Here is a 61,604-nt window from a genome sequence, read left to right as displayed (position 1 = left end):
GTTATTACGCTAACATTAAATTAAGAAGGAAAAGATTTAAAATTTAGTTAGCAGCATTTCGACACAGGGTTTCGCAGGTATGCCATGAAGAATCTACACCCGGGGGGCTACTTTAGGAATTTCTGGGTGGGGATGTGCCGCTGGGACCCTGGAACCCTTACCAGAGCTCGTTCAGCTGAATTTTGCCACCCTATACTAGGGTAAACTCCCCAAATCCCCCTATCCTAGAGTAGCTGTTTACCTAGTCTAGATAAAATCTTCAACCAATTGACCAGTTTCCTGAAAAATGATACCCTATTCTAGACCCAAACGCTCTGATTTATACACCCTATCCTAGAGTAAACTGCTTGAAAACCATACCCTTCACAGCGGCACATACCTATATAGCCCATATATGGCAGTACCCCCCCCCCCCCCCCCCGGGAATCTACGGTATATGCAGATGGGGGAGGATGATAACACTCTCAGAGCGAAACAAAACAGTACTGAGTACATGATTCAGGTCTCCGGGATTTGACAAAAATACAGTGCGGGACTCGGGAAATCTTATCGGGATACGGGCTATGGGATTCGACTGATACCCGAGAACAGGGATTCGCTAAGTTTGGTAAACCGGAATCATCAATTTGTTAATGTTTATCTTTACCTTAAAATCCACCATGAATAGTAGCACTGTTCCGCCACACTTTACTGTCACTGTTACACTGTGTCACTGTTCCACCACACTTTACTATCACTGTTACAATGTGCCACCACACTTTACTGTCACTGTAACACTGTTCTACCACACATTACTGTCACTGTTACACTGTGTCACTGTTCCACCACACTTAGCTGTCATCGTTACTCTGTTTTGTTCTACAACACTTTACTATCACTGTTACACTGTGCCACCACACTTTACTGTCACTGTTACTCTGTGTCACTGTTCCACCACACTTTACTGTCACTGTTACACTGTTTCACTGTTCCACCACACTTTACTAACACTGTTACACTGTTCCACCACACTTTGCTGTCACTGTTCCACTGTTCTACCACGCATTACTGTCACTGTTACACTGTGTCACTGTTCCACCACACTAAGCTGTCATTGTTACACTGTTTTGTTCTACCACACTTTACTATCACTGTTACACTGTGCCACCACACTTTACTGTCACTGTTACACTGTGCCACTGTTCCACTACACTTTACTGCCACCGTTACACTGTTCTACCACACTTTACTATCACTGTTACAGTGTGCCACCACATTTTACTGTCACTGTTACACTGTGCCACGTACTGTTCCACTACACTTTACTGTCACCGTTACACTGTTTCACTGTTCTACCACACGTCAGACTATCAGCTACACTGTGCCACTGTTCCACCACATTTACTATCACTGTGACAGCCCATTTCCAGACTCTAATGAATGATCCAACAGTCCTTTGCCTTGAAAACAGTTATAACAGGGGTTTTTAGACTGCTACGCTACTTCTTTTAGTGCGGTCACGCAACTCTCCTCCTCTGAATTTCGAGGTTTGCAGTCTTGCACTTTCGATTCGAAAAATAACTTACAAAGTTAATCTACAAACATTACAATTAAAAGGATACCCGCAGGTTTCATCCAACATGCAAAAAGCAGTCTTCGTCAGGTGTAGTTTGATCACGAATGTTTTTACGTCCAACTTTTAATTTAAAGGAAAACAAATTTCTGCCTGACGGGACATAAGCAAATACACCAAGGAACTTAATTAGTTTAGATGTAATAAGGGAAAACTCAGTGACAAGCTTGATTGACACTTCCGTACAAGTTGTAATTTTTTATTAACCCTGGGAGGTACTCCCTTAAATTTACAATGAGGTTGAACCGCTGAGTCTAGGCAAAGAGAAGTCTGCGACTCTGTTCCTGACGATGCCAACAGCTTGCTTGCTAAGAGCCTGCGGAAGGAGCTTTCCATTTGGGGCATATCGTAACGAGTCACGCGTGACCGCCACGCAACGGAAACGTGCGAGAGAGAGGGAGGGAAAATGAAAGACCGCTCCAAGCTCGCGCGTTCCTTCAGGGCTCGCTTCCCTAAACAGCCTGCTCGTAACATATTGCAGCTTTCACAAGGATAGCGCATTTAACCAAGTACAAAGCGCTTCAATTGTGATGCAGTGTTAAAGCAATGTACAAAGCGGATTTTTCCCCCTCTTTAGGAACAAAACATGATTATGAGGTCCAGTTCAAGAATCAGAGGGAAATGTAAACCCTAATGAAAGGCAAAGGCTCGTATATAGGACTATGGGACTTACCCCGATTTCCTATGAAAAGCACACAATGAACACTTTCATGCTTTCTTGCTTGTTTTATTTTTTTCCCCGGTTAATGAACCTGGGAAAATCTATCGTTAATAATAGAGAATAAAAATGGGCTGGGGATTTTTTTGGAAAGTAAACAATATTGTACAGGAAACAAAAAATCAAGGGAGACTGTCTTAGCAAATTTCTCAACCTTGGCGAAATATACCAATAGAAATGAAAGAGATGATAAATGCAAATGAGCTGTGATTAAATAAAGAACAATGACCATTGATAAACAGACACCACTACTTGAAAAACACTTCGCTTATCATCATCAAGCTGACAAAATGGGTACAGTAAAACTTGGGAGATATCAACCTTTCCTGAAAATACCGCAGTACTCTTTATATTTGCAACCACCACTTTAAACTTGTGTATCCTTGTGACAAAAGTAAAAAAGTCCACAAAAAATAACTTTCTTTTGTAAAGTCTAAACAATCAAATAGTACTATTAGCAAATTTCTGCCAAAAGGTTTCATTTGTACGGTATTCAAGGTCAGGATTTTGCTGTCAGATGTAAGAGCGAGAGTGACAAGTAATAGGCGTGGGAGTGAAAAGATGGAGGATATTACATGACCGCGCAGAGATACGAAATTTCTCTTCGAGTGTAAATATTTCACGAGTAAGCGCTGGGAAAGGCGCGAGTTATTATGTAGCCATAGCAACAGTGATCATTTCACATGTGAAAATAACATGATATTTTCAAGTGTGAAGATAACTGGTTTTTGCACGAAAGCTCACCTGGTATTTCATTGGTGTTTATATAATAAATGACGGTATCTTTGGGAAAGGCATCATGACAATAAAGAAAACAATCACCAAGACTTCACTGTCTCCATGTTAACTCTTGAAGTCCCAAGAGTGACCAAAGTAAGTTTTCTCCCAACAGTGTCAATGCATAATCAAAAGAAAACGCTGTGAGAATTAATGAAATGATCACCTGATGGGCAGAACTTTGATCTCTTAACCAATTCTTTATGGAAATGTATGGAGATCAGGCTGAAGAATTTGTATTTGGATATTGACGATTTAAGTGTTAAAACAATCTTATCCTATAGACACTGATATACATGGCAGCCAATCAGGGGAGTTTGATGGTTAATATCACAGCGTTCAGTACAAATCATTTTCTGTTTTACCTTCTTTTTTTTTTTCAGAATGGCCTTCCAAGATTAGAGATTTATAGACAAAGAAAATTACCCGTTACTTGAAAAAAACGTATCCTGTACTGCTTACTTTTAAAACCCACAACTCTATTAACTTACTGAACTCCATCCCTGACTAAACATAATAATCATTTCACCGCAGTGGACAAATAAGACAAACGTTAGACGAAAAATACTAACTTATGACACACCCTTCTTTGTGTGCGATTATTCATTGACCCTTGTTCATTATTTTTATTTGTCCTGGTCTTTTCCTCAGCTAACACAGAGGTACAGTACAAGCAACTGTTGAACGATTCATGGAAAAATTGTCTTTCTCAAAATCCATGTAATTTTTTCCTGGTTCTTTGAATATATATGCAGCATCAAGTCCTTCTAAACACAGCATGCTTTGCAGCTTGCAACTTGTTACCCAAGAGATGGGAATTCTTCATTATTTAAGGCAAAATTATCCCCACTTTTGTCGCTGTCTGCACGACCACCAAATCCACCGCGACCTCTTCCACGGCCACCTCGGCCTCCTCTGTCACCCCTACCGCCACGACCACCACGACCACCCCTTCGTGTATCAGTTGAGCCCCTGAACTCCATTCGGATGTCAACAATTTGTTTTACACGGCCAGATGTCTTGATTTTTTCCTCGATGACCTTAAAGGAGCAAAATGTAAATCAGGTTCAGGGCTGTGCTATAAGACAAATTCAAGGGTTGCAGCCTCCAACAGAGCACAGGGTCGCCCTGCCCTCTGAACCTGTGAAATCCAGGGTGCCCAGGCATAAGATTTGTACAAAAAACGTCAGCTTTCCCAGTCACCCAGGGGTCTTTATTCTTTTAAGCAAGTGCGGATTCCACCCTTTTCACTACACACAAAATTTTGTTTATTTTGCAGAAAATCTGTCAACGGGAAGCCATCTCTTGTGCAAATAAAACGACTTCTTTCACCTACCAAAATTTTCTCATCTGTCACCAAACTTCAAAGATGCTGTTGAGAAAATTTCGAGGTCTACAATTTTTTGTCATTCAAAATATACGAAAAGATTTTCAGTGTCTCAGATGCAAAGACAGCTGCAAAGACAAAAAATTGGTCATAACAAAATTAAGTTTCCAATTTTTCGCACCAAACTCTATTTTTTTGTCATAGTGTGAACAGGGCCTAATTCAAACTCAACACTACTTGTTACTCACTCTTCTAGAGGCAAACTGTTCCTCGTCTTCTTCATCTCTCTTGAAGACTTTTGTGTCTTTCCACATGCCTTTCTTTTCCCCTTCACCAGCTTTGCGTGTCTCAAAAGTGCTTTTAGCTCGCTCATTTTCTTGGAGCTTTTTCCACTCATCCAGAGTCATTTCTTTGGGTTGTTCATCCTCTTTAACTTCTTCATTCTCTTTATCTTCACCATGGGACCTGAAACAATTCAAATCAAAGAACGAATGATTACATGAAGCTGGTACGACCTTAGCTCCGGATAACCTTGATCCATAGAAATGCAAGTTTACACGAAACCAGTCTGAGCCACTTAGGAGCTCTCAAGAGCTCATTTGAAATTACAGTCAACTCTGTCTTTTAGGGTCACCTTTGGGACTGACACTAAGTATCCACCTAAGAGTAGCCTCCCACGCAGATGTTTTCAGGGGAGCTCCTATTTCGTCCTTCCCCACAAACGCCTGCTCAACCGAGAACAAACTACCTTTCCTATTGTTTTATTTGCGTGGTAAGTGACCAATCAACAGTTTTGAAATAAAGTGCTGACAGGCTAAACACAACTCATAAACTCGTGGTTATGTAAATTCGTGACCCTAGAGTTACCATTTTCTTCCTTTTCTTTCTTTGCGAAAGTTATTCAGTGCACGGAGAATTCTAAAATCTGACTAAATCTTACTTTTTGCCTTTTTGGGGAGGTACCAAATATGAGCTCCCCTAAAATGCCTATGTGAGAGGCTAATCTAAGAGTGATTTGTGTCTTATAGAGAGTCAAACAAAGGATGTAAAGAAAGACAGGCATCAACTTTAGGTGTCTGCTCTACCAAGGTGTCTGTATTATAGACAAGCGTCCATTAAGAGAGAATCAACTGTATTTGTGCTTTCCAGATTGAATTGATATTTTAAAGAAGCAAGAGTTTCAGGTGCATAACCCTTCTTCTGTGTACAGAAAACTGTTACACCATGCACTTGTCATCAGACGTTAAATTGAAGCACAAGAACAAAGCATGGAGAAATTTCAGACCAGTCTCTAGTAAACAAAACCAAGCACTTAAGAGCTGTGAGGGTATCCAGGCCAAAGTACATCAGTCTTATTTGAATCAACATTATCAGCAGCACTAAAACTTACTCATCTTGAGATTCCTTGACAGCATCAGGATCAGGAGATGCTTCAGCCCAGTCAGCCACCTCCGGCTGCTGAAAAACCTCTGCCTCTTCACTGAAATCACAAAACAACAAACCATTTACTGGATGGCATTGGGAATAGGAGATCATCTGGGAATCCAAATTACTATGAACAAGCTTTAATTTGAACTGAAGACTGATGATTAGGTGTTAACCAACAATCATAGGGGGTCTTGGTACTTATACTTCCAAGACAATTTATTTTCTGTGGATTAATTTGATTCACGTGATAATACAGAGTATTATAAAACAAAATGCTCTCCATTATCAAAGAATCGTACATGTTGTTAACATCACCCTTAAAAACTTCTACATGTCAGGACAATTTTGTTGCACAGCTCTCATCCAATCCGAAACGAACAATGTTAGTAATAACTGTATTATTAAGTAACGGTCCAGATAAGAAGGAAAGCAACAACGGCTTTGAATATTTTGAGTGCAAAAAGGTGCTAACTTTACTATTGTCTGCCTTATACTTCTGACTGGCTTAAACAGCAAAAGTTAAGAAAACTTCACAAAACAGTATACAGCTATTTTGAGAAAGGTTGTCGGATGAACTGCATGCGACAACCCCAAAAGGTATTGAGGGTGGTTTTGAGTTGAAAGAATGGCACGCGAGGCCATGGACATACGTCTGTGCGTGCTTAAGGAAAGCAACAAAAATAGGTTCGACAGCTACAATGTCAGGAACAGTGTATTGCACATATCCCATATTACCTTTCCGGACTGTCGCGTGCACAATTTTCCGACAACCTTTCTCGAAATAGCTGTATATATAAATTGATCCTTTTTCAACCAACTTCCATATAACAAAATCTTGTCTCAGTCTGAATAACACAGAAATCCTATGTCGGGAACATGTAAAATATTATCGTAAACTTTCTTGGCTTGCAAATCCTACAATTGGTCAAAATTTTTGAACACACAAAAAAACACCGTTTCAAAATGGGGTCTTATACATTTTATTGCATAAATGGCCTTTCTTTAAGTTTATGCATTCTCTGTGTGAAAATGAAAACATTCCTATATGTGGGGAAAGCACATTGACACGTAACAAAAGAAAATGCTTTCCACTTCACCCAGATCATTACTTAATGAAAGATATAAAAGAAGACTATAAAAGTAGACTATAACTTACCCCTCTGTAGGATTACCCCAGTTGTACTGGCCACCTCCTTCACGCTTATCTTGGGCCTTCACAGAACTGTCAGAAAACATGGGAAAATATGAAGTTGATTACTTGAAACATAAGAGGATGTAACTCAGTAGAAGATATCATAGATGTGGCTACAAAAAATACATAGCTTTGGCTTGCACCTTAAGCCTAACAAACTAAAAGGCTTCACCACCAACTAAAGTAGGCAACTAGTAAGACAACCACACCAACAAACATCAAAGGGATTAATTTTCCATTGGATTGTAATTCAAAAATCTTCATATTTCAGTCTTAAATGAATGGGACATAAATGGCACATCCAGTTTTTATCAACTAAATAGGAAACATGGAAAATATTTTTGTAATTATGTATTTCAATTTAAGTACTATTTGGAGTGCAGTTTGTTAGCCATGAATTAGCATTCATCAAGAAGGAAGTTCTGAGGTTACAATTAACATGTATGTTACTATTATTAGCACAAGAGAAACAGAAACTTGGCACCATTTTTCACAGGCATCAGATGTCCTAGGAATAAAGATTTACCTGTAAGAAGGGTGATTCATTGCATAAAAATAAGTTTGCTTATTTTCTTTTACGTCCTAAAACATTTGGTTGAAAGTATTGGTTCCAACTAAATAATACACTATAGCTTATGGCAAACTGGTTGACAAAATTGATGAGTGGGAAACTGGCGGTTAAAAAAGCTCTTAATTTCCCAGTAGCAAAAGCTTACAATAAAAATTTTACATGCATTTAACAAAGATTTAAAGATGGCTGATTTACACTTCACAGAAAAACACAGCTTGCAGAAAAAATACACACACAATGCTCATGATTTAATTTCTAGGAATGACTTTATAGTTAAATAGGAGCTAAGTTAGAATGTTTGTCCAACCTTCTATCCCCACGACTTGAATTATTGTCCAGTCGGGGGTCCCTAGACCACAAGAAGAGGACATATTTCTTTTACAAAACAGGAATGTGTCAAATGGAGGAAAGGGATAGTTAAATAATGGCTTCAACCTTGACAGTTAAAATAACAAAAAAACGTAAAGAACTCTTCCAGTCTCTTGCATCAGTACATTGAAGAATATGTAAGTGGAAAGTTTAACCTTGCCAAGTTCAAGAGAGAAGTGCCAGAAAGGAGCAAAGATGTAGCTCTGCTAGAAAAAGTTGGGAGATTTTGCAGACGCATTTGTATGCTTGCTGGGGGACACAAAATTAAACCCCTGCCCCCTTTACCCTAACTATACAAAAGTCTCAGCAAACATTCCTCGACTTTGGCACCATGTCTCTGCCAGTTTTCGACACACTTCACTCTCACACTTGGCAATTCTTCTGACGGACTGCACTAGCCATATAAATGGGATTTTAGCTAGCTGGTTCATGTCAAAAGTTGAAAAAAAAAACAAAAAAAAAAAACAGAATGGTCTGTTGAAGGGGTGCAGCGGAGAAGTGACTCTTGATCTAATGTTTCACTTTTCCTTTGTTCACAAGAAACTTAGAAGAAGAATCAAGTTATTTACTAGAAGTTTATCATTCACCAGAGAAGTTTATATTCAAGATGGTGATCATGGAACACAAGGAGAACGACAGTAAAAATAAGAATACAGGAAATCCCACAGAGAATTTTTTCTACAGACTGCCAGTTCATATCCCTTCACCTTAAAATTTTACGTTATACAGGAAAATTGCACGTGTTTGGTTGAATGTTTGCTTTTTCTAAGGTGTCTTACGACTGAGTATATTCCGAAAGTGGTTGTAGCAGATCAGTGTAGTGTATTTTTTGGAGTGGGAAGAACAAGGCTATATTGCCATACAACTTTATCCTTTAATCCCTTTAATCAACATACTCAGTCACAGAGTGAATGTTATGCTTTGATTAAATGCATTTTAAACTTTACAGCATCCCTTGTAGGTAACGTCACCGTTAATAATAATGCACAAGCACGTTCAGAAATCCTCCACATTTGTACAGTCAATCTAGTGTTTGTTTCATCTGATTCTTTTTGGTTCTTTGCTGATTTCCCGGTGACTTACTTGCTGCTTTCCAGATTCTTGCACGCTAAAAGGATTTTTCAAAATCCTCATCTATTTTGAGTGTTGGTTTAGAACTGTTGTTTGATTGAGTTTGGAAAACTAACTCAGTCAAACTCTCATGTATATTTTTTGGCTCAATTGTGTTTGTTTACCTATAAAGTTTGATTACCGAACAATTCAAGTGGTTACACTGGATTCTTTGGAATCATGGTAAAAATTTAGTATAAAATACACCAACATTTGGCACATTTAGGCTTTTGGATTAGCATAACTTATGTTTTAAATTAATCAGAGCACAGTGATTCATAAACAGTCTCCACAAAACACTCAGCCCATTTACACTAAATCTGTTAAGAGCAAATGTCTGTAAAAATCGAGCAAAATCGAAATTTCGCGGCCACTGTCAAAAAATCATTTTCGCTCATATCTTGTCCATAGATAGGTATAAGTAAGAAATTAAACGTGGTGTAGTTTGTTTTTCAAAAGGCCGCTTGGATTTGGAGAAAATCGACAAAATCAATTTTCGTGGTCGGCGACTTGAAAACAACCAAAATTTGAGGCAAAATGAGGCGGTCTCAAAACTTCGCTCGCACGCAAAAAGGAAGAAAGCGTGGTAAAATATTCCCCGATAAATCAATTTATAAAGGATTTTAGCCCTAGTATGGCGGTTAATTCTTATCTTCACGATAATGTGGAAGGTAAACAATTTTATTTTAGTTTTGGTTCTTTTTCAACTCAACGAAGTTTAAATTTAGGCTTCAAGTCGCGATTTAATTTTTAGGCATGTGCTACACCTTGGTTTTTCCTGAAACTCAAGGCATAAGTCATTTAAACATTGTGCTAAAACATATGTAAGAATTGGCCTGGGTAATTAAATTTGTACTTCACACGAACCTTCCGAAGTTGAATAAATTTTGCTTGAAATATGAGACTTTTCAAGAACGTCGGTTGGTTGTTGCTCGACAAGCCACGATGGCTGGACTCTCCAAGAGAAACGTAACACACAATCGCACTTGTATTAAAGACATTAAATGTACTGAGACGATAATTTTTGTTACCTCACTGTGTTTTCCCGTTCTGGTTAACTGGCATTGCGCCTAGTCCCAAGCTAATCAACAGAAGATCCAAAACCTCGAGGAAACGTGGTGCGTGAAAATAACCTCAAACAGTACATTTCTTGGTATTGCTGGCCTTTCTTTTCCGCAGTCAAACTTTTACATCCATTGCCATTTAAAAATTCTAGGTCTCACAAAAACTGCGATTTTGATAGTGAAACTTTCGGGCTGCCGATACACCTTTGGTCATAAATGTCTGGTCAAAAGTGTTGCGTGACAGTATTCACAGGCTTTCCAATCTAACCATTTGAGCGATGCCTTTTTTTAATGTTCTTGCCGGAAGTAGCATATTATGCTACTAACAATCCAAATCTTTTTTTTTTTTTTAATTTTTTCCTAAGTTTTCTTAAAGTATGCTTCTATACAATACTCAATAAGTCCAAAAATTAAATATAGTTTTTCACGTCAACTTCCCCCCTCTTGCCTTGTATTTGCCTTTGATTGACTTCAGGCTTCAATCTCTAGCTATTACACCGCGTTATCAGGCGGCTGTCTTTTCTCTCGCCGATGTAAGTTCCATTGTTTTGGATAACAGTTTTCGTAAACATTCTGCAATTATCTTTCAGTATTTTTTCCTGATCTGAACATGGTTGTCCGATCGTCAAACTCTTGTTTCTGTTTATATACAGAGGAACCCCGCCTTTTGACCACCCCGTTTATACGACCACCTCTTGTCTCACCTCCCATAGTCCTTCGACCCAGACATGAAAATCTCCGAGTCATTTTATTATTTTGAAGACCTCTTCAATGCCACCACCTCGCTATTACGACCAGGATTTTATGGCCCAACGCTGGGGTTCCACTGTATATTTTAATTTCAGTTTTCCACTTTATAGAACAAAAAACAAAAAGATGTGCGTCAGCTGGACTATGGCGATTAATGTGAAGAACTAAAATTTAGGCCCCGCTTATATGAAAAAAATTTGTCTCGAGCAGAAGGGTCACCAGCTTACCCGAGCTTCCCTGGAAGAGGCAACTTTTCACGCATTTCTTTACAAAACATGGCGAACCGTTTAAATGACAAAAAGTTGGCTCGGCTGGAAGGCTGACCCACCTTGTCCAGTCACCCTTTTGCAATGGTAGGGTCAGCCTCCTAGCCAGGCCAACTTTTCTCCATATTAAGCACTTTACGCGCTTTTCGGAAAATCCACGTGCCCAGTGGAACGGTACATTCCAGTTGCACCGACCAAACAAAAGCCACCGCGAGTTTGGTTATAGTGCTTGTAAGCAGGATACAGATCAGTGGTCCTGGGCAAAATAATTTTGTCAAATGGAAGGAGACATTTCGGTCCGACCGTCTAGATCAAATCCGATCCGTATCGGTAAAGGGCTTGCATAGCCAAAGCGAGACAATTAGAGCATGCCCGAAGGCTGGTTGGGGTCAATGTCTTTTTTTTTTCTCTCGGCTGGGAGGGTGACTCTCCTACACGAGACAGGTTTTCTCCATATAAAGGGGATCAAAATTTTCGGATACGAAATTGTGATAGAGAAGGAATCAGAGAAAATTTCAAAATTCTCGAAAAAAATAATTTTGAAGCCCTTGTAATTTCGATCGAAAAGAATACTCAAGTTGCCCTTTGGATGACCGAACAATTTTTATAATTATATGGCGCCGCATGAAACTTAGTAATTTGGATAGCATGAAAGTGTTTTCAATACAGTTAGGAGGAAACTGACGTTGGGTGCCCCTGTCAACTATCGCCTATCGCTTCCACTACTTTCTTTAGCCACAAAGTTTTCTTTTCAGTTTTACTCTCGGTCATTTTGCCATGTTCTGAGTGTGCGCTTTAGTACCGGTCTTGAGACTGAAACTTGGTGGCTCGTCAGAAATCCATGATCAGAACTCTTGAAAAGAAAGTCTCCGACCATAACTTTCTCTCTGTCATCAGTGAGACGGATATTGAGGCTGCATCCGCTTCTGGGCCTGTTTCTCGAAAGTCCTGATAATTAACGGGCCCCTAAAGCTGTTCTTGATTACATGCAAGATAGAAATTTCAATAGTTTTGCATCTAACATGATAAAACTATCAGTTAATGATTTCGGGCCCGAAAAGTAATAGGGACTTTGGACAAACGGACCCCTGGGAAACAGTGCCTAAACAGTGTCCTTTTTAACGTGAATTTGAAGACGCCAGGGCAAAACCCATTGGTAAACACGTTTGATTCCAGCTTTCTAGCTTGCTGTATCTGCGGTATATCATCTTAGTGTCAGGTTTTAAAGCTTGTTTGAGTAGCCGAACATGCTGTAAGGAGGAAATTATCCGATATACTTTGAGGTATCCTTTGGTAAAGGAATCAGAGAGGAACAGGTCAGCTTTCTAGACCCCAGGTTTCCTTCATTGTATATATTCAATACTACAAACTGGAACTCACGCCTTAAGTCTTCACACTCAAGGAGAGGTTTGTAGTCTTGAAAATAGCGCTACATCATCTGCCACTCCAAAAGGCCGCCCTGCCTGGATAGCATTTCCCCAATTACTTTGCAATATTTCCTTAGTTGAGTGTGCTAATGCAAGTTTTTTAATGCTGGTTAGCCTGTGCAAGCATTTGAAAAGGGGGGAGACAGGGCTTAGAGCAAATTGCTTACCAAACATCCTTGAGTAAGAGTTACAGTGGGTTCTTCTAGCCCCTCAACGACCATTCCATGTGAGTCTTAAGAGGTAGTACCAAGAGAGAGTACCTAAGTAAGATTCAGAGCCACCCTTCCTCAAAATATACATATGAAATAGCATAATTTTTTCTTTATTATGATTCTTCACTCAAAACAAAAAAAGCTTCCGAGATCATTTATCGAGGTTTTCCAAAGTAAAACCTACTCAGTGTTCGTGTGTACTAGCAGGGCGTATGATTTTGATGTTTTCCAAATCCCTTAGTCAATTCTTTTATCACGCAGGTGTCCGATAAACTGACCACCACTTTACACTTTTAAATCAAGCACTGTTGACAGCCAGACTATGCAACCTTTCAGTTGTTGTATAATTGAACAAATAACTTTGGAAACATCAAAGAAATGTATAAACAATTTTGTTTTCTGCACATTCTTAAGTTCGAAAGATGGTGTTCGTTGTCACGCCACATCACTCCTTGTCTTCTCACACTTAGGCAATACTGTGACTCGCTATATGTAGTAACTGATTCTACTAAATGGTAAGAACATCTTTCAAATCGCCGAAAATGTCTTTAAAACATATTTTTCTCGTGATATATTTTGTTCAACCACCTTAAGAATTTAGATCATAACGCTCATTTAGTTTGAGTGACATTTTAATAACCCTGGCCCATCTCCAATGACCTTTCATTAGAGGTCAAATTACAAAATGCGTTAGCGCCAGCAGAATTTGGAGCTTGAGCGTAGAAAAATTAAAAGAAGTGCCCCGTACTATAAAGGTAAGTTAATTTCTTTTTCGTGTTAGCAAATTTATTATCGTACTACTATCGTACATCAGATTTCTTTTCAGGAAACACCAATGATCCGTTTCGGCAAGAGCGAGGCGTTGTTGAATTATGCGAATGTATCCTATTTCACTCAAAAAGTTGTTCAAGTTCAAAAGGTTCGTCTGAAGCGCTGATTAAATTACCCAACCCAGTTCTCACATATGTTTTAGCACAGTGTTTTAATAACTTATAGCTTGAGTTTCAGGAAAAACCAAGGTGTAGCACATGCCTAAAAATTAAATCGCGACTTGAAGCCTAAATTTAAACTTCGTTGAGTTGAAAAAGAACCAAAACTAAAATAAAATTGTTTACCTTCCACATTATCGTGAAGATAAGAATTAACCGCCATACTAGGGCTAAAATCCTTTATAAATTGATTTATCGGGGAATATTTCACCACGCTTTCTTCCTTTTTGCGTGCGAGCGAAGTTTTGAGACCGCCTCATTTTGCCTCAAATTTTGGTTGTTTTCAAGTCGCCGACCACGAAAATTGATTTTGTCGATTTTCTCCAAATCCAAGCGGCCTTTTGAAAAACAAACTACACCACGTTTAGTTACTTACTAATAAGTATGTATGAACAAGATATGAGCAAAATTTAATTTTTGACCGTGGCCGCCGGTTGTTCGATATTTACAGACATTCGCTCTTAATAACACTGTTAATTCGGGCAAGATGGCTTTAAATTCCAAGTAACACTCAACACCTTAGGTAACATGCTCATTCAAATTTTAAAATCTATCAACATTTTGTCAACACATAACCACAAATGCAGACATGTTAAAATGCAAACCATAAAAACAATGGCAAAATTAAATTTGACCAGTAAAACAGTTGCAGACTGCTTGTTTTATGTTCTCATGCACTGTTATGAACAAAAATATTGTTTACTACTGTCATTTGACAGTTAATAAAACCAAAGCTCAAATAGTTTCTCTCTCTAGCTGCTAATACTTCTGCATATCGCATCTTTGACTGCGCATCGGAAACATTCTCTATCCATAGTGATTTTACAGAATATTAAATAGGAAGAGTGTTAAATTCAGAAGTGACTTAAAAAGTGCATGTGAATAACCTGTGAGAAGGGTTTAACAAGAATACACATTAAAATTAGGACAGACAGGATACTGTCAGAGTAAATGGTGAAATAGGCACATTGAGCACTTACGATCGATCACTTCCACTTCTTCTTTCAAATTCTCGCTTCCTTCCACCACGGTCGCCAAATCCTCCTCCACCACCACCTCTCGGACCGCCAAATCCACCGCGTCCTCGTCCTCCGCCACCTCGCATTCCTCGACCACCTCTTCCCCTTTCAAATCCCCCTCTTTCCCTTTCAGCTCCTTCCTTGTCTGGGGAATCGGGGTCTCCCTGCGATCCCTCTCTCCTACGGAAACCACCTCCAAAACCACCGCCTCGCCTTTCTCTGGGCGCATTTTCACCACGATCTCGTCTTTCGCTGGGACCATTGGTCATACGAGTATTTTTCTCGTTTTCTCTCTTGACATCATTTTTTCCACGGCCACCTCGTCTGCTTTCGCTTCGTTCTGCAAGGTAACGATAGCTATTGAGCATTTATCGCTGTTTACTAGCGCGGAAAAGCCAGCTGAATGAGAGCAAACCGAATTAGCCTTAACTTATTTATAATGTACAAGATCCATCGCCACTCCACACAACCATAAACACGTGTTGCAACTGTTTATATGCACACGAAGACAGCGAAATATATTTCCTTTCGAGCTTCCATGTAAAGGTGTACTTGAAAACATCAACAAAAACTCCACCTGGGGTTTTAATTTACATTCACCTGGTCATAGTAAATTTCGCAATTTTAAAGCGAGTGTTGTGTGCAAACTGTTAGATATTTTCGTCGCTACAGGACATCAAAACTAACAGACAACTTAACGCACATAGAGTCCACGGGACAATAACATGACCTACAGAAGAAAGCATATCAAATCTTGGAAACTCGAAAAGATAAGAAAAGGGGGCAGAGAAGTCGAAAACACCCCAACGAAAACTTTCACATGTGGATGTGACAGGGAGATGGCGTCACAGTACAACTTGTACATTCGATGTTACGAGAACAAATAATTTTCGACAAACCTTCCCTCTTGGACTCCTCGTTGACAATGTCTGTCTTGTTTGTGGCGGACTTCGTATCTTTAGCGGGCTGCTTTACAGCCTTCTTATCCTGTTTCTTCGCCTTGTCTTTCTTCGCAGACTCCTCTTTCTTCTCCTGCTTTTGCAGGAATTCCTCTGGATCTTCTTCGTCCAAATTTAACGCACCAAAGCGATTATTCACTCCTATGCTATATTCCACGACGTCCATTTTGAATGGATGGAATGGAAAAAGCACAGATGATGGAAGATTGTGCTGCAAACTCTTCCCTGCCAGAAACTCAGCAGATTTCACTCCTCGAAGGTCAGGCTGCACGCGCGATGCATGCTTGGAGGGAACTTGGCGGGTGAAGCCCGCATTGCTTCTTGGGATGTTTCCATTTTGTTTTTTTAATTTTCGTTGGGTTTTGATTGGTTTGGTTTTTCCGGCTTCTACAAGAAGTGACAGCTGTCTTTTATAAGTCTCATCCTTTTATTTTCAAGCTACTTTCTTTTTTTTTTTTCAGTTCCTCCTTTATTTAAATTTACCGCATTGTCAAGATTCTACTAGTTTGTGCAATTACTTCTCTCCTGAATATTTGGTCTCCATTAGGACCCATTAAGGAGCTGCCCTTGGGTTTTTGATTATCACTCTAACCGTATATCTTTAATTTTCGCGATGGCAAATGGCCCAGTACAGTGAGAGGATGATACGGTGCGCTGACATTTGTAATGTAACCCCTTCCTCTATCTTTTAAGCCATGTAATTTTTTAGTTCATACCTAGACTACGGGCATACTATTGCATGCAAAGCTACTCCACGAGTAACCCATGCACGTGAGCCGCGATAAACGAGGGCGTAAGCCTGAGGTTTCGTCCTAATTCCTTATTTGGCTGGAAAAAGCGGACTACAAGCAGAAGAGTGAAGAAATTATTGAAGAAATGGAGACTGCTGCATGATCCCGACTTCAAGCAACTACTCGTAGACAGCATGAGGCTCTCATCTCGTCTCTCCTAACAAACAAATAAACTTTGGGAAGAAATAAAGCAGAAAAACACCATAAAATAGCCTTTCAGAGCTCCTAGATTATCCAAGTTTTCTGGTCAGAGCTTGCCCCAGGCCCCCTGAAAGGTTCACAGTAGTTCTGAGTTCGCACATTTATTACTTCTTAACAAGTAAATTGCAACAATGCCAATTTTTTTGCCATTTGACATCCTTTCAATTTCATTTGTTACTTTTTAAGAGTAAAAGAGGACGTTTTGGTTTTTCCTATCCATCGAAAGCGCAATAAAAACAACCAATGCAGGAACGTTGAATGAAATTCCTGAAATGACGTCATAAAGAGCCAGTCGTCGCGCGGGTGGTCAGCAGGGCTGTGCTTTTGAAATGCTGGGTGACCACTTGGCGACCTATGTTTTCTCTTGGATGACCTTGGTTTTTGCATTAAAGTAATACGCTAGGTACCCTGGATTTCAAAGGTTTAGAGTACTGGGTTGCCTGTGAACAACCGCCCCATCTCCTCAAACAAAAAGTGTTTCTTCCCGATTTAGTTTGAGGGGAAGGGGGCGGCTTTACACAGGCCAAGCATTGGGCTTCCGACAACTTTCTTTGCCTTGGGACAGTCTTGCAGGAATTGGATCTAGTTTCTTCACCTTTAATGCTAAAAGAGAAAATTATTGCGGGCCCGAAAAAAAAGAAACCTCAACCGTGTTGAGTGGCGGGGGCGCTAAGCGGAGGGCGGCACTGATTAATATTCCAGCTGTAATTTATTCGAAGACTGCGGTTGGTCCAGGAATAAGGAAGGCCTTTGGGAAAAGATAAAGTAACTATTTCAGGACACAAAAAGACTCAACTGAGGTTACTCTTTACTGGTTTTTGAAACGCCTGAGTCGTTTGAGACATACAGCCAAGAAACGTTTAAAAAAATATACTCTTTAGTGGGTTCTGTTATAAGAGGCAAAGAGTAATATATTCATGACCTCGCGGATAACTAGTAAATAGCTTGAAATGAAGTATGTTAAAAAGAACTCTTAAATTATTTCTACCCAACTATTTAATAGAATAAAACGTTTCGCTCTTTGAAGAAGAGTTTGTGAGGTATGCAGAAAAGAGCAATAGCCTTAGTTCTTTCTTGACCAGGTTAAAACTGGAATCCCAGTCTCGGCTGAGATTTGCGTAGCCCCCACTTCAAGCTAAAGACAGCTTATTCGCGAGATCACAGACTCGGATCTACAGAAACGAATTCATCTCTTCTACTACGACATAATCTTTTCCAAGCTCATCATCTCATCAACTCTATTATCCAGCTCTCTTTTGAGTTTTATATATAAATCTGATAATTCCATTCAAAAATACAACCAATATAGACCAAACTTCTGACCATGTCTGTATAAAAATATATATTTAAGGCGACGGCTTTCGCGGAGATTTTCCGTTTCTTTTCAAAGCAAATTTAAGAAGACTGATATCAGTGGTTATATGTTAAGGGTTTCGAATGTGGCTAAAGACATCTCGCGGTCGTCTTGTTTTTCCATCGCATAGCTTTGTGATTGGCTCAAAATCTCGCGCCACTTTTTTACAAATCAGCGGTCAATTTAATAAAACTGTTACAAGGATAACTTACAAGTGTAGCCATTGTTTTAGAGTCTGAAAACAATAGCTACACTTGTGAATTACAACTGTGAAAGCTTTATTAAACTGACCCCACACTTGCTAACACGGGTATGCCGCCTGCTAATTTGTATTCGTTCATTTTTTTTATGTCATCTGCTACTGTTATTTGCCAGAGCAATAACTTCGTTTTTTCCACACGACTCAGAGTTCGTACACTTTTTCAGGCCAAAAATACAAAGGACTTTTCAAGGACTTTCCAGGACCCTAACTAGAAATTTCAGGGACTTTTTTTTTAATGACAATTTTACCTCAAAACCAAGAAAAATGTTTGTGTTAACATCTACGTTTTGGGTTTACCATAGTTAATTGAGTGGAATGGTTATGAAACCCGTCAGACTCCTTTGTTATTTGTTTTTGTGGACCTGAAAGTGCACAACGTTCAAAAGAATTCCTATCATTTTGATTGCATTGACCAATAAAAACGTTGCATTAATTTATTCCGTAACAATTTGCCAACAGAAAACAAAGGATTGTGCACTTTCAGGGTGCTTCCAACATAAACTGCAGCACTGTTGTTTTTATCATTGATGTTTGCCGCTTTTCATAACCAGTCTCCTCTAATAACTATGGGTTTACAGATAGTGCAGAACATTTTCGATCTTGTTCAATAAAAACTCAAGGACTTTCAAGGACCAAAAGCGAAATTCAAGTACTTTCAAGGCCTTGAAATCGGACTCCTGAAATTCAAGGGTTTTCAAGACGCGTACAAACCCTGACCCGTAAATAAAAAATTGCTCTTTTTGTTAAGTTTCGAAAGTCGAAAGAAAAACAACGGAAATTAATACTTCAGCCAGTCAGACATTCTGACGGTCAAAACGAAGTTGAATTGCACGTAACAGACCAATTACGGTCTTACTCCTCATAGGTTAAAAAAGTGGCGTGAGAACATTTAGCCAATCCATGAATGAGAACGTTTCTTTCACTAAAAAGAAGACGGTTAATGTCTGTTAAGAGTAAATAAATATGTAAATATGTCTGATGCTGTCTTACAGTTAATTGCTTAGCCATATGAAGTAAGCGAGGTAGCTAGGAATACGAAGGAGAAAACGAACAAGCAAAAAAGATTCAAGTAAGCCATCAATTTAACACAACGAGCTCTCAGCTTTGTCCAAAAAAACAACCACACTCGACCTTCACCTTCCGATTAGACCTTCTGACTTTTTGTACAATTTTAACTTTAATAATTTTTCTATCTTCGCGCTATTTTTTGGCAAGACGCGACGAGTTATCAAGTTCTAGTTAAGTTACTAGTTTTTTAAGTTATATCAAGTTTACTGACAAAGCTCCTTCCAATACCACTTACACAGAAACAACAACATCGACGAAGTAACGATCACACGAACTGTGGTTCTCGTTCTTCATCGTTGCTAACATCGGGAAACGGAGAACGGACGACATTCGTCCGACTGCTTCTCGGGCTCGAGTTCGGGCTTCTTCGCGGTCTTTGCCTATCATTCATTTCTTCATGATCAAGAGGAATATCTATTTCTCTCGGAGACAAAGTCTCCTTTTCGCCATCATGTAAATCGAGTTTCAGAGCGTCTCTTTTCTCAAGATTGTCTGGAACCAAGCTTCGTGGATGATCAGATTTTCCTGACTGATCTCTTCTTTCACGGCGCCGAGGCTCAGCTTGTTTTTCCTGTTCAACTGGTTTTGTTTTCTCCGCACTGTTTCCATCCATGTTGTCATTCAACCGTCTCCTTGGTAACTTGGGGCTACCGCTGAGCGGACTTTTCGCACCGAAAGTGCTGCTTTTATCGTCACTGTTATTCAACAATTTCCTCGACAACTTAGGGCTGCCGCTGGAAGAGCCAGAGCCACTACCAGAATCACTTCTCGGTTTTCTCACTCCCATGTCGCCAACACGTTTATAAAGCCCTCGTTCCTTCTGCTCGAACATTTCCTTCCGAGAAGACACTGGATTCGGGTTAAAAAGTTCGGACGCCGACTGTTTCCGACCAGAGTCGACTTTTCCGGGACGGTTATTCTCGTATTGCTGGAGGCGATCTCTAACAGAGATCCGTGTAGTATAAGCTGACCTAGTCATGGGTTTGGCTTCAGATCTTTTCTCGTCACCTCCGCTCACCTTTTCTGCACTCGGGGATTCAGCTCTATCCGGGACTTTAGTATCTGTCGAAGATTGTGACGTGGAGCAATCCGGAGTGGACGCTCTCCGCTCCTGTAATGCAGTCATAACAGGTACGATAAGCTCACGTGATCCCACCTTCGGCGCTTCTTCGGGCGACGGACTTTCCGATGGTGTAAAGTCTCTCTTTTCTACCGTAGGAGATCGCGCAGGTTTTACCGAAACTGGTGGAGGTCGTTGCTTTCTGGGAGACACCGCATTTATCGTTGATTCTATTAACGGAGATTGTATAGGAGTATGTGTGTCTTCACAAAGAGCATCTTTGTGATCAAGCTCATCTTCTGCAGGTTCAGGTACTTCAGAAATGTCAATACGTGTTATAGCAGCATCGTCCTCAACCGTTTCCCTTTCCTCGTCGCTTATACTGCCTTTTTCGAACGAAACGAGATCGTCAGTTAATAAACTATCGTCAGGGCTAACAGAGGAGTCCGCGGCTTTTGAAGCCAGCACGAAGGGTACTTCCTCCTCGATAGCGTAGGGATCTTTAATGAGATTCGTATCGCTTACAGAAGACTTCATACCTATCGGGAAAAAACCCGTATCCAAAACATCGACGCGTTGAACACGACCAGGTAGATCTGAATTTCTTTTCAATAATCCCAACGTTCTAGGACGAGGTCGCGCGGCGTCAGCATCGCCTGAAAATGTACGAACTCGAGAATCAGGAGACTCGGACTGAATATCAGCAAGTCTCGGGTCTTTGTCGGGCTTTCCAATGCTTTCCGAATTATCCACTTTGCCCGGTTTAACCGTATCGGACAGATCTGGTAACAACGAATCAGAATCAGGGAAGTCCGAAATGACGCTCGGCGCGACAGAATGTGACGACGATCTCCGAGACATCAAGTCCGCCAAATCACTAGGTACGTTAGCTTTGTCGTCGACGGCTAAATTTTCGTTTGAAGAGCGCGGCGAACTTATTCGCCGAGATGGATCAAGGTCATCATCTGGAGTGCGTGACCCACTCGTTCCTATACAGAGGGAAAAAAAAGCAAAAAAAATAATCATCTATTCTCAAATAGTCCTTACTACAACGCCCGCCATCGCTGTTCGTATTTAAGAATACCAGCGATTAAAATATTTTCCATTCGTCTCTCAGAGGGAAAAAAGATGATGAAAGTTGCAGAAAAAAAACAATTGCGATCTGGTTTATATTTTTCTTCCATATGGGGGCACTATTTTGAGTAAAGAAAATTATATAAGCCAGTTTCGAGTTTCAAGTTTGGCGACAACACTGCAGGAGAATGGGTACAAGTCATTCCGAGCAATGATCCCAGAAATCTTTGCGCCGATCCTTGGACCCATTCTCCCTGAAGTTTATGGGGTGAGGAATTTGAGAAAAGAACCCCTCAAATCCCCCTACCTCCCCTCCCATAGCGCTGCCTCTTACCTTGAGTAGTGTCATCCTCGTATTCGTCTTCTATATCGGAGTCTTCTTGTCGTACCACGGGTATCGATGATTCATGGGGCAATAGGAATTCGGGAATAGTATATCGAGCGCGTTCATTCTGCGGAGAAAAGATACAGAGATCGGATACTCATCTTAGTATTTTGCCACCAGGCAATCTCTCTTGACTCGTAAGCAAATACAGCTGAGCCGTAAGAGAACTTCACAATACTCTAAACAATGCGTGATGTTTCTTTATGCTCCCGCGACACGCCGGGGACTACCAAAATATCATTTAAATGTAAAACATGAGTATTCGAGCCTCGGGAATATAGTCAGAACTTTCGGGGAAAAGCATCTTCCTTCCCAGCCCACCCTTCGAACGTAAAAACGGGAAGAAGGCCTGGGACAGAGGTGGGTTTGAGAGACATGTCTTTCGTTACCAGGACACAAGACCATTCTGCCACATATAACAAGTTACTGTCAGGACCATATATGCGTTAACTTACCACATCATTTCTGTTGTTGGACTTGGCCAGCAGATCAAAGAACTCGGATCCGAAACCAAGGCCACTTCCGCTGCATAAAATAAGCAAAAATAACAAAATAAACGAGACTGACATATGAAGAAAGAAGGAAAACGCAATAGTAGAGACAAAAACAGATACTTACTGGGTCAGTTCAGAACAACTTTTAAAAGTGTAACTCAGTTACACCTATAGGTATAAATATTGAGATAGTGAAAATAATAGCCACACTGTTAAATTGTACTAGCAAAAGTTTTAATAAACTGACCCAGATTTCCTATAAAACTGTCTACAACTGAAAAGAACAAGTAAAAGAATAGCGCGAACAGAGGAGAAATATAGGTTCAAGTTGTTTCTTAATTGGAAGATCCATGCAAATCTACTGTTTCCGGTTGTTGAAACGTTGGATAGGGCTATCCACCAGATAAGTATTAAGGAAACCAATTGCATTATCTACTGGATAGGGATTTTTCCAGTGGATAGCGCTATCAACCTTCTCAAAAACTGGGGCCTGGTCATTTCTAGGTTTGGCGGGAGATTACGCCGGTGCAACTGTGTCGAAATGCATTATGGGGCTGTTTTGGGGGGCGAGTTTAAACTCAGTTTCCCGCGCAATCTTGAGACAACCAATAAGAAAAGAGATAGCGCCTCTAAAACAGTCCCATAGTGCTATTCGGCACAACACCGACCCAGTTTCACACGCGACCTCAAAATGACAATAACCGGAAGTGAATCTGCAGGAAATAGATGACAGATCTGAGAAGAAGATTATGGACAGTTAGCGAGCTGCAACGAAGACAAGACAAATATTTAACTTTGGAAACTTACGTTGACGGTGAAGGTGACTTCGGCGGCTCTAAAGATGAATCAGGGACATTTACCGCTCTACAAGAAAAGAACGACAAGTAATCAGTACAATTATACCCCATTACCAGAAAAAAGATTGCGTTGCGAGAAAAGACCACGTAAAAAGAAAAGATTGCGTGACGTACGCGAGAGACGCATGCGTTGTACTTACACTGGCCGTCTGTAGTGGTGACGTAGATGAACAGGTGGAGAGATTTCCGTGGGAGACTGGGAAGTGTCTGGAGTGTTGATGTAGCTACACGAATGTAAATAACGCATGCCTCATTAACACATGACAGTTACAAGTATCAAGTCAAATTCATTTTCAGTGTATTTCTTCTATCCGCCCAACTTCGCTTTAGGGTATGAAATAGAGTTTAAGCACCCGTAAGGAGGTCACTTTCGCGGTTCCAATAGGCCATTTCCGAGTTCCAAAAACTCTCACTTTCAAAACGAGGCTAAGTGCGAAACCTTTGTTGTGACAATGAGTTTTGTTTGCATCATAATTAAAAATCATTTTCATATCAATGGTTTCGCACTTAGCCTCGCTTTGAAAGTGAGATTTTTTGGAACTGGGAAATGGCCTGAATGGGGAAAGTCATAATTTCTCCTTTTTTCAAATTATTTTGGACGGAGGTAGGGCTATGAGCAGGAGTCGCAAATGGAAAACTAGTACCCAGGTCTCTTTTCTCCTCCCTGGGAACGAGGTCACGCTTATGGAGGCTCGACTGTAGACTGATCCTGCAAACACATCGATTCAAAATGGCGAAAAGAAAAAAAAGTGGAGAGAGCTGCCAAAATAGTTAACACCACAGATGATAAACCTTTAAAGCCTAAGATCAAAATTTGAATTCTCATTTGTTGCCCCTATTCATTTCCTACAGAGGTAGTGGGGAGAAATTGATAATATATCAAGCAACTTCATCTTGTGTGACCATGTCCGTAATTCTCATGACCTCTCTGTTTTACAAAGCATTGATATTGCAAGGAAAAATTTGATGCTGATCACTCTTAGGGCTTAAAGGGTTAAGTGATACAAGATTGATAAGTAAAAAGAAACGGACCAAGTTACAGCCATGAACATAAAATCATCCTGACCCCGGTTGTTTATCCACCGGATAAATCTCTATCCACTGGATAGCGCAATTGGTTTTTCGCATACTTATCCAATGAACAGTGATTTATCCGGTGAGTAGCGCTGTCCAGCTTTGTGTCTCATTATATTCATATATACTTGTAATTTGATATGGAAGTTCGGATTTGAAGCATTTTTAGGCTGACTGACAAGGTTAAATCTTACCTTGCCTCATCTTCTGCCTCGTAACTTTCGTCTGGGTTAACACCTGGTAAAATGATCAAGGAAAAGTACATTTTCTAAATGAGCCGGAACCAATTGTGGAATAGCACACATTTTTGGAAACCTTCTGTTGAACAGTTACTTCTGTTGAACAGTTACGAAAACACGAAAAATAGACAAGCCTTTATGCAACAATAACAAGATGAACAACGACATTACCACTAGATCGAACGCTTTGGATGGCAAACAAATTGCCTTCTCTGTCGGTCTTGGGAGGAGTGAATTTCTGTAAACAAGAACAAAAGAAGTAAGTAATATCCGCTTTTTCACAATAGTGGAGTAGGCAAATGTTTGTTTCCCTGTCATTATTCGAACCCATGAACTCTCACAACACCAGTCTGGCGGGAATTCTGCATCGAAAAGTAGGGTGTGTCTTCGTATGCAAGAACATACGCTTCAAGGAGGATCAAGAAAGGCACAACTGTGTCTCGCAACTGTGTCTCTCTGGGATCGTTACTGGCGACACGCCGGTCACGTCAGCTACTAGAGAGATTATGATTCACGCATACGTGAATTTGTACACATGACCAAGTTTCCCCGTTAATTGTCGTTTATTGTTTATTATCTCTACTCAAAAGTAAGTCGTTTCAAGCCAGTTTTATCCATAAGAATTGTTCTGGACAGTTTTTATCAGCTTATTTTCTATTCTGAGAAATTCTCAACTTGAATCTCACGTTTGCCGTTTGCTGTAAACGTGACTCTTAATTTCTCTATTGACTAACTTTTTTCCCCGTCCCTTGTAACAGTCCCAGAAGTCTTTGCGAAAGTGCACTCGGCCCAGTCTCCTTCTCGTCGCTAAAGTGGCGAATATGGGTTGAGTTTGTTGTTGGTTCTCTGCCTTGTTGCTGGGCTGCCTGTGGCAGGCCCAGTCATAATTACTGTATTTGGTCGTCTACGTAGAAAAACGAACACCCGGGGGAGGGAAGACACGACTTCCAGGACCGAGAAACGATTTTCTCGCAACTTGCTTCAAAAGTCTTTTCTTTAGGTTCCGCGGTTTCCCCCTCTCCTCAAGAAACCAACATTTTAAAATTCTATTTCTAACCGGAATGGATTTCATAATGAATCAAAACATGGCCTGCAAAGTCAGTATTCTGCTCCTAGACAGCCCCACAGAAAAAAATTCACAGAACATACCTCGACCGGCGTTTCGCGAGATGATGATTCGTCCGTTTCTGGAAGGTCAAAGACCTAGGGAATATAAACACGAACTTAAACCAAGCTTTCTGACACCAAGCTGTGACACCCAAGGCAAAAGATTAACAAGAGCCCAAACTCCAAATGGTCTGTAATCAATGCTCCAAGTATAACCCCACAAAGTTGTTTTGTGATCCACAACCCCACATGTCTGTCTGTCCAGCGGAAGTAAAACGAAACGTGTATGCCGTGCCTTCTTTTTTCGGCTGTGCTTTCAGGCATATCGACATACATTTGGTGAAAACAGGCTAGAGTGTTTTCTTGTGTGTGAAAAAAAAATTGCTCAGCTAAACGTTTGAGCATCTTTGTCTCATTTCGGGGGCACCCTCTTGCATGAATGCGCCGTCGGAAATCCCACAAAGCCGAGGCCTGTTAAGAACACTGTGATTTTCGAATAACATTCCGGAAGAGTAAGATTGTGAACCATATCACCACCCATCCCCGCCCTCAGGCGCAATAAAAAAGAAAGCACGATCGCCGCGGACTCTCGAATGTAGCGATTTAACTCGCACTGAGAAAAAGGGGAGGGGAGGGCGAATAGTCTAAGTCTTTGTTCCTACTGTTAGTAACTTTCAGAGGTTTGGGACTAAAAGTGATAACACTTACCTCAGGACTAGCGATTAACAGTTCCACGAGGCGAGTTTGATGAGGCATCTCTACAAGCGTGGAAAGAGTGGAGGTTGCTTCATTTTCACTGCAAGAGATTTAAGAGGAAAGGACTCCATTAGCCAAACAACACATTTTCCATGCTACTGTTATTCTAAGCCTGTTCTAGGCGTTCAGATGGTGGGGAGTGAGTTAAATCGTACGCGGCGAGCGTAAAAGGAACACGAGGTTTCAATTTTTCGCGCGCTCCGCATCATCTTAACGCCTGGAAGAGGCTACTGTTATTCTAAGCCGGTTAGAATTATCACCAATGAGACGACTCTGTTACACAACCCAAGACTAAGACAGCTCGAAGTCGTTGATAGGTTTACATTGATTTGTTTCGTTTTGTTTACTTTATCTCTTTTTATTTTTGCAGAGTTTTTACCATGGTCTGAGCAGTGTTGGTCCAAACACAATCGCCAGGTTACTCCCAGGCATGGCATTCGCTTCACTGTGGTCGGATACTTGCTTTAGATGCATGATCAAACGCGCCGCAGTCACTCGGTTCGCCGTCGGAAGCTTCATCACGATTTCCCGAAGTTTCCCGAGCAGCTTAGTATACTCTTCCCGGAGATCTGGATTTTCCGAAGCATCCTTGCACGTCATGTTGTTATTTATGACAGCAAAGCTCTCCTGAAAAAAATAAATAACAAAAAAACCCGTTACCTTTGGTTTTTGCGCATTTTTTGTGACTACAAAAGGTTACAGTAGGAGACACAGTAATGGAAGTCGGCTAAGTTGGAATTCGCAGAATAAACGATAAACCATGTTAATGCTAAAGAGAGTTGCCGTTCTGTAAATAAATGCAGTTAAAAGCGATATAGCGCACCCGTATAGAACGAAACCCCGATGTAACAAAAGCCGAACCCCTACATGATGAAACCCCGATATAATAAACCCCTCCTACAACAAAATCCTAATATAACAAACCTCTATATACCAAGACCCCGATATAACGAGTCCCTGTCGATGCAACGTACCCTGGTGGGACTGTGTTAAACGGAGTTTCACTGTAATAAGCTCTCACGAATCACTGGAAGAGAAGCTATCACAGGGCAACGCTCTTGCACTAACAAATACGTCAGCTAAGTTGGTAGGCCTGTGACAGCTTCGTGAAATATGAGCGACGATTGATGAAATGCAGTGGCGAATCCAGACCTTCAGATAAGGGGGGGGGGAGGAGAGGGGCGGTCATCCAGACCCTAAGATGGGGAGGGGGAGCAGGTCTCTAAAAAAATTTTTTTTCCGGGCGGCCCTTCGGGTCTCAGTTTGTCTCAGTTTGATCTAAACATATGGGGGCCTCCCGGGCCCCTCCCCTGGATCTGCCACTGAAATGTCATTACTGAGAAATACGAAAGAAAATCGCTTACCTTGGCTATTCTGATAAACTCAGGATACAGTCTAAAAGTCAGCAGCGACTCTGGAAGCTAAGAAAAAAGTAAAACAGCGTCAGAGAATAAAGCATAGCTCAGTTATCACGACAAATGGAGGGATGGAGTGCCACTGCTCACCCAACGAGGGTGGAAAAGTTTAATACCACAGGATTCCACAGATTTTTGCATCCAAAATTTAAGATCTTTCCCAGACTTTTTTCCAAAACAATAATTTTTTTAATCCAGACTCAAAATTATCAAACAGAGCCCGGTTCCTGAAAGGCCGATTAGCGTTAATCCAGGATTAAAATTCTGTTCCGTTTTTGTATTTTACATTCCTATGCATTGCTTAGGGGAACATTTTGTGTTATTATTAAAAAGGCTCAACAGTATTTTGTAACCTCGAGTTGCATGTTCTTGGACGAGAAAACCGTGCTTGAAATCTGGCTTAATCGTGGGTTAAACTTTAACCATCTTTCGAGGAACCTGGCTCAGGTGATCAACAGAGACCTTAAAAACGCAGGAACAAAGCTTTTTTCATGGTGCGTAGCAAACATACGGGTGAGAATGGTCTAAGATTGGACTTGACCAAATCACTTCTAAAGCACTTGTTGCAGCTTTAAAAATAAAACTCAAGACTTTTTACCATTTTTAGATCCTCTCTCCATTTTCCCGACTTTTTCCACGCCTGAAATATTGCTGGGCAAATTTGAAAACTTTTTCAAGAACTTAAGTCTCTGTAAGAACCCTGTAATATTTTTTAACAGTGAAGGTAGAAGAACTCTGAGAAGGCGATATTGCTTACCTGCCGAAGATAAAGTTTAAGAACAGCTGCGATCACGTGGGGTGGAGTCTCTGACAAATCAGCCAAGTATTCATTATTCTCAAACGCCTGTTAAGACGAAAAATAAAATAAGATAAACTCAAACCTCCAGTAAACACAACAACTCAAGTATGAAACCTGATGATTCGAAACTAGCCTATTGCCTAATATTCACGCAAACGTTTGCCACAAATAACGGCATCAATCGAGCCTGACTGTGTGTCACACGCGTTTTTTCCCGCGCTAGGTACCAGCTACAAATTCTGATTGGTTCTTGAGTAATTTGAGTCCGCGGTGACTGGTCAGCGAATTTTTTTCTGTTTATGAGCCAGGAATGACGCCAGGAATATAAAAGCGACTATAAAAGCTATGCAGTCCTAAATCTAATAAAAAACTTTTGTAACTACTCTAGCACAAGGTAAAGTGATTTGAGTTTTAAACATCTATAATCCCACCTGGCATAGTTTTTCGACTCTTGACTTTACTCCTGATACACGATAAATCCCCTAAAAATTAAAAAAAAAAAAGCTTATCAGTGACCGGAGCTAAAAGAAACAGAAAGCACAACAGATTTACAAAGCAAGCCTCAAAAACAAAGACAAACGAACTCAAAAAATTCCATAAATTTTAGACACTTACTTTAACATCGAGTCCTAAGATGACAAAGGGAAAAAGAAAAGTTAATAAACCGCGGATAACGCCCTTAATCATGTTTAATGTGCGAGTATGCTTGTTGAAGAAGTACTCATCGTTCTTGCATCCTCAATTTCCTTTACAATCGTTTTCTTTAAAGAGTAATAACAAACATTCCACTCAGTATTCCATCACAATGTCAATCATCTCGAAGTTCGTCAAAATACTCCGAGGTGCGTCATATTTCCAACTCTTTTCTCAGTGTTTGATCTTATGACGAAACACTGTTTCTCGTGTTTGATATATTGCATCAAGGCTCTGTTCACAGGGCACTGTGCGAATCTTTGAACGGCTGAAAAATTTGACCGGACACTCACATGGAACTTTGAACGGCTAGGCGTCTAAATTTTCGTACGGTTAAGGACGTTAAGGTGGTTCCGTGTGAGCGTAACAACGAAACGCTGCCCCACCGTGCAGCACGTTTTTTCAACTGGTCGAAAAATCGTCCGGAGCCGTGTGAACATTGCCTAAGTCGAAGATATCAATTCTTAGCGGAGGGGTAGGTGGGCAGTTTCCCAGAAACGTATAATGATCCATCCCCCTTACCCCTCCCCTAAGCCAACATTTTGCTTTAAGTGAGAAGTAAGTGTTAACGTTGGCTTAGGGAAGGGATAGGTGGGCAGTTTTCCAGAAACGTATGACGTCACATGCAAACTAGCAAGAACAGAGTGAAGCAGTTGTATCGCCTACCTCGTTTATCAATTTCATCAATGCAAGCCGAGATGATGTGCGGCACATTTTCTTCTGTGTTTGAGTCTTCAAGATGTCGCTGGAAATCCACCCCAAACGTTGTCATACGTCGCTGAACTTTCTATTGGCTCATAAGAAAAAAAATCCGGTTATTTCCTGTGGTGCTGTTAATTATGCAACATAACGTGGACATCCTTAAGGGTTACCATTCGAATGAAAGCTACTGAGCAGGTTGTACTTCCTGTGGTACTTTTTACTTTGCTGTTTAAAGTGGTACTAACTTTTGAGTACGTAGATGAAATCCTTAATGGTGACCATTCAAATGAATACTGGGCAATAGTTCTTGTAATACTGTTTATTATGTTGTACAAGGTGGTTCTAGCTTTAGAGACTGCTGTTGAAATCCTAGAGGGTTACCATAAAAAAAAACTACCGAGCAGTACTTTCCTGTAGCACTGCATATTACGCTGTACAAGGAGGTACTCGCTTTTGAGACTGCTGATGAATGCTAGAGGGTTACCATTCAAATGAAAGCAATTGAGCAGTACTTTCCTGTGGTACTATTTACTTTGTTGTACAAGGTGGTACTCGCGTTTGATGCTGCTCATGAATCCTAGAGGGTTACCATTCAAATGAAAGCTACCGAGCAGTACTTTCCTGTGGTACTATTACTTTGCTGTACAAAGTTGTTCTAGCTTTTGAGTCTGAAAAAGGCAGGACACGCCCTTGCTGCTACTAAAGCGTGACAAAGTTCCTTACCGCGTAAGTTCCACACTTCATGTTTAGTCTCGCCAGACATTTTTTGTGACAAGTCAGGCCACACACTTCACACTCGGCTCCATTGAAATACACGTAACTATCGCAGACACGGCATTTAGATGCCGAGCGAAGCTTCTTCAGCCTGTGCGTCTCCGCTGCTGATGATAAGCGGCTGTTCTGGAAAGGGCCCGCTGACGGGCGGTTTTTGGCTGGGCGCTTTCTTTGGGAGCCTGGGTCCACGGGACCTAAGTGGATGTGAATCAAAAAGCACAACTTTCAGGAAGTTCTATCGCGCAAGACAAATTTTCTGTTAGGGATATTGCTATGTTCCGCTAGTTAGATAATGGGGTGAAAGGGTTCGTACAGATTTTTGGATCCAAAATTCGAGACTTTTTCCAGACTTGTTCCAAAACAATAATTTCTTTTTCCAGACTCAAAGTTATCCATTAGGTGATCAATAGACCTTGAAAAAGCTGGAACAAAGCGTTTTTCATGACGCACTGCAAACCTAGCGCCAAGATTGAATAAGATTTGACTAAAACGCATAAAAGAAACTTCTAAAGCACTTGTTGTAGCTTTCAAAAAATACCTCAAGACTTTTTACCATTTTTCCAGACTTTATCTCTGTTTTACAGACTTTTTCCGGGTCCGGAAAATCGCTGGGCAAATTTCAAGACGAAGCACTGTTATTGACAGTGACAGACGTTTCCACAACTTGTGCGGCAGTTATCTTCAGAGTCGACGTGAGTTGATAAGTCAGTTATTATATACAAAACTGTTTTCCAGGAAGAAATAAAAAAAAAGGCTGCAGCAAAATACTCGCAAATATATCAAAACGCTTACCATTCCTCTTAGATTCGCCTTTATCTCCATCGTCGGAGGAAATCAATTCTAAGGACTGCGCCCGCGGGATATCCCCTTGTTTACGGGACGCTGTGGGACTACCGCTGGGTGAACCCGGAGGAGACCTACTGGTTGTGCTTTCAGCATCGCTATTGTTTTCCTTTAGGTGGCTCCACGCATTCATGGGCGACTGTGAGCTGCTAACATTGTGTGAACCCACGCTCCGGTTACGTCGTGTGTTGAAGGGCGACATTTTAACGCTATCTTCTAGATTTTGACTGCTACGCGAGTCGAATAAAGAGTTCTGGCGGGAATATGCGGGCTGTCCTTTATCAGACCTGTGAATAAAAGGGAGACAAGTTAATTTACATGTGACGATATCAAAATTCACAATTTACAAAACAAGACTAGCCCTTCAACTCTCAATTGTCTTTTAGCCAGGCTTAAATGACGTATTTTTCCGTTACATTTCTGTCGCCATATTGGTGTTTCTCAGACGGGTACACCCAGTCTCGTTCCCAGGTTCTCGCTCCTACCCGTCGAGAGACCTCGCTCCGTAGGGACGGGTGGGAGAGAACCCTGGGAACAAGGTTAGGGTACACCAACATAACTTTCCATGCTAAGCTCCACAAACCCTTTCGCTCCTATAAAAACACACACACCAGAATGGCCATTAAGCGTGTTTACGTCAGACGAGCAATCCTCGTTTTGACGTCGGCACTCTTTCCGCATTAGCATTCGTTTCAAAGCAAATATCGTGGGAATTCATTTATGCAACACTTCGCAATTCAGATTTTAGAAACGAGTCTCAGAGGTGAAATTTGTCCGTGTGACGTAAACATACAAAAGGGCTATTTTGCGGGAGAATCTTCCGTCAGGGAGATAGAGGAGAAGAAGTTGCCTAACCCTAACCGCTCTTACCTCCCTCGCAGGCGTTTTTAAGGGAGCTCATCTTTCATCCCTCCCCACAAACGCCTGCTAAACCGAGAACAACATTCCTTTCCCAAACTTAGCCAATCACATTGTACTTTCCAAATTCTAGAAAGTTGACCTTGGCCGCAGAGTTATCCGATAATTACTCGATCTGCACGAAACACTGCGAAAGATTTATGACCTCTGATAAATATTAGACTCATAGCAGCAAAAGTAAGATTTAGTCAGATTTTAGAATACTCCGTGCACTACACAACCTTAGCGAAGGAAAGAAAAGAAGGAAAACGGGAACTCTAGGGTCACGTTTTAGCAAACCACGAGCTTATGAGTCGTGTTTAGCCTGTCACCACTTTATTTCAAAACTGTTAATTGGTCACTTACCAAGCGAACAAAACAATTGATAAGATAAGCTGTTTTCGGTAAAGCAGGCGTTTATGGAGAGGGACGAAATACGAGCTCCCCTAAAAACGCCTGCGTGGGAGGCTGTAACCGCTCGAGCTGAGGTTAAGAAAGAATGCTAGCAAACAATCTCCGTTTGTAATAAACGACAATACATACATTGTAGCATTGTATGGTTCAAATTGATGGACTGGACAAACAGTTTGTGGCGCGTTGGCTTGCTGCAGGCGAACATATTCGGAGAACTGGCTTCCAGGCTCGTAATTTCTACTGCTTTCCGCAAGGGTCTGGAACTGAATGGGAGCAGGACTGGCGAGTGCGTTCATCATCTGAAAGTAGTTACACGTGACCTGGTGAAAGACAAATGTCAATCAAACGTTAAGTAACAAGTTAATTGCGTGCTGTTTATGCCTATAACTTTCCTTCAAGGGTCAGTGAAGCTATTTAAATAAAAAAAATTCCTTTATTCAAAGTGATGAAGGCGTTCTTCAGGGAGTTTCCCACAATCTTAATACGCCAAAACTAAAGTTATCTTTTATCAGGTTGAAACGCAATGTCGACAACAACTTCGAGATTGCACTGGTTTTGCATGTGATGCTTTGTTACTGGGTGAAAAATCTCGCGCCATTTTCACAACCAGTCAAGTGAAATCAAAGATGGTATTAGATCACGAGCGTTTTTCCCGCGCTTGGCGTGCCGTCTGCTACTGCGCTACATGCAATTACTACGACATTTGATTGGTTCAATTTAAATGTCAGCAAGTAATGTGATTGGCTAGCCATAATACTGCTGTAACTAGTGACAATGCAAGTGTGATCGCAACTTACTGCCTTCATTGTCTGGTCACACTGGTAAACAAGCTGGCGTAGCTCTACTAGGACTTTTGACTTGGTATTTTCCAATTCCTTTTGCCTGGCATTAGCTTCATTCACCCAAAGCTTGTAAACCTCCTCAGCTTCATCTGCTTTTCTTAAATCACCTTCTTTCTTTTTATTGCCGCGTGAAAATGCAGACAGTGTAGCGGAAGATGACTCTTCCTAAAATATAAAGAATAATAATAATAATAATAATAATATTTATTTATACCGCGCAAATTCAACTACACAGTTTTAAAATGCGCCTTACAATTAAAAATTACACGAATAAATAATTATCTAGTCTATAAATTACAACAATATATCAGAAAAGGCTTTTTTAAAACGACGAGTCTTCAAATTACGTTAAAAAACTTCAAAATCGGAGGTGCATCTAAGATCTAACGGAAGATTATTCCACAGTCTTGGTGCGGCGGCTACAAAGGCTCGGTCACCAAGAGTAGGGAGAGTCCTGAAGTTTGGATTTGAAAGCAGATATTTGTTATTTAATCTGAGGTTGTAGGAAGAATTAGGTTTAAAGTTAACGACAGACGATAAATAATTAGGAGCTGTCCCATGGATTGCTTTGTGAGTGATTATAATAATCTTAAATTCTATAAAAAGAACTCAGTCACTGTGCTCACTTTAATGCACTATTGAAAAAGGTTTCTTCCCATAACCAAAGGACTAGTCTCCATATAATCACAAGGAACAAGGTGATTTTCTTTAAGGGTTTCATCCAAAGGCAAAAACGTTAGAACCACTTAAGAGAACAAAATACCAACGGAAAGTACTGCTCAGTAGCTTTCATTTTAATGGTCGCACTTTAGGATTTCATCCACAAACTCAAAGGTTGAAACCACTTTGTACAGCGTAAGTTACAATACCACAGGAAAGTATTGCTCAGTAGCTGCCATTTGAATGGTCACTGAATTCATCCCAAAACTCAAAAGTTGGAACCACCGTGTACAGTAATAAATAGAGTATCACAGGAAAGTGCTGTTGAAATGGTCACATATTTAATATGGCATGACTCGATATAAGTCGAAGGATAGTAGTATACAATACGGGGTTACCAGCGCATTTTCAAATATTTGACTTTGGTCCTGGAAATTTCCTGGAATTTTATTTGGGGATTTATCTTGGAATTTTTGGTTGGACTTTATACTGGACATAATTTCCAAAACTGATTTCTGCTACCCAAAACCGGTTTTGAAAATGAAAACCACTTTGCCATACTGCAAATCAGTTTTGGAAATTATGTCCAGTATAAAGCCCAACCAAAAATTCTAAGAAAAATCCCCAAATAAAATTCGAGGAAATTTCCAAGACCAAAGTCAAATATTTGAAAATGCGCTGGTAACCCCGTATTGTATACTACTAAGGATCTGACAGGGAGAAGAGATAAAACAATATCCAGGGTGATGTCTTCAACAAAACCTTGCAAGGATTATAACAAACCTTTTCTAGTTCCTGTTGCTTTTGGATGTACATTTGCTTGGCTTTTTTGAGGTTCACCAAAGCTTCATTCTATTAATTGAACAAAACGAGAGTGATAAATTCACCCCAAGAAGATAAGATAAGATAACTCATTTGAGGCAGCTTTTATTTATTATGCACCGAGGAGAGGAGGGGATGGGCAAACTTGTGTGTGTGTGTGGGGGGGGGGGGTATGGTCTGTACAAACTTTTGGACCTCATCGGGTAACATACCATACTATTTGGTGCTGCACACACCAAAAATGGCTCACATGATGGGGCACCCCGCCCCCCCCCCCCCCCCCCCCCTCAAGTTACACAGTCAGTTTTCACTACCTATGAAGGCAACAAGACTACAGGAAATTTCAAACCAGCATGTACCAACTCACCAGTTTCTTAGAAGCTTTGGCCCAAGTCTCTTTGAAGTCCTTCCTTGTTCTCTCATGCACATTTCTTCTGTTTGTTAAAGGCTAAAGGAAAGCAGCAAATTGCAGGCCGTGTTAAGTAGATGACTTATAACTCAATTCCAATTCAATCAAAGCAAATGATTTTATAAATCAACAGGTTACCTCCATAAATCTGCTGGACATAAGCTGGGCATAGGTTTTGCTTGCATTATCTGCATAGTCAATGTCCTGTCATTGAATTGTTATAAACAATATATCTACATCAGAATTTGACACAGTGATACTTAAAAAGAAACATTATTCACATTAGTGAGCTTATGCAACAGGACAGAAGAGGAAAGAAGACGGCAAACCTTCTGCGATAAGTGTGACATAAATTTGGTTTGAAACAACTTTTCGCCAAACTTCAGTTTCCTTTAAACAAATCTTTTTGTAAGGGACTAGAAAACATTGGTGTTAAGTCATGATCACGACAAAACATGCAAGTAATAGCCCTGTCACATTTGTCACACAAAAGTGTTTTGCCGTCCTCTTCTTCCTACCCTCCTGTTGAGTAAACTCACCATTGACTTAGGATGCTGACATGAAGTAATTTCAAAGTTTAACCCTTTAAGTCCCAATATCCACATACAAATTCTCCAAACTGATCTCTACATATTTCCTTAAAGAATGAGTTGAGAGAATTTGACAAAAGATCAAAGCATTTTCTCTTAGGTGATCATTTTATTAATTCTCATAACCTAACCTCTTGACATTGTATGAGTATCATTAGGAGAAAATTGATGTTGGTCACTATCGGGACTTGAAGGGTTAAGATGTGCTTGCCATGAGGGGAAAATGGAGTTTGATGGGTTTAACGTTGGGTGGTGGTTATGCCAGTGCTTGCCTCTCTACTCTGCGACAAATATTACCCTTGGAGTTTTGGTTTCAACATTCAATTTCACTTGGGTCTGATTGGTTTCTTCAGACTGGCTTCCAGGGATGTGTTTTCTTTTCATAGCAACGAACATTTCCAACTTTATCAGTGGTTCGATAGCCTAACAAAACAGCCAACATTTCGCGCGAAATGATGCCTAAGAAAAGAGCTCAGGAATTCCACACTGATAACACGTCACTATCCAGATCTGGGTAATGCTTCTGATTGGTTGTGCCGCATGGAAAATTTGCTTCAACAAATCAGAAGCACTACACAAATCTGGGTAGTGACACATCATCAGTATGGAATTTCTGCATTCGTGGGGAAACCAGTTGTGGTGCAACAAAATTTCAGCTGTTTTTACAGGCTAGTGGTTTGAAAGTTTCAGGTTTGTCAGTCCAAGCAAAGTTAGTCAGAAGTGCTACTCCCATAAAACCCAAAAAGTTGATTATTGTAAGGGAAAAGGAGAGAATCATTGAATTACCTGATCCAAGGCTGTCACAAAAATTGACTGAAATGGTAAATAGTTCTGCAAAAATAAACATAATACAACTAAGACTTGAGTTCTCATGGCTGCATACATTTTTGTGTGTGTGACACCAGGAAAGCTTCCATTCTGCTGTGGTCTACCCCTATGTCTCTTCAGTATAACCTCACTTATCAAACACCTCATACAGTGGGCTAACAAATGAATAAATAGCGGCAGCCAGTGGTACCACTGAATGTTGAAGACTGAACTTGCAGTTCATTATAATGTAACCTTTAAACTTGTATACTTTTACACTTTTTACAGACTTTTTCTTGTAAAGTGCCATGAGCAAATGGTGATAATTGCACCATAAAAAATGTTTTATTATTATTATTATAACTATTATTGTAAATTATTATCATTGTTATTATATTATTACTGCTGTTCTCTCATCTGCGATATTACATTACAAACCATAATATTCCATACACTTTGGGGTTATTTTATTCTTGGCTTTTAAGTCTGTCCTCCTTATTTCAAACTCATTACTAAGTGTTATCGTACCCAAAAAGATTCAGGAAAATTAAACCTAAGATAAAATTGAACCATGCCACAACATTAACATCCTTGAATTAGTTCTCTTACCTCCTCAGTAATGGCTGCTCTTGTTGTCTGAGCCAGTTTAGCTAATTTAGCAGTATATTCCAACTCTGTGAACCAAGCAAAAGGAGTCCATAAGTACTGATATTATAGTTTTATACCAACTTGTCAATAAGTCAAGTCACTCACCTAAATGAGCTCTTTTGTCTACATAAGTTTCTATATCTTTGGAGTACTTGGCCCAAATCTTAGTTCTCTGTAAAATTATATAAATAAATAAAAAAATATGAGCCATAAACTGAACTGTCTCTTATAATCTCTCCCACTAATAAGCCCTTTCCCCAATGATGCAAAATAATTCATGGCATGCGTCCTGTAGGACGCAAAGATCGATCTATAGATTGATTCAATCTGGAGATGTTTTTGTCAGCCTGTTTGTGTGATGTTTGTGGATGTTGTTTAACAGCGCATATTTCTTTTAGACTTTGTTGTGCTTTACAATAGATTGAGTATAATTATTTTTATTTCAGTAAACTGTATAAAGAGTTTTGAAATCTGTCTTCATATTAATTGTCTGGTTACATAACAAACCAAGCATTTTCAATTTATAGGGCTCTTTGTTTTTTGAACTGGGACTTGATGGTTCTGGACTGGTGCTCATGATTTTCCACTAGATGAGTCACAGGACTAACCATAACTACTTGCAGCAAAACCACTGAATGTATTGAAATGAATTTCATTTCTTTGGAAATGAAGCTTTATCAAAAACCAGTCATTGCAAAACGTATTTTTATCAGCACCATTATTAGCTTAGTTCAAAGCACTTTTTCTATTCTGGTTTTAAGGCCTCTTGGATATAATCCCCACCGTTTATCAGCCCTCCTGAAACTCCTTAACCCTGTAAGTCCCAATAATGACTAACGTCAATTTTCTCCTAACGATATCCATACAATGTCAAGAGATTAGGTTATGAGAATTAGTAAAATGATCACCTAAGGGAACATGCCTTGATCTTTTACCAAATTCCCTCAACTCATTCATGAAGGAAATGTATGGAGATCAGTTTGGAGAATTTGTATGTGGATATTGGGGTTTAAAGGGTTAAAAAGAGGGGGCTTATAGGTGGCACTTTACAATACAATAACAACTGAATGAAAAAAATTGGTACTTCTTGAGATGCAAATACAATTTATTTAAGGAAACTTTAGAACAACAGTGCACTAACCTGCATAGCAATGTCAAAACCATGTTCCAGCTGTACTAATGCTCGGTCAAGTTCATCGGCTTTCTCTGCCGATGTGTCCACTAAAATCAACAAAATAACACAAAATATTTAGGATATATAACATGTACTTACTTAATTAATGCTTTAGTATACCTCAAAATGAATGTTCTTAATATTAGAGAGGCTGTCATCTTAATAAGATGGCAACTTGTGGTTGGCTTACCTTCACAAAATTTTACTTGTTTTTCTTAAGACAGACACCTCCCTTCATCTAGAACTGACCTAAAAGGTTACAGGTAAGAGAATTTTTTCTGTACATGTTAAGTACCTGATTCCTTCTTTTCTGCACTTTTCCTATCCTCTTTGTATTCAAGATAATCCTGATCATCTTCAATATCTTCGTCATAACCTCTTTCATCATAGTCATCTTCATCATCACCAAAGTCTTCCAGCGACTAAACAAAACAAAACAAGCAGATCAATGAACAGTGAAGAAAAATTTTGATCAGCCATGACAATCTTTTTCAACCATCATCACCAGTAAAAACCACAACAAGGCTTTTCTGTGAGAAATATTGAAGGTTGAAGGAAGCTTAACGCTCTGAACCTTTGACATCCAGGGTGCCCCGCATATAACTTTCTTGACACGACTAAGATCATTTTCTTAGCAGTTAAAGCAACTCACTTGAGGCACGGCTAAAGCACTGCGCTGATTTAGCACCCCTTGAGGGTACCTTGCTAATTAGAGATAAAAGATTCCTAAATGAAAAGTCAAGTATATTGTTACATCAAAAAAACTATTCCTAGGTGAAAATAAAAACCACAAAGAAGTCGGTGCAGTGCATTTTAGTAATAGATTGAAGTACGACCCTTTTTTACCCTTTTGACCTTTTTTACATGTACTTTTCCCTGATGAAACACTAAAGGTCAAGTGGGGGGGGGGGGGGGGAAGTGGACACCAATTTCCTCTTGGCTACCAAAGGCAGGCTACTATAAGGGCAAAAGACAGAAAGGCCACATGTACTGTGTAAGATGTCTTTAGCACTTAAGTTGAGCTCACGAAGATGCGTAATTTTAACACAATGCTGTGGCTATTCTAAACAGCCTTGAGTTCAACTCTTTCTAATGCTGGCATTATTAAACAAATCAATTTTCTCTAGCTGGTTGGGATTCTTACTCTCTGTGGTCAATTTACTGCAATGTCCGCTTCTACACTGTAACCTTAAATTCCTGGATTGCAAACTCACAATAATTATTGTGTTACCAAAACGTCTAAAGGCACATGCTGCTAATGTTTCCCCTTACAAAAGTATTTTTGGAAAATATATGTCAAAACAATCATTATCAAGTGGAAACGTGCTAACAAAACCATTGCACTATCCACTGGACAGAAATTTATTCACTTCAAAATTAAAATAAATGTCCTAAAGGACAATGTAAATCAAATGCACTTTTGGTTGAAAAAAAAACTAATCACTCATCTAAATTAAATGCAACTTCAGTACTTGTGTGGCAAGTTTGGGATTAAGTCTGAGTCAAAAAACAGGAAAAGGTGGTCAAAATCTTATTTTGTTATCCTATTATTTAAGTCCCTAAAATAGTATCACATTAAAATCTTCTGAGACCTAAATTTGAAGCTAAAGAGCTCACGTAGAGGATAACTCAGTCTTGCAAAACGTGTTTTTTATCAGTTCACTAACAGAAGACTACAGCCCTTATACTACTACATGAGAAATTTCTGCAATTTGATTGGCTTAGAGCAGTGGTATTTCACCTTAATTTGAAATACCTACATGTGAAAATTACAAACCTTTTGCAGATAGTAGTATAAACAAATAATAGCATGATTTGTACGTGATATTTGGTATAAACACCACTCGTGATATTTCAAAATTGTCTCAAATTTCACCCGCCTAACGGCTCGGAAGTTGCGTATAACAATTTTGAAACATCACTCGTGGTATTTATGCCAAATATCACTACAAATCATGCTATTACCTATACAAAGTTGACAAAACCACTAACATAACTTCAGGTAAAGAGCACCAAATATGCCCAAAATAGCATTTAGAGCTAAATGATATGCTCAAAAACCAAAACATCATGATGCAGTATGGAATAGAACTGACTACTCATAGGGGGCGAATAATCAAAACTCGAAATTAAAAACCACCAGGTATACAGCACTTTAATCAGCAACATAATAAAGAAATGCTCAGTGACTTTTAAAAATTAATGAACTTCTACAAAGTTGGTTTTTATTGACTTAAAAACCACATTTTTTTGATGAAATACATGTCCTACATGTATGGTAAAGTGTTAGACACTCACGAAAGGCAAGAATAGGGACATAAGTCAACAACCTTTAGAAGGACCTAAATGAAAGAGCATGAAATCCACGATGTACATACTCACCACATGATCAATGCTTCCGAGCAGAACCAAATGAGCTGTCCTGACAGTATTTTCAATGAAAGACTTCTTTGTCATATTTATCATGATTTTTCTAATTATCTTAAGGCTGGTTATAACAAAATGCCGTCAAAATGAATCAACTCAGGCTTATGAAGCAAAGACATTAGCGGAGCAGTTTTCAGAAATAATGTTGTTAGAATCTGACAAACATTGCATGATGCAAAGAGGTTAAGTACCATGGAATAAATTCGAGACATTCCAAAAAATGCTCCCACAGACTCAATGGTGACAGACATGTAGCATAATTAATTAGCCAAAATCATTTAACTGACTATAAAGATTATCAGAGGCCATTGAGTGAGGAACCAATTCCTTTAATGATATAGCAATATAGCTGTTGTTAGTCACAACAAAAATTGAATCACACAACAAATAATAATAATAATGTGACACTGTTGAGCAACTCAAAGGCAAAATAATAACTTTGACATGCAAGGCTAGCTGTGTGCTAAGAAAAACTTTTAGGAAGCAGTGCTTAACTAATAAAATCCGGATGGAAAAACTACGACTTCCTACTTCCTCAAGGGCAATAATAAGGGGCAAAAGCACAGACACTGACAAGATAAAATAATGTTGCCTTCCACGGAGATTTTCAGTTAGCAAATAAAGATCTTATTCACAAAACTGCAGATGAGAAAATATCAACATGCTAGGATCTACTCCCACCAAATAATAATAAAAAACAACTAAAAAAAAGTGTCAAAACTGTTTGAAACCAAGCAAGTGCAGAGGATAGTGAATTGGCATTTTAAACATAACTGAACAGAAATCAAAGACTAATAAAGTACATAAAAATAAAATAATAAAATATATATTTGTTATAAACTCGATCATTAGTCAAAAGTAGGAATTTCACAATAAATAGAGCAGTGTAAATTTGAGAAAAAAAAGGCTCTCAGTAGACTAAATTAATAAATTATGGGAAGGTAAGAAAAATCCTGACAGGAAGCTACTCTCAAAGTATCATAAAAATAAACGTTGTGCTACTCTAACCACAATGGTGACTCGTAAGTAACAGTTAAGATTATTTTAATCACAAGTGGCATTTAAGAGTTAAGTGTTATGTGTACCCTCGAGTAAGGGTGGGTGATCTTGGCAGCACCTCCCCCCTTTTCCTAGCTTCTAAGGATTATGTTCTATTCAAACAAGTAAAAACTAAGTAAAAGAAAAAACGTTTTGGGGTGCTCCTGATGCCATTGTCAAGGTTGCCAGTCCCTTTTGCCAGTATTTACTTTGTTTGTGTGTAACAAAACCCTTTGGTAAGAATACTTCCTGTTTATATTTTTTTGAAGAAAAGTCATCATTGCATTGAATTTACTAGTTTTGTATTCTCTTCATTGGGCGATCTACCAGAACAACCAAATTACCGAAAACCAACGACAACTTAAACAGAGAAACTGGAGTTGTGCTATTAGGAGCAATATAGTTTCCCTGTTTTTCAAAAACAATTTTATTACAGAGAATTTTCTTACTTTTGCTGACCCAGACCTTCTCACACCTTAATTTTTATGTCAGAGGGGTTTTTTTTAATTTGTGGCCACTTGATGAAATGTAAAAAGACAAAGTCCTTTTTTAAAAGAAATGAAGAAAATAAAAAGTTTAAAAAAGTAACGCATTTTTCACCACCTAGTTAATGCATTACTAAAAATCAATCTGAAACCTGGAATATCCTTTTGAAATAGCTAACATATTGTTTCCAGCATATAGATTTTACATCAAAACTGCATTTAACTTGACGCCTAACATATCAAATGTAGACACTTAAAATATCAGCACTTACACAAAGTGGGGTTACAGGAAGTACAGGACAGATGAGATAGTCCATGAGAAAAGATAAAACAAATAGATTATACACAACTACATTTCCAATAAAACGAATGCTAAAAATGCATAGTTTTTGCCTCATACTTTCAAGCATGTCGCATGCACTGCTGGAATTAAGACTACTTCCTGTGAATCATTTGTCTTTTCAAGGGGTTAAGGTAAATCATACAGAAAAGAATTAAGATAATAAAATCATGTCTTAAAATCACTGCAGTGGACAATTTCAAGTACAGCAACAGGCCTTCATAACCTCTTTTGATCAAACATGTATGGTTACTAAAAAGAACTTCTGAAGTAACTTGTGACCTTCAGTATGGAAAAACATCTCTCAGCAGTTGTAGTAAATAAAACTATTCCATTCCATGCATCACTATTTGCACTTTAAAGTTTTATTACAGTCTAAAAGGAGGTTTAAGCTTATGAGTTTGTGGACAAAATCAATTTATATGAAAGCCACTGAGCAGTACCTTCTTCTTCTTGTGGTATTGTTTATTGTTTGTATGTAGGTACTAGTAGTTCTTAATTTTTAAGTATCAAGGCTGTGGATGAAATTTTCAAGTGTGAGCATGGATTTAATTATTGATAGCCATTTCACAGTATAGTTAAAATATCAAGTTATACATTTCTGTAAAAAAATCTTTCTCATAAAAAAATTAAAAACGTGCTACGGTCACATGCAACTACATCTAATTTTGCCAAGCATACAGGCCTCCCTGAAAGTCATTAACTCTTAAAACAGAATAATCTTGGCACACAATCAACTTTGAATCTTACTAACATTCTTATAATCTGGCAAAGTACTTTAATTAAAAAATAAATCATTGTTCGTTGTACAGCTCAAACAACTTTAACAAATACAGAATGTTTGCTAGCAGGAAGGTAGATTGAATTTCTCATAAGTACAGAAATTATATCCGACAGAAAATAGAGTAGAAGTAGAGCTACAGGTCACAACAAAAGGTATATTCTGTTGGAGGTAGATAATCTTAGAGTTAAAATCTAATCTAAAGTGAGCTATAAAATGAAGAGCCACACTAAATGACTCACAGAAGAGTGACACTAGTTTTCCCAGAAAGTTGGACTCCCTCAGAGTTTCTCTACTGGGAAAAAAGATGTGGTTGAAGCTACCTAGTGGAAGCATGCTATACTGAAACAATCAAAAAATACCACTCAGAGTAAAGATTGGTCATATCATTTTCAGATTTAAAATCTACAGAAACAGGAAGAATAAGTCACATACACAGAAGAGAAAGCATTTAAAGTGATTTACTTACAATGTAGCTTATTGTTCGTGTCTGAAGGCAACTGAGCTGACGACCCCTTCTTAGAAATGACATTGAAGTACTGTTATTATGAGGGGCATCATCACAGGAATTTCCCAAAATTAAAACCATTTGCATTGTCCTTTTTCACTTGAATTCATGGGCAGTTTGTAGATAATGAACAAGTCAAAGTATAGCAGTTTACATCACGCCTGTTTACGTGCCATTTGGTGCACAAATGTACAAAAACATCGTCAAGAAATAGCCATGATAGAGGTGCAAGGAATGTCATAATGCATGTGGGTTACAGGAAGAAATATGATGTGTATGAGTAGACTTTAAGTGTAATTCTATACTAGAGTTTATGAGGGATGTTGTTTGACCACAAAGGCCATAGAGCTGTCCAATGTTTGACAGTTTAGGTGGGAACAGCTTGTCAAATGATAGCATGACACTTACAAAAGGAATGTCAGAGGAATGTGCTCAAATTAATGTATTTTTAATGTGGTAATGGCTCTTGCCCTTTCTGTGATTCCACATTTACTCTCAAATAAACAAACTACAAAAACAAGATCACAACCTTGTGAAATGGACCTTATAGATTCCTTTGACTGATCAGATAAGGAATATTTTTTCAGGAAAGATTAAAACTAATATTTAACTAAACCATATAGTATTTCATTTCTTAAATCCCCTGGAATTCTAAAACATGCCTTAAGAAATCCAACCTAAAAGGATTAGGTTGCAGATATATCTATTTTTTCAGAAAATCCAATGAAAATAAATCTTGTTTTAAATAGAATTTTACAGTTGTTGAAAATAGAAAAATTGAGAAACCAAAAAGTATCCTTAAACTACAAATTGAAAGAATAAGGTCATTTATCTACTTATGATGACAACACATTAAGACAGAACATGCGCAAAATTCTTCATTGGTAAGAACCTTATGATGAATTTCTAATACTATACATGAGAAAATGTAACAATAAGCCTACTAGCTATTAATTAAATTTACCAACTTTTTGGGAAATCTACATCCTAAGCAAATTAAGTGCAATCAGACAGCCGCTTAAGTTTACTTTGTCTCTTGGGTGGGGGAAGCCCTTACATTTTCTCTAAACTCAACCTACTTAACCCTTTAAGCCCCAATATCTACATACAAATTCTCCAAACTGATCTCTATATATTTCCTTAAAGTATTAGTTAAGAGAATTTGATAAAAGATCAAAGTATTTTCTCTTGGGTGATCATTATTTTATTAATTCTCATAACCTCATCTCATGACAATGTATGGATATCGTTAGGAGAAAATAGCTGTTGGTCACTACTGGGACTTAAAGGGTAAGCACAGAAAACCTGTTAATATGGACAGTTTCTATGGCCCACTCAGTGTCTTTATAATTGGGTTTTGACTGTATGTTCAACTGCCTGGGGAACTGGCTGCTTGTAGGAATGAAGAAAAAGAGCTGTCCACTCACAGTGTTCATCCAGATAATTTTTCTACCGCAAATGCTGAGCTTCTCCTTTTCAACATCTCTACAAGATGGACACCTTTCTATTGTAGACAGTTCTCTTAGACACCAAACTTAGTACAATCCCTACCTCCATTATATAGACAACTCAATTACAGACAATTCTCTTGGTACCAAAACTGAGCTTTATACAATTCTTACCTCTATGATATGGAAATTTCAGAAATTCCGCATGGAAGGTAAATAATAAGGTCACTTTTTGGAAATTCCAACCAACAATTGAGGAGCATGTTTTGAGGTAGTCCGTTCATTCCAGCTGGTACGAACCAAACGGAATGTTGCTTACCATTTACCAATTTTTCGGTTCCTTCTTGGTTCCAGACTCACACTACACAAATTCACCCCTTTTTTGGATCCAAACCGTACCAGATGTGGCAATTCTGCAGTAAACTGGTAAATGGCTTAACATTATGCTTTCGACACCCCAACTGGATTTTTGCTTCAAATGGTAAGCACCCATGGACAACTCTCTACGATGGACAGTTTTATTGGTCCCAAAGCAAAGCTCAAAAGAAGTCCCATCCAGTAGTCTGGGACAATAGATTTTCTTGCTGGACAAGTAACTTTTAAAGCTCACTTGCCCAATGGACAAGAGTCCAGGCAAGTCTTCCTTGAACAAAATAATTAACTAAGACAAGAAGAAGTGTCCCTGGGCAAGTGAAATGTGAGAGCTGCTTACCCCAAGGGCAACCTTGAATTCCACTTTTTTTTTTTTGGAGCCCTGCAAAGATAACTACTTAACCTTTACGGACTTTACCTTTTATGGACATTTCTCTTGTTCATAAAGACACCAAACTTTAAACAAAGCCTACCTCTATAATACCATGGACATCTATTACAGACAGTTCTCTTGGCCCAAAAGATACCGATTTGAACCTTCATACAAACCCTACTTCTATAACAGGAACATCTCTCTATAATACGGATAATTATCTATACAGTTCTCTTGGTCCAAAAGATACTAAACCTCATACAAAGCTTACCCCTAGATTTCGTATAATAGTGACACCTCCCTACATACACTGTACAGGGTACATACATACATGTACACTGTTTGCACGTAGCCATTACGACTCCTACAGGGGGATAATGGGTTATCTCTATATTAAGGTCTCTGCTTACAGATAAACCACCTAGCCCAGGAAAGGTTGACTACACCACTGGGCTCTGCATCCCCTATGTCCTCTGTTAGAGACAGTTCTCTTCATCCCACAGGTTATCAAACATCATACATTCTCTTCTTCTATAATATGTACACCCCTCTACAATGGACAGTTCTTTCCGTCCCAAAGCCAGAAAACTTCGTCCACTAATTCCAACCTCTACAATACAGTCAGCACAAGTCTGTAATGCTCCTACTTAGTTCTGTCCATTTTTGTTTTGTATTAACCCTTTAAACCCTGAGAGTGATCAGCATCAAATTTCTCCTTGTAATATCAATGCTTTGTAAAGCAGAGTGGTTATGAGAATTACGGACATGATCACACAAGATGAATTTGCTTGATATTTTATCTACTTCTCCCCACTACTTCTGTAAGAAATGAATAGGGGCAACAAGTGAGAATTCAAATTTTGATCTTGGGGTTTAAAGGGTTAAAGAGGTTAGCCTGTAACAAAGACACCTCTAGAATGAAGACACTTGACTTTGTCCCTTTGGTATCTGTATTTAGGAGGTTTGGCTGTAATATGGCACAACTTCTTAGAACATTGCCACTGGCTATTTAAGAATTTCTTTACAGAGCTAACAGTTCTCTTCTAAGCTTTACATGTCGTTAAGAAAAGTTATACAAGAAAGGGACTGTAGTAAAATTTACCAAATGCAACTACTAAAGGCACCTGGAATTAAACTAGGAAATAAGGGGTGTTCTGCCAAACACCTCCATTAGAACTTTTAAAATACTTAGGTAGTTTCTGCAGTTCATAGGGATACTACTTCATAATATTCATCACCCGGTCTAGAAAAAGATTAAGAGTTTTGCCTACAAGTTTTGAGAATAGAGAGACAAATATTGCCATAACTTAACACAAAGGGTTAACCATTCACGTTCACACATAAACAAACTGACATGTTGTTTCTATGCTGGTTACTATGGAATTCCAAGTAATAAACTTTCTCAAAAATTTCCACCAATAATTTCTCAATATTTCCCTGGATAAATGCTGAACAAATGCTGTTTGAAGCTATAACTGAGATGCTTTCTGGACACTGTCTTGTCAACCAAAACCACAACAACTTAGAAGGTTGTAAAAGGAAGTAAAAAGAATAGAATGAAATAAATAAAACCAAACCAAGTAGTTTTTACCGAGGCCCACAAATAAGGACAGAAACACACATTTGGATATAAACATATCTATAGTAAGAATCCCAACTGGCCACCAGAAAACCAGTTGGCTATTTACAAGCATGACCAAGAAGTTAAACTTGGAACTACTGAGAACAAATACAGCAAGCAGGTTAAGGCGAGATTGAACTTGGTGCTCTAGTTGCTCAGCCAAGCTTCCACCTAAGCTGGCTTTTGTTGTTCATGCTTAATTGCAGCCTTTTTAATTCAGGCACGTGTGGAAGGCAAAAACAGTGACAATACCCCTTTCTACTTACTATTCTTTGCTTAAATTCCTTTCCCATCATGTTCCTTTAATCATTAACTAGGTCAGTTACGATTCAAGTTATGGTTAAGTAATTTTCACTTAATGGCAATTCATTGTAGGCTAATTACCACTCAAGCAAGACACTTCCTTGTAAATTTTATGTTTTTAGTCACTTCACATTCAACCTGAACAGGATCAAGTAACAAAGTTATTTTAATTTATAAGCTGATTAATGTGAAGTTCCCAGCAAGACACTTCCTTGTATTTTTATAGTTTTTAGTCACTTAACATTTAGGTTTACACATTAAGCCATTCAAAATAAAACTATTATTATTTTTATTCATAAGCTGATTATCCCAAATTTTCAAAAAAAAAACTTTCTTATTCTTGTTTAAGTATTTTTTAAAATCTTATCCTTCAACCACAACCAGAAACTTCATTTGTGCCTTGACGATATGTTTTTATGGTGCTTTGAGATGCCACAAAGCAAACATTGCAGGAAGTTGAAGACACATGTAATATCTTTCAGTATACACACTTAAGAATTTACGAACTGTTGACTCAAAGTTTACACTTCAAGCCCATTATTAATAGTGATCACATTATCACATTAAACATTTCCAGTAAATTTAGAATGTATGAGGCTTTAGTTGCTCCTTATTTCGATTATTGCTCCAACGCACGGGCATGTACGGGAAAAAGCCAGACTCCAGAGATTGCAAAATAGGGCTGGGAGAATTATAACACTTGAGTGATTATAATACAAGATCTGCAGGTACTCTCCAAGAGTTAGGATGGGATACCCTTGAGCAAAGACACTCTAAGCAGCTCGCAATAAGTGTTTTTAAATTTCTGAATAACCTTTACCCGAGAGTTTAAAGAATGTGCTGCAACCAACCTCCACGGTTCATTCCTACAACGTACGAGGTGCCTCGAACAATACTTTTGTACCTAGGCCCCGTACTGAAGCTGCTAAGCGGGCTTTTAACTATAGGGGGCAGTCATGTGGAATGGCCTAGAAAATGAGCTTAAAGACTCAACTCTCTCAAGTCCACCCTGTCTCTGCCTTGAACTGGGGATTGCCTTGAGGGAGTTGTGATAGAACTTGTTATAGTTATATATTATGTAATGTATATTTTAGGTCAATTTTTGTATGTTTTCTTAATATATAGATATATTTTTAGCATTAGTGTAGTTTCTCTTAACAAATGTTATGTAAACGGCTCACTGGAAGAGCATTTTTAATGAAGTGATACCGTGAATAAAGCCTGATACTACTGCTACTATTCCTATGTTACATCAATTGCCAACATCAGGGAAATAAACAACATCATAACTGTAGCATGACTTCTTGAAATTAGCCAGTAAGGCTCTAGTTTCCCCCAACCATAATAACATGAAGGCCTTGAATCAGGAACGGGGCCCACATACACTTAAGAAACTGCTGTTGTCTCCTGAAATTATTGTGCTCTTCAAAATCAAACAGATCAAATTTGTTTGGCCTACTTTAGTGCTTTGGACAGTTTTACCACAAAAGCTTGTAAACAAGTCATTTGAAACCAACTCAAAATTATGCAGTCGAGTCATTTAAGAAACAAAACTTCTTAACACCTTATTCCTCCTTAAACACCAATGTGTCACTAAACATAAGTGTCGTACTTTCTCAGGCTCCAATTAGAAATTGCCTTTGGCGTTATTACAGCTAAGTAATAAAATTACATCTATAACCCTCGAAAAATGTAAAAAAGAATGCAATATGCTTACTTGAATTCCAGATGGATTCCATCTTAAATTGTTTTGTAAAGGTAACCACGGCTGATTTGCATAAACTAAGTCTTAAAATAAGGGAATGCAGTTCAGAGAACTTCGCTCCGAAAATTCCAGTAACGGCGGGGCCATGTCCCGCACTCCACTACCCCCTGCACCCGGGAAAGTACACCTTTGGTGATCACAGTAAATACACACTAGGAGTGATTTACTCCAAAAAGGCAGTAAAGCTGTTATTCTGGATAATAATAATAGTAGTAAAACCTACATACCCTTGAATGCTGTTTACTCATTGCAGACTCTGATAAAACCATATCTTGTTCTCCCATGAGGAAGTCAGAAACACTAAAGATATAAAAATAGTTCTGATTTAAGTACATATACCATAAATTTTCAATTTAACAACCAGCTTCAATTAAGACCTCCCCTTTAAACTATGAAATATGCAACCCATTTGAATGAACACACCACCTGTCTCCTACCCCTAAAAAGAACCAATCTGGGTAATTAACATACTGTATACAGTACATAGCACATATTTATATTTACATGTGTAGCTAGAGAGAAGATAATAGTGATTACTGGTAGTAGAATAACTGAAACTTGGTGACAACAGAGTACTAAATTTGAAGTGTAACATTTTAGCCTGAGAGCAAGCTGCAGGGTTTGGGTAGGGGAAAATAAGAGCTTGGAACAATTACACAGGAATTTGAATTCCTGCATTGAAATAGTCATCCCGCAGCTTGCTCCAAGGCTGGTGAAATTAATACTGTGCACATTACTCAGTGTCTGAACTAGAACACACCATTGCGGGATTTCCACGGTTTGAGCAAAGAGGTACCCTTCAAATACAGTACCTGTTCTGGGTCATTTTGGCACACTTCAAATTGTGTTTCAAACGAGAACAAGAAACAAGGAAATGTAATTTCTCCTTGTGCAAAATCTTAAAACAAATTTGGTCTAAATTTCAGAAGATTAAAAGTAAAGCAAGAACCAAAATCCAGAGAATACGACAAAGTAAGAGGCTCAATTTTCTGAGGTTCCCCGGCACTAGTTTGAATAAAGGTTATAGGCAGTTGATTATGTAGATCCATGTACTTAATTGAGAGCCCCTCTCTTGATTTTTGTGAATGCAAAGTGATGTCAAAACAAAGAAGGCTTTCAGCATTTTTTGGGCCACAACATAAAGAAGAAACTGCAGAAACGTCCAAGGCAAATGATGAAGCTGAGCCTAAGAATTATCAATTGAGTGAACTGAAATCTAAGTTGCCAGAGCGGAACTTTCAAAAGAACTGGTTAGAGAAGTACAAATGGCTGATGTTCGATCCACCAAAGGGTATGTTCTGTTTCCTTTGCCAAAAATGAAATCTCAACTCAATCTTCAATCACGAATAAATTTACTTTACTTTTCCTATAGATAATGACTGTATGTTCAATCCACTCTTGAAAATCACATTTGTTCGTAACATAACACCCGGTATATTAGAATAAAATAAATATAGAGACTCCCTCGAAAAACGAAATGTCCCTCTGAAAATTGTTGACTGGGACACATTGTTCTCCTTAGTTGGAAATCCTAGATCAGACACTGATTATGCTGTGTTTCTACTAAACATAGGACATGTTTGCTTTTAACTTGAATCCCTTAAACTAAAAACAAAATCATACAATTGCCTACTTTCAAACTGAGGAAGGCTGGGTACAAGTTGGTTTATTATGGGATAAACAAAATGAGACCCATATAGTCAGGAAGAGCCCATTGAGATTAGGAAAAATCTCAGTTTTGGTGTCGACTGGACCGATATTGAACAAGATACAGCCATTTAAAAACTTGAAAATTAATTGTCCTGAGAAAATTATGTCGATAGCCAGACACCATCAAGACATCCATAAATTTCTTTGTAAATTTTCGAATTTTTGAATGGCTGAACCTCGTTCAATATAAGCCTGATAAACAACAAACTTGAGAATGCTGCTAACCTCGGTGTGCTCTTTCTGACTATATCGATCTCATGCTGTTTATCCCATAATAAACGGACTTGTACCTAGCCCCTCTTGGTTTGAAACTAGGCAATGAGGCCAAACTTGGAATGCAAAATAACTGCCCTGACCCTTTTCAAACTAGCACGACCCTTGCCATGTCGCATGTGCTACAAAAAACATGGTTCTGCAAAGATAGTAGGGACCTTAAGCAAGAACAACAGGAAGGGCTACAAAAACGTTACTTGCAAAGTGAATTTATACTGCTTCAAACTTTATTGAACTAATCCCAACTTTTTCAATTTGCAAATGTTGGCAAATTTTCTGGAGTTGAATCTAAAAGACTGAGTTGACATTTAAAAAAATGAATAGGAAGTTGTTGTCTTGAGTTTATGTCCTCCATAAAACGTGAAATTAGGCAGTTTTATGTCATAGTCATGCAGTGACTGAAAGAAATGTACAGACACTGTGAATTGTTGTTAAATTGCTAATCTAAACCTATTGCTTTTTTGCCCTTCTCGTTGCTGTTACCATCATCATTTTTTACAAGCTCCCTAGTTATATGTATGGGTGAGGTGTCAATAGGTTGACATATGACAAAATTAAAAGGATTACCTGCTGCTAAATGCTAAGGCAAGTTGATCAATAGACTCGTAAAATTCATCAGGGGCTTTACTTGTGTCTTCATAATTATGGCTTTTAACTTTACTTATCAGTGTTCCAGCTGACGCAAGAATATCTGTTGAATGTAGAGGTTGGTATTTATTAAGGACTCCTTTGAGAACAGAGAGCACTTCACCAAGACGCTCATGAGCTTTCACTTCTGGGGGATCTCCATCTGGGTTATCTGCAACAAAGGAATAAATACAACAAGTTTTAATACATGAGTGCCATAAATTTCCTATTAAGCCCAGGGAGGGGCGCTCATTTATTTCAAGCATGTTTGAAGAGGGGGGGAGGGGGGCTTTTTTGAGACGGTGGCTTACACAAAGATGATAGTATCAGTTTTCCATCACAAAAAACTATTTAAACACAGAGTGGCAAAGCTTAAGTACATGAAGTTGGAGGTCATACAAATAATGACTGTACAATTATCAGGTTGAGCATTGTCATGTATTAATGTTTTCATTTTGAGCTGTATCTAGTAAGCAATTTTCCTTTCGAATAAAATAGCTGAATTCAATCTAGGTCTTGTGTGTTGTTCAATTAAATATCCATGTTAATGTGCCTATGGCAATTTCCTCTGTTGATACTGGAACTACAACTGCTATCATAATAATTCAAGTAGACATCTATTATTCAGTTATTATTTACGTGGTTCTCAGAAACAATTGCATCTCGAAGGTAAATCAAAGGTAAACACACATGTACGCCCGCACTTCCCACCCACTGGTTACTGCTAGTTTATTTACTGTTTGGCTCCTGGCAAAAATAATCACATACTAAGAATCTTAGATGGTGACTTTATCAATGAGCACTGCTTGTTATAGGAGTGGCAAAGATGCTTTCTACTTCAAAATATTCCCAGCTACATAATTAAATTTAATTCTAAGATGCTGAAATATAACTGAAAAATACATTGCTTTGTTCACACTCTGAAGTTGGTATATGACAATGCTGATGTCTGCAGTGATCTATAAGTTGTGAGTGTTCACCAGTATGACAGTCGTCTATATACAGGGTCCCATCTAAACAAATCCGGATATTTTTGAATCCACAAAATTGTCCTTGTGGATTCAAAAATTTCCACATCCACAAGTACCATTTTCAAATCCAATTTGCCCGTCCATATTTATCTAGAGTCACTCTCAGTTTGTCAGCTAATTTGTAGAGTGATGTTTGGCTCATGCAAGAATTTTCTTGCCATTCTTCTTCAATAACTGTTACACAGACAAAATTGTCCCACCAAGAACTAGTTCACTTGTTTAACTTCTGCCTGACATGGAAAGAAGCCTGAGAAGTCCAAGTAGTAGAGAAGCGATAACATTGAGCTCAATGACATCTAAAATAATCTTGGGTTAAAGAACTTAGCCTTATCTTCTTACATCAGTGGATGAACAAATAACCACATTTAGTGTCCACAAGATTTCGGATTCAAAGCGTACTAAAAAATTTCCACTCTGAAGAGAGGATTCAAAAAGGTTGCAAATTTGTATGCTGGATACACCTATATAAGGACAGAAGCCAAATCTGCCAAGAAAAAGTTGGGATTCAAAAATATCCAGATCTGTGTGGACGGGACTACATTTTTGTAAATTTATATTTTTCTTATTTTAAAATCATCATAAATATTCATTACCATACGCTAAAACAAACAAAAAATTATTGTAACCAATGACAAAAATGAACATCAGCACACGCATAACTACTCCTACAAACTGAGCCAACAACAACAACAAAAAATTTCTTTCCGTCTGTTAGGAGAGGAATGGAGTTAAATGTACAGGTAAGAGAAATGATGAGAGATTTTTTAAATTTCTTTCACTTTTGCGTTTACTTGGTGAAAATAAGCTAAACTAAAGTGTTTATTTTTCACAATTTGCTATGATGCTCACAGTGAAGCTTATGTGCAATGTTTTACTCCTTAGTTGTTGCCAGTGGCAATTTTAGAAAATAATTAGCATATTTTAAGGGGTATTGAGGTATTCAGGAAAAAGTCAACAATTAAAACAAAGCCCGTGCGTTTGTTCTGTGAATGAGTATTACAAATCAAATCACACCAGGTTTAGACAGACAGCTACAAAATAAACATTCCTAAACAGTGATGCCAAATAGATGAATGCATTCTATGAATTATTGTTGTGATTATCATCTAGTTGTACAATATCGAAAGTTATTACAACTCTTAGGTTAGATCTCTCCTAAATTTCACCTTCAAACACAACACGATCAGTTAAGCTGCAGATCCTGAACGTCTGTTCGATTAAAACGCGGTAATGCATACATTTCCATCTCACATTTCAGTTATAATAATAGCACAGTGCAATAAATTTTTTAAGTCAATATATTCAGCTTCCTAATTCTCAGGATACACATCTCGAAATCGGTTTTAGTGCGATAGCGTGGATACTTTATAAAGAGAAAAATATACAAAAGTGACAAGGGAATTAACTACACACGCGAGAATTTAGTATGTTTTGTAGTTTGTGTTGAAATAATTCACCATTTTAATCATCAAGAATTCACCAAAAATACCACAACCAAACCACATGACACCTTATGGTTACCTCTTTGTAGCTGAAGAAAAGGGGTTTAATTTCATGGCTTCATTACAAGGAATAAAGGAATAGGCGCTAAAATAGCGCTTTCAACAAAGAGACCTTTGATAGACTGTTGCTGTATGTTTCATAGTATCACGAAAGGCAAAGCAACCCCAGTTCAAATTCTTGGTCAAAAAGTAACTCAGGAAAATATCCATGTGAGATGTCACTACCTTTCATGTCTATTATTCCAAGCAAAAATGTTAAAAAAGGTGATTAAAACTAATCAAGGGTTTTATCGTTCTCTGATATCCTGTAAGTTTAATTGCAATAAGAAGAGCGATTTTCGCAGTAATGTACTCTCAAATTGCATGTAGTACGATATCTCGCCTTTCACGAAATATTTACCGGTCAAAAATCTCGACTTCAAATCACATGGCTAAATAGATTGCAAATTACGTTTTTTGCACAGTTTATCTAGCCACATATTAAACAAAGACGAATAAAGGGAAATTAACTTTATACATCCACACAACGAAATGTGCTCACACGTAAACAACAATTCGCTCACCTTCGCACTCAATGAAAGTGTTCCTTAGAGCACTGAGCGCCTCGGAAAATGTGCGAACGTGGTATGTTAGAGCAATTATATCTTCTTGGAGAATCATCGGTGCTTCCACTGCCTCAGTGTAGTAGCTAGATTCGCTATTTACCGAATTACTTCGATCTGGAAAAGAAACTGAGGAGAACGACTCTCTGTGCGGAGTTGGTGTAGCTTGCTTGACGGGTACGCTCACCACGGGTACAGGTTGACTTGTACTACGAATATGTCGTATACCAGGTCTCAAATCTGGTACTGATTTGCTTAGATGGGCACCATTTTCAAGCACTGAAGGATTAAGATCGCTTGAATATGACCGCCGAGCATGCAAGGGCGATGGGACAGGCGAAGAACTTCGCTGGACATGGATAGCTCGCGGAGCATCGATTGGGCTTGAGGAGGTCTGCTTCCGAAAGGTTTCCTTGAGAAATAACAAAACACTGATTAAACTTTTCTCTGACAGAACGCAGATCGCGGCACAAATAGTTACTAAACTTGAAAACTGCTACCAACCGGAGTCAGTGGTCGTAAATACGGCGGTGGTTGTGCATTTGAAGCCGGCGGCGTTCCAGAGGATCCCTGCTTTGCTTTCTTCTTGTTTGAAGTCAGAAATCTTGCCTTTACAACCGAGCTCATTTTAAGAGCTAACAAATTCCACCCCGCTGGCTTTGACGCCTTGCATTATCGCACCATTGCACAAAGAAAGAGCGTGATCGACAAAGAAGACCGTATGAGGTCAAATTTTAACACTTTCATAAGTCAAAAGATCCGTAAATTTTCTCTTCACAGTTTGTGTTTGGCGAATGCCATTACCCTCCAACTTTGATTGACAAGACAGCGGTAAAACCGAGTTTTGTCACGTGACGTAAGAAGCATAAATTATTTTTGGTCTGGAATAAATTAAGGCAGCACGGAAGGTGCGGAAACTGCGAGTGAAAATAAGAGCTTTATAAGCATTATTTCCTTCTTAAGAACTCATCCACCGACAGAGAAAGATAGAATTCCCATCTGGAGACAGCCAGAGCTTATAGAAAATGTTATTATTAAATAACATTATTTATGACGACAATACTATTTTTATAATTGGCCAGAACGTGGTTATAAACGTATCAATGTTGGACCGTTGTGAGCACAAATCAAATTTAATAATAAATATTTGTTGACAAAACAACTTTATGTCTGAATATTTGTATTGCCGACGAGCAACTGATCATAGATTTATGCAGTTTAAGGGTCTTCCGAAGTATAACTTCCGGTTTAAGAATGCCAAAAAAAAAGTCTACAGGCTCGAAGCCGTCTGCTTCAATATCACGTTTTGAGTGGCCCTTCTATAAAAAAAACACCATATTCGTTTCTAACCAAGTTTTTTTCATTATCATTTCCCTTTTGTAAGAAGCCTAAAGTCGATTTTATGTTACGAACAATGTTAGGCTCAGATCGCTTTTATTTAAAAGTAATTGTGCATGACTGACTGCAACAGAAAATTAACAATTAGTTGGATATATTCATTTCAAGGGCAGATAAAAATATTTGACCTTTGCGCCTTCTCTAAAAAATAATAATGGATTGAAGATAATTACGAAATACTGGTTCTGAAAAGCTAGACAGAAATTAAAACGTTTTTTAATGTCGAACTATAGATAGATAGTACTGAGTTTCGGTGTTTGGATTAGCTGGAACATCAATATAAGGCTACAATTTAAAGTTCCACTTTAGTTTGTTTATTCATCATAACTTAGAGAATGTCTAGAATGACGCAAAAGTATATAAACAGCACCACAGGAAATCAGATTCCAGTCTGATTATAAACGAGTTCACTCAAAATCACAATATACCCCTAATTAAGGCCAATGACACGAGGTTTTGTTGGTCAACAAATTTTGTGGCTGTTGTTCAATAAAGGCGCACCGTGTTGAATGCTGACATATGACTAAAAAAATTTGCTTGTTGTTGACCTATCACATGATAGCATGTGATAGGCTTAACTTTTGAATCCTCCGTCCAAAAACAATAAGTCGAGAAACACGATTGCGCCTTTTTCCTGTAAACAACAGATTTTAAAATGGTTAACAAAAGACTGGCTCTCGCGCAATTGAGACAAAATCTCAGTGCTGCATCCTAGCTGGGACTTTGCAAATTGAGTGGCAGGGGCGGATCTAGGGGGAGGGTGCAGGGGGTGCGCACCCCCCCCCCCCCCCTGAGTTGACCTGCGGTTTTCTAATACAACTGGTATTCTGCAAAAAAAAATGTGGTTTATTGGTGTTGAAGTAGAGCAAGAGACGAGTGCACCCCCTCCTGAAAAAAATCCTGGATCCGCCCCTGAGTGGGGGGAGGTGGGGGGGGGGGGCAGTGCAAACCCAGCCTAATTTGTTCAGGTCCCACTTCAGCTAGCCTCCCACTTAGACCTTCCTTAAGGGCTTCCTCATGCCACTCCGCACGCGATGCGTTCACAGAAGTTCGCCTCAAATCCCTTCATCAGTCGGGGGGAAAAAGCGCCACTTTGCATCCCATTTTTCCCTCTCCAAAAAATCAGAGGCAAATCCCAGTGTTTTAAGTCCTTACAGCTCAGGAGGATTGATTCTTGAGTCACGTTTATGCCGTAAGTACGCATCGAAAAATCGCTTCATCTCCTTTTGTTACATCGTCGATACTGAAAACAAAGTTTTATTAAAATACCACGGTATTCAGGGTCCCTGCCTAGGCATGCACACTCATAAGGAAGCTTATTTATTAAATTCCTAATGGGCATACAAGTATTTAACCGCCAGGACCACTAAACGCCCGGCGGCGCAAGGGAACTCAGCTCCTAGGAAATCAATTACTGTTTGGCTACAGAACTAAATTGCTAGATTTTGTAAATAAGAAAGAGTTTAAAATTATAAGACTGAAGTTATAAAGACGGATTTAAATGTTTGATTCCGGGGGGGGTACTTGGGTTAATGTTTGCTGGGTATGTGCCGCATTAGAGTCTATTTTTTCTGCCAATTATAGACCCCATCTTAGTCACTTTTTGGAAAATGTAATTTTCGCCATCCCAACTTAGTCTTTTTCTATTTATGCATCTACCTTATCAATGAAGTTTCAAGCGGCGGAATGTGATGCGGTCAATGCGAGCTTATTGTTAAATTTAATAAAAAAAAACTTTCTGATTTTTTACCTGAGAATCTTCCCATTTTGAATCCCTTTATACTTACTCCAAAAATCCGAAATGTGCCACCCCATTCTAGTAAATCTATTGAAAATGCGACCCCATTATAGTCAATCGAGTCGTGAAAATGCGACCCCATCCAGCGAAACTTCCATATTAGCCTCTTGTAGGGGAGTACCTCTCCCCCCGGGGGTTTGATTCAATATGCTTATTGATGAATCATGATTAATCAGTTTGGTGATTGATTGATTGATTGATTGATTGATTGATTGAGTTGCCCGTACGACGTCTGGTTATATTCTATACAGTCAGTAGTATTGCTGATTGATCTATCTGTGATTGATTGTCTGTTTCACACATACTTTAAGCTCTCAATTATTTGTTTGTTTTTATCAGTATTAAGATTCGATTGAGCTGGCCATTTCATAAAAGCAAAATTAAAACAAAGGTATTAGCCAAAACAATATTCACAGTGGATCGTTATTAAACAAAAGTGACAACTGAAAAACGTTATGAGATCTGACAATAGTCACATTCACCAAAAGAGGACACTGTACCTCCGCAAACTACATGAAGTGCATGTAACTGGTGATATTTTGTATAGCTAAGATAAAAATGCCTTTCACTTTAATTTCGCTAAATTTAATAAATGAAATCAAGCCTAAGTAATATTATCACAGAGAGTGTGTGAATTATTGAACTGAAAAGCACCCTTTGTTAGTCTACCGTAAGTGTGATGGACAGACAGGCGATTTCTACAACTAAGTGAAAGAAATCAGCGCCGGCGGATACACACGGAATGTACAAACACAGCAGGAAAATTCGCAAGTTAAAAAAAATGTATTCATCGGATACAAGATGCATCACGATCGCGTGGGGCAATTCTTATCCTGCTGGATAGTGTGGTAGAAGATCATATTGACAATGTCTAGCAAGATCTGGTATAAAACTATGAAGCCGGTCTAATCCTATGGTTTATAAGTGGCGATTCTACGGTTTATCGTATAAATACCTTTTAAGCTGGTCGATCTCTTCAGTAGATTTCTACGGTTCCGAATGCGGCTCACTGAATTACACCAAGACTTGCTTCTTTTTAGCTCAAAGTTTTTCAGTTTACTCACGGTAGAGCCCAAAATCTTCGATGGACTTTTTGAGTCGCCACTAATAACTGTCCTGTTTGGCACATAATTTGTAGCCGAGTTTTCTCTTTTTCCACTCCACATCGTTCATCAAATATCTGTCCGTGGAGCTCATAAGGTTAGATTGATAGGTTTAGCTACAGCTTTCATGAACGGCAGAAGTTATCTCGAACTTGCGAGTAAACAAACTCCATATTCAGCATGGACGCGTTAATAAATACCACTGATATCTTATGGCATGTTTTGGAAGTCCCATGGGGTAACAAAATTGTCTTCTAAACGATGCCTTTTGTGTTTCATACACATGTAGGCGCATAAAAAAATTCTATTATAAATTCTTAATTGTGTTTATGTATCATTATTTAATAAGTCAATTATCTGGAATAGTAACGGTGAATTTAAATTTTCACCAAGGGGAGATAAAAAATTTACTTGTTAATTTTACTTGTTAGGCAGAGTCAGTACTCATGGAGCTTTTGTTATCTGTAAATAATTCTCGGGATAAGGCGTTATCTGTTTCTGATACTAAGTAAATAAACTGCCTCAAAAAATCCATGATAACGAAGGGGACTAGACAATACTAGCACGAAAGAGCATACGCCTTCCACAGTTTTTAAAAAAATAAGAAGTTTAAGACAGAAGCTACACTCCTGCGAGGAATTTCTCGAGGGGAGGGGTGCGGAAAACCAAGTGCACCTCATTCTTTTCCCTCGACCCAACCCTGCCCGTTGCTTAGGTGGAATCCGGAATTAATGTTCTCTCCGATCTGTCGCTGGCTGAGGGTACACTAGCCTGCGTGGCAGACGTTCGAAAGGGAAGCGGAAGAGACTTCTGGCACGAGATCGCGTGCGAGGGAGAACCCTCACCCTCGCGCGCCTTTAGCGTTTCTCAGGCACCCGGAATCCCTTTCCCCTTTCCTTTCAAACGCCTGCCATGCAATAGTCCCCATTTTTCCTCAGGGATAGTAGAGCGAGTGACACGCGAGCGCGCGTGAAAATCACCCCACGCTTCTTGCGTGGGGTGATTTTCACCCGCGCTCGCGTATCGCTTGCTTTACTGTCCCTGAGGAAAAATGAGGACTACTTGTAGTCTAGCCACGCAAGCTTTGGAGGCCCTGAT

General features: G+C 39.0%; 2 protein-coding genes across 6 annotated transcripts; both read right to left on the bottom strand.

Moving 5' to 3' along the window:
- Positions 1-2,318: 2,318 nt before the first annotated feature.
- Positions 2,319-16,069, bottom strand: LOC140954029 (uncharacterized). 2 transcript variants are annotated; one of them, XM_073403422.1, is made up of 7 exons: positions 15,731-16,069; positions 14,793-15,171; positions 7,933-7,974; positions 7,019-7,084; positions 5,825-5,914; positions 4,683-4,899; positions 2,319-4,147 (listed from the first exon to the last, which is right to left on the bottom strand). In XM_073403422.1, exons 1-7 carry the CDS (start codon positions 15,954-15,956, stop codon positions 3,908-3,910), a joined length of 1,260 nt encoding a protein of 419 aa, XP_073259523.1. In that variant the 5' UTR covers positions 15,957-16,069; the 3' UTR covers positions 2,319-3,907. The 2 variants fall into 2 exon arrangements, with proteins under 2 accessions (XP_073259523.1, XP_073259524.1); XM_073403423.1 differs by lacking the exon at positions 7,933-7,974 and having other exon boundaries at positions 15,731-16,068.
- Positions 16,070-17,573: 1,504 nt separating this feature from the next.
- On the bottom strand, positions 17,574-57,009 carry LOC140922103 (rho GTPase-activating protein 45-like). Of its 4 annotated transcripts, XM_073372123.1 has the most exons (31): positions 56,712-57,009; positions 56,169-56,619; positions 53,013-53,244; positions 50,690-50,762; positions 39,297-39,423; positions 38,969-39,048; positions 37,933-37,999; positions 37,789-37,853; positions 37,159-37,203; positions 35,921-35,986; positions 35,741-35,821; positions 35,335-35,403; positions 33,847-34,056; positions 33,179-33,369; positions 31,688-32,025; positions 30,845-31,089; positions 30,086-30,206; positions 29,342-29,355; positions 29,158-29,208; positions 28,685-28,771; positions 27,877-27,933; positions 26,892-27,139; positions 26,465-26,552; positions 25,799-25,852; positions 24,821-24,887; positions 24,605-24,647; positions 23,477-23,560; positions 23,287-23,343; positions 22,441-22,510; positions 21,935-22,052; positions 17,574-21,515 (listed from the first exon to the last, which is right to left on the bottom strand). In XM_073372123.1, exons 1-31 carry the CDS (start codon positions 56,832-56,834, stop codon positions 19,732-19,734), a joined length of 5,406 nt encoding a protein of 1,801 aa, XP_073228224.1. In that variant the 5' UTR covers positions 56,835-57,009; the 3' UTR covers positions 17,574-19,731. The 4 variants fall into 4 exon arrangements, with proteins under 4 accessions (XP_073228224.1, XP_073228225.1, XP_073228226.1 ...); XM_073372124.1 differs by lacking the exon at positions 23,477-23,560; XM_073372125.1 differs by lacking the exons at positions 50,690-50,762; positions 53,013-53,244; positions 56,169-56,619; positions 56,712-57,009 and adding an exon at positions 44,542-45,183.
- Positions 57,010-61,604: the final 4,595 nt, after the last annotated feature.

This window comes from Porites lutea, chromosome 12 (genome assembly GCF_958299795.1).
Source record: "Porites lutea chromosome 12, jaPorLute2.1, whole genome shotgun sequence".
Classification (NCBI taxonomy): domain Eukaryota; kingdom Metazoa; phylum Cnidaria; class Anthozoa; order Scleractinia; family Poritidae; genus Porites; species Porites lutea.
This window is presented reverse-complemented; position numbering and strand designations above follow the sequence as displayed.

What these genes read in the sequence shown, in the direction of transcription:
- LOC140954029 (XM_073403422.1), bottom strand. Translation starts at nt 15,956, where the DNA reads ATGGACGTCGTGGAATATAGCATAGGAGTGAATAATCGCTTTGGTGCG. An exon ending in AGAAGTGGAAGTGATCGATC is followed by an intron (nt 7,975 to 14,792) that starts GTAAGTGCTCAA and finishes CTTGTGGTCTAG; the next exon opens with GGACCCCCGACTGGACAATA. An exon ending in GTCAAGGAATCTCAAGATGA is followed by an intron (nt 4,900 to 5,824) that starts GTAAGTTTTAGT and finishes GAATTGTTTCAG; the next exon opens with GTCCCATGGTGAAGATAAAG.
- LOC140922103 (XM_073372123.1), bottom strand. Translation starts at nt 56,834, where the DNA reads ATGAGCTCGGTTGTAAAGGCAAGATTTCTGACTTCAAACAAGAAGAAA. An exon ending in CCAAAGCGTTCGATCTAGTG is followed by an intron (nt 24,648 to 24,820) that starts GTAATGTCGTTG and finishes TCATTTTACCAG; the next exon opens with GTGTTAACCCAGACGAAAGT. An exon ending in AAGTCACCTTCACCGTCAAC is followed by an intron (nt 22,511 to 23,286) that starts GTAAGTTTCCAA and finishes TATTTTATGCAG; the next exon opens with CGGAAGTGGCCTTGGTTTCG.